This window comes from Pinus tabuliformis, chromosome Q (genome assembly GCF_031772625.1).
Source record: "Pinus tabuliformis cultivar Carrire ecotype Pingquan chromosome Q, CPIR1, whole genome shotgun sequence".
Classification (NCBI taxonomy): Eukaryota; Viridiplantae; Streptophyta; class Pinopsida; order Pinales; family Pinaceae; genus Pinus; species Pinus tabuliformis.
The window spans coordinates 469,197,888-469,269,976 of NC_142296.1; the positions used below are offsets into that span (position 1 = coordinate 469,197,888).

The 72,089-nt window shown below is 37.2% G+C and overlaps 1 protein-coding gene and 1 long non-coding RNA gene across 2 annotated transcripts; one reads left to right on the plus strand and one right to left on the minus strand.

Moving 5' to 3' along the window:
- Window positions 1-29,709: 29,709 nt before the first annotated feature.
- On the plus strand, window positions 29,710-33,968 carry LOC149220234 (uncharacterized). Its single transcript, XM_089384705.1, has 2 exons — window positions 29,710-30,598; window positions 30,678-33,968. Exons 1-2 carry the CDS (start codon window positions 29,846-29,848, stop codon window positions 33,903-33,905), a joined length of 3,981 nt encoding a protein of 1,326 aa, XP_089240831.1. The 5' UTR covers window positions 29,710-29,845; the 3' UTR covers window positions 33,906-33,968.
- A 1,019-nt stretch (window positions 33,969-34,987) lies between these two features.
- Window positions 34,988-35,622, minus strand: LOC149220235 (uncharacterized). Its single transcript, XR_016249272.1, has 2 exons — window positions 35,356-35,622; window positions 34,988-35,191 (listed from the first exon to the last, which is right to left on the minus strand). It is a non-coding gene; the product is annotated as an uncharacterized LOC149220235 (long non-coding RNA).
- Between the last annotated feature and the right edge of the window lie 36,467 nt (window positions 35,623-72,089).

Here is a 72,089-nt window from a genome sequence, read left to right on the forward strand (position 1 = left end):
TCATTAAATGAAACATGTGGTTGATTTTCACTCGATGACTTGTGATCCCTATGCAGGCTCACTTGTAGAAGGTCCAAGTTTAGTTGCTTTAGTTGGTGACATCAATGCTATGCATTTCTTCCATATTGACAAATCTGAGCTTGGGAATTTGATAAACTTGACATGAGCCATCTTGAAATTTGTAATTCGACTATAGGTTGCTTTCGTTGTGAAGAGGGTTTTGACCAACCATAATAACTGGAAATCCCTTTGCAAATAATTTACAATGGTGGAGCCTTTAAGTATTGTCGTTTTCTCATGAGAGGAATCAATCTTGCTCTTTTCCTCAACTAACAATGTTTCATATGTCTCCCATGGGAGAAAATTACCCTGTTGATCCCAACATGAGGGAAATCCTGCTCTGATCCTTTTGTCAAAATATGTATTAAATTTTAAAACAAATTCCTTGATTTCCCCCAATTTTGCCTCTATGTTTTTTCTATAAAGGTTCTTTTGTACCATTTTGTTTATTTCCAAAACAAGAGTTTTTCTTTCTTCAACCTCCATAGTTCTCAATTCCTGAGTTGATTTAGAATTAAGGAAATCAATCATTCTTTTTTCTAGTTGGGCACTTCGCTAGGATTTCTCTTTATTAGAGACAATAATCATTTCTAAATCCCTTACAATGGTTTTCTCCTCTGCCATAATCAACATGTAATCCCATATTACCTTCACCTGTTAGATAATATCATTCCAAATAATCTCTCTTGCTTGTATGAGAGACATATTACCTTTCAATTTCTCCTTCAGCTCTTTGATTTCATCACATGTTGTCTGATAATTTTTCTGATGTTGTGATGCACTTTCCTTTGCGATATTCCACTATGTCTTCATGATGTTCAAATGCTCCTTTGTATCATCCAGACTCTTCTGTATCTTCTTCATTTCATCTTCTGAAATCTTCAGTTCGGTCATGACCCTGGTAAGCTTATCAACAAGATCTTCGGAATCTGGTTGCACCACAATTGTGCACACATGAGTATCTATTCTTTGCTGTAAGCTTGCATTCAGTTCTTTCAAAGTGGCCATCTCCTTATTCCTTTCAAGAAACTACTAGGTTATAATTTCCTTTGCTTTCTCAACTTGAGCTACCTCTAGGGTCATAACATGTTCAACTGTAGGCAATTTCAATTTCTTCCTTAACGCTTGAACTCTGATTATGCTCCTTGCAAAAGATATTGGACAACTAATTTGTCCTCAAGGTTTACTCCAAGCTTGACAATGAATTTCTTGAGTTCCTAATTCTGAGTATGCAAAGATCAAGAATTGGATTTTTCTAATGTAAGTTGATTTATTATCTTTCCAAATAAAGTTTCTGCTTTGCTTGCTACTAGTGATGTCTTGTTAAGATCACAGTAAATAAGTTCTCCAATTTTCCTGTGAAAATTTATTTTATTAGGTAAAGGAATATCTTTTGCATCTACAATTAAGTTCACAGTCTTAAATCCTGCTGCAGAAGAAATTGTCAAAGCAGAAGGATGAGACAAAGGGAAATTTAGTTGATTTCTCTCCAAATCCAAGGCTGGTAATAATCTGGTTTGATATTATGACATTGATTGAGCCTCTAGTTGGGAAGCAACATTTTCCATGATATTTTTATTTCTCTCCTCAATTTGTTCATAGGACTCCTTCAAGACAGTACTGGAAGTCTTCCTAGATTCTTCACTGATAGGAGAGGAAGGTGTGCAATGTGTTTCTCCCAATTGTAAATGGAAGCCAACTCCATAATAAGACATTTCCATGAAAGGGTTCTATCCATGCATTTTTTTATTTCTTAGAACTCTGTATATTTTCAATATCAAGATCAATTAAATCTTCAATTCCTCTTTTCAATCCTTTCTCTATAGGGTGAAAAGCTTCAATCTCCATCCCTTTTTGTGATTGATGTTGAAAACCATTAGCATGTTTCTCAATTTCAGGTCTGGAATGATGTACATATGATGTACAAGAATTCTCCACCAACCTCTTTGAAATAATTTGATGAGGGTCATAAGCCCATTTATCCCCTTTCTGAAATTGCATCTCCTGAAGCGTGTTTTCTACTTCCTCCACAACTTGTCTCTTATTAACAATAAAAGGCCCAACAATCCTAGGAAACTTGAACAAATATCCCATTTTAGCAGGCACAAAATGGACTTGGTCTACATTCAAAATTTTCCTGATGAATTCCAGTGCAAAGAGCCTCATAGGTACAAAATATGGTAACTTATAAGGGGCAACCTATGCTCCATACAACCTTATTTCAGTATAATCTTCAAAGGAAAATTGACCCCCACTTTGACATCTTTACTCAACTACAAGAATAATTGGGCTTTTGACAAGATGCAAGGTGGAATAAATTTGTTTATAATAGAATAGATCACTGACATGAAAGAGGTAATAAAGTATGGAAAACCTTCATAATTAGAATTACTTCTTAAAATTCCAGTCAAATTGATCACTGATTACTTTTTCTTATTAGGGTATGTTCTGTTTAAGCCTAAATGCATAAATTTCTCCACAAGGACATATAGGAATATGTAAAATAATAGAGATGGGAATCAGAAAGACCTGTGATACGAAAGTTTAACAGTGGAGAATTGACTAAGCCTTGATCTCAAAAATCTGGTATATTAAGAATTAGATCAGGTTTCATGACCAAACTGAATATTCCTATGACTATCCAGTCAATAATAGAGGTATTTTGTTTTCCCAAAACCTTGACAATTATTTGTAAAATTGGTTTAAAATCTTTAGCAAAATTATCAAGAGGAAACAAACTTGGCTCTAGAGATAAAGTGTGTATAGATGGCATAATATGGAAAGACAACTTGGCTTAATCCTCTCCACACAAATTTTGGAAACTAGCTACCATGTTTTCTTCAGAAAATGAAGTATAATGCTCATAGTGTGGAAAATCTAGGGCCTACTGAATTAACAAGGCAGAGGCTTGGATGATGTTCCCCCTACTGATTCCATCACAAATCATTTTTGAGGATAACGTGAAGAAGTCATCTAGGTAATGAATTATGGGAAAGAATGTGTTTGAGGAAAAATTGCAAAGAACATCCAAATTTTACAACTTTGGAATACACCGGTGACTCTAATTGACCAACATGAATGTTTTGACATAGCTCCATAAGGTTAAATGTGCAGATGGGTTAAAAAGTTCCCCTTCTATGTCCATGAGTGGAATGTGGGTTGCATAAACTACCATAGAGGTTTTCTTCGATAGTTTGGAACAATTGTTCAAGTGTGTAAGGTGGATAAATACTTGGAAAATCTTAGCTGACGTTTGACTTTAAATTGGAAAGCTAGCAAGTGCAGACGTACTTTTGTACGTTCCAAAATAAACAACAGATGAAATTGTGAGCGTAAAAATGGGTTTTATGGGTAAACGAGGGAAAAAAATTAAATGGAGAAGTGACAAATGTACAACATGATGTTGCATTGATGACGTGGAGATGTGGGATGAGGTGTCAGATGAGGTGGAGGAGTGATATGGAAAATGGTAGCGTATAATAATCCTGCTTTCCTCTTATGGAAGCACGCTCACTTGTGTAGATTTCAATGAATTCTGCGTACCACTCACGGGGCACCCATGGTGGTAAGTGGTCCCATCGCCAAGTGATTTCGCAAGCCTTCCCAACCATTGATCGGGAAATGGTGTTAATTCTGAAAAACCTTCTATGGGGTCACTCATCCCTATAAACATTGCACTATTCGTGGTGTGGTGTTCCTCCTACAGGGAAGGATCGATGCCACAAACAACATTGCACTCTAAAGCTGTGCGACATTTAATTTCTTTTCTTCACTAGGATCCACCGCTCCGTTTAAGGCCAATTTTAATCCTGCATCATTCTTGGTCCCACATTATCCTCCTAAGAGAAATCACCACAAACATGTTTTAAATGTTTTTCTTGTTTTTGATTTTGATATATATATATATATATATATATATATATATATATATATATATATATATATATATATATATATATATATATATAATTAAGCATAGTGAGAAACAAGATACAACATTTGGCTCCACCTGGGGATAGTGTTTTGGAACAAAACACTAAGAACCGCAGATTAGTGCCTTCACCTCGGGCATGGAGTCATATTATAGCTTAAAAAAATTACAATGAGAAGCTCATCGGATACTTACAGTGATCATACCGATATTTACAATGGAATAATTAAAAAGTACTTAATGTTGAAAGTAATGTTTCAAGTACTGCCCATTTACAGGCAATTGTGGTAGCTCTCCATCTAGATTTTCCAAAATGAAAGTATTTTTTGCTCTAGCTTCTGTTACCTTGAAAGGACCAAACCATAGAGGATCAAACTTACCATGTTTTCCCTTATCCTCCATTCTTAAATCCCATCTTAGGATAAGGTCTCTAGGCCAAAAATTTATTTCCTTGGCCTTTCTATCAAAAATGAATTTCATCTTTTTTTGATAGCTGATTGACGTGTCATTTTTTTCTCTATTTTCATTCAATTCTACTAGTTGATTTAACATCAAGGTCAATGCATTTGGTTCCTCCTCAGCATCTTGAATGAAAGAAACTACTGGTTTGGCTAGTTGACTAGGGAAAAGAGTTGTTACTCCATATGCCAATTCGAAAGGTGACTTACTAGTAGATCTTTTGGTAGTCACTATGTTTTCCCATAAGGAAAACTTTAGCTGAGAGTCCCAATTTTTATTTTTTTTTGCAATTGTTTTCTTGAGTATCCTTACTAGAGCTTTGTTTGAAGATTCTGCCAACCCATTTCCTTAAGGATAATAGGTGGTAGAATGAGAAAGAATAACATTATAATTCTGGCAGAAATTAATTAATTTTGCATATTTAAATACCTGAGCATTGTTTGTGACCAATTTCTTAGGGAAGCCAAATCTTGTAAAGATGTTTTCTTCCAGGAAATTGATCACCACCGAATCAATTTCCTTTCTGGTTGGAATAGATTCCACCCATTTGGTAAAATAATTAGTGGTTGTTAAAATCCACTTATGTTGTCCACTAGAAGGTGGATTAATCTCCCCTATGAAGTCCAACCCCCACTTCCTGAATGGTTCTTCAACAAATACAGGAATTAATGGCAGTGGTGCCAACTTTTTCTTTTCAGCAAAAAGTTGACATTTTTCACAACATCTAACCAGCCTATAAACATTAGAAAATAAAGTTGGCCAATAGAAACCATCTTTCAATATTTTGTGTGTTGTCACCTTCCAACTGTAATGACCTCCACAAGCACATCCATGATATTCATTGAATATTTCAATTGTTTCCCCTTCTGTCAGACAAAGCAACAAAACACCAACATGATCTTTCCAATATAACTAACCATTTACTATCACATACTTTTGTGTCTTCAATCTCAAAGCCATATATTTTCCTCTATCTAAGGTTTTTGGATAGCTAAGAAATAGTAAATAATGAACAATACTTATACCAATCAGAGCATATATATTTGTATGTGATTCTATTATCTTGTTCATATTTCTTACCTTCTTCACCAATTGACTTTGATTGAGGAACCCCATTGCCTCGTAATTCACCTTTGTTAAAATCCTAGCTAATCCCTGCCCCTTTATTAATTTTGTTGGCTTGATGTTCATTTCAAACTCTTGAATTTTAGCTATCCATTTTCCCCTTCTTCCTTCATTGTCACCCTCTGGAAGCACATCCCTAACAATCGAGTTTGGTACATATGCAGTAATCTGGAATTGCAAAATGTACGTTATGAAAGCTTTCAAGGCTTTAACCAGAGCATAAGCTTGTTTATCCAAAATATTATACTTTAATTCAACATCTCTCAATACCCTATTTAAAAATGCTATTGGTTGCTCCTTATTGTCTTGATTCCTTTGCAAGAGAACAACTGCAACAGTAGAAGGTGAGGCAAAAGAAAAAATTTGAAGGGTTTCTGGTAATCAGGACTTACCAAAACTGGAGCTTCTCCAAAATCCTTTTTAATTCTTGTAAAAGACTCCCTGGATGCTAGATTCCATTTAACCTCTGCATCCTTCTTTAACATATCAATAATCTCTTTAACAATTTCTGCATAATTGGGAATGAATCTCTTGAGAAAAATTATTCTTCCCAAGAAAACCTAAATTTCCTTTTTATTTTTAGGGAGAGGTATATTACTGATTGCTTCCATTCACTTTGGGTCAATTATGACTCCCTCCTTTGACAAAATATGCCCCAACAATTTCCCTTATCTTAGAGAAAAATTAGATTTCTTTGGGTTTAGTGATAGTCCATATTTTCTACACTTCTCAAAAGTATGCTGAAGGTGTTTCAAGTGTTCATGATTAGATTTGGAAAACATTGTAATATCATCTAAATATATGACGGTGAATTTGTTCTTTTCTCCCATAAAGGCTATGTCCATATCCCTCTGAATGGTAGCATCCACATTCATTAACCCGAATGGCATTTTTGCATACATAAAAGTTCTCTATGAAGTTGTGAAATTTGTTTTCTTCTGATCATATGGATGCATTGTTATTTGATTGTACCTTGAAAATCCATCAATCATGGAAAACCTTGAATATCCTATCACTTTATGTAAAATATAATCTATTTTTGGAAGAGGTTAATTGTCCTTTAGTGATGCTTTGTTAAGATTTCAGAAGTCAATACACAATATGATCTCTCCATTCTTTTTTCTTACAAGCACTAAATTAGCCACCCAATCTGAATATCTTTAAGGAAAAATTATCCTTGCCTGTGATAATTTCTTCACTTCCTTCTCTATTGATGACAAAAGTAAAGGATTGTTTTGTCTTAACTTTTTTTTATATGGTTTGACCCTTGGTTTCAAAGGGACCTTATGCTGAATGATATCATTATCATAATTTTTAGGGTCTTCATAAGACCATACAAAAACATCAATTTTTTTTTTGAACATATCTACATACCTGTGCTTATAATATTTCGAAATACCCTTTGCTAGCTTCACAAATTTGGGCTTTTGTTGAGTTCCAAGATTATAGTCTTCAACATCATCCTCCGAGCTATGCTTGCTAACATTTACTCAAACATATTTTTCATCAAACAATTTCTCCAAAGGTACCAAACCTTTGGGAATCAGAATACCTTTCAATTGAATAATATTTTGGCCAACCATGGAATCTTTCCAAGGTAACTCATCATCAACTCCTTCCTCTACAACATTTTCATCTTCCTCTTCTTGATCAATCTCTGAGTTAGAAAACTATCCTACCACTTCCAAAAATATTTTGATTTGTTCCTCATCTTCAAATACTTGCCAATATTTGACATTATCTGGTATATAAGGTCTATTTCAAACTTCAACTTCATACCTCAACTTTGGATTCTGTGGAGGTCTAAAAGTGTTGGATGCCACTGCAAGTGAATCAACCAATTTGTTTCCTTTCCTTGTCAGAAAATGGATGCTAAAAGATGAAAATAAGTTGTCCATCAGATCCTAATCTTCATTGCGATAATATCTAAGCCTCGGGTGCTTTGTCTAACACTAGCCTCTTATTTGTTTTACCACTAATTCTGAATCTTCAAAAACTAAGATACATTCAATGTTCATATTCTTGGCAACTTGTAGACAAAAAATTAGAGCTTCATACTCTGTTATATTATTTGTAGAGTCAAACTCTAATTTGTAAGAAAGGGGAATCATTTCACCTTTTGGGGAAAGCAGAATAACCCCTGCACCATTCCCTTCCTTTGAGTATGCTCCATCAAAATACAACTTCCAAATTCCAATTTCTACTTCTTCTTTATTCTGAACTGCTGTAGGAACCTGCACCTGTGTATCCTCAGCAATTTCTTCATGTACTTGCAACATAAAACAAGAAAAATCATCTTTCTCTTGACTATAAATAGGAGAATTGATGGAACCCTCCTTCGTGATTGTTTTGACAAATATCGACTCCCTGTACAGTCTTCTTTCTTCTCCACCAAAGACTGGAATCATTTCATAATTGAAATCCAACTTTAATACTCCTCCTAGCTTAGCTCCCCAAGATCTAGAAAGAAACATTCCAAATCGAGTTAGGATGTCTACAACTACTATGTCCATCAGAATACTTCTAGATGGAATATGAGCTAGAGAAACCACAAGGTATTTAATGAGGCCAACACACTTGACTCTCTTAGAGTCAAAATAATATATATCCTTGTATGGTTTTGTAATTTGAAGGTTTAGCTGCTTCATCACCGAGAGGGGCATTAAATTGTGAGAATCCCCTGAGTCCAACATACAATTATGAAGAATGAAAGTATGCTTTAGAAGAGAAATATAAAAATTTGGAGTAGAAGAATCCTTCTCCTCTACATGTGGGCCAAACATAACCACTGGCCTCTCCTCCTGCAGATTTACTGTGTCTGTTGCATCATTTGTTTGAGACAAATTAATAAAATATGAAATCTGCTTCTTGTATGTAAGCTGCTTCACCAACTCAGTGAATGGGATGGGTATTTTAACCTTCTCCAATTCTTTTTCAATACTGAAAGAATGAAAATCCTTTGGTTCTTTAACTTTCTCTTCTTCTGTTGGGTTCTCCTTTTAAATTTTTTTCTCATTCACCACAAGCTATTGAACCTGTTTCTCCTAATTCACTTTAATCTACTGACTCTTAGAAGTTTCTCCTTGTTGAACTTGAATTGTTCTAAGAGGTTTCTTTCCCTTTTCATTGGCATTTTGAATAGGTTGTTGGGATAGTAGTTTTTGCTACTCTTCGACTTGATCTTGGGTCCTTGAGGTATTTCTAGATCTAAGATCATATTTCTTGTATAATTTTGCCTACATCAAATCTATAAATTTTCTACAATATTCATCAATCTCTTCCTCTTCAAATGCAATTTGTGACTCAAGACCCAAATCATCATCATATACCTCCTCACCCTCTTCCTCTAATAGAGTAGAGTACTAATTTTCCTGAAATTTAAGAGCTTCCTCCATTCCTTCTTCATAATATGCAACGGTGATCTCCTAAATTGAGGATTGAAGTATCTATTCTATCCATGTTGAATTTTCTTGGGAAGGTTTTTACTCCATCTTCACTAATTTATTAGGAAAATTTCTTATTACCTTTGTCATCTCATCCAACTTCTATTCATGTGATTCTTTTTTCTAATTAGAGGGTCATGCTTCTTCCTTTCCCTTCTTTTTATATATTGGTTTAAATTTTTGTTTTATTTTCCATGTTGCAGACATATTTGCTTTAATTTCTAATGCATTAGTCTAAATCTGGTCTAAGGTGGGAGATCATATTTCCCTTAGTGTGAAACCAATGTCTGACTCAAACGCTCTTGCAAAAACTACCTTTGCACCAAAAGGAGGGGGTTTTATCTCTAATGGCATACTGGGTCAAGTTTACTAAATATTTTAATAAATCCATCCACTTCTTCATTTGGTTTCCTCTTAATTGCATTGAATTCCATCAAGAAATACCCATGATCTTCTTCTCTCCCCATATCTATATAAAATAATTTTCCAATTCCTCATAGGTATTGATTGAATTAGTTGGGAGGGTCTTGAACCATTTTCTTTCTTCTTCATCCAATGATTGTACAAATAACCTCATTACTACATCTAGATACTCCACATTAATGTTTTCTACAAAAGCAAAAAAAATCGTTATATGTTTTTCAACTTTGACATCATCTTCTCCTGTGAATCTTGGAAATAAATTTAAATAATCCTGAGGCATGGCATTCATAGGCTAGGGAAGATTTAAAGGAGCATATCGATTTAAAAGGAACCTTGGAATCACCATATTTTGATTTTGAAGAGGAGGAGGAGGATTTTCTACTTGAAACACAAAAGGGGGGGGGGGGGGGGGGGGGGGGGAGAATCACAGATATGAGAACTGGCTGAGAAACTGAAGGAACAACTTGGTATGAGGCTGAAAAATCAATAGTTTTAATTTCTTCAACTTCTGAAATTACTGGAAAAGAAAAAGAAACAGATTCAAAAGATCTTTCTTCAAGAGTAGGCTCAGGAAACAAGGACTGAGGAGGAATGGAACCCCTTTCAAAAAAGCCCAGATTTCTTGTGACTTCCTTAGGGTGAGAACCTTTTTTTATCTTGAGATAAATAAGTGGAATCAAGAGCAAAAAAATTGCGACTTGGGGTTTTTGGAGATTTATTTTCTCTACAAACCCTTCGGGAAACCAATTTTTCAGGGTTAGATAAAGTTGGGGTCTTTTGCTGTGAAGTATTTGACCTTGTGTGGGGTCTTCTGGGAGCTAGGACTACTATTTTTATTCTCACTTGGTGAGAAGACTTAGCCAACACACTTTCTTTTCTCACCAAACAAAGAAATGGTTTTCAAAATACTAAGGAAAAATAAGTCTATACTCCCATTCCTTGGCAACGATGCCAAAAGATGTTGTAACACTAGAGATAACCTCTAGCTGAGAAGAGGTCAGTGCCTATGACATCTGTACAAAAGATAATAAATATTGTTTTCTGTCCCATTATGATTATTCAGAGATAAGTTGCACAGGTAATGTAAAGGAAAATTCTTAGGATAAAGATATCTTTCAAGATGGCCTCATTGACTATGAATATGACTTAAAAGTTGTAGTAGTATGATAGAAAGATACAGTGGAAGGTTTAGAACAGAAGGCTACAACTGTATAATATTTTATTATAAAACTTAGAAGAACACATGAAGACTTAGAAAATGAATGTATGGAAAAATGGAGCATAGTTTTAAGGTTATTTGATTAAAATTTATAGGTACTGTGAGCAAAGGAAATATGTATTATAGAAAATAACCAATAACTTCATTACACTTTTCCAAAAGAAGAAGAAACAATTAATGACTTACAATAGCAAGAAACACATATCATATCCAAAAGACAGCTTGGAATCATCCAGGAAGCTTTATTTAATCTCCAAGAAAAGATAAACACATTACACAAGAATTTTTCTCTCTGAAGTCAAAATTCAGAACCCCAAAAATGGTTCCTCAATGTCTTTTTGTAGGAACATTACAAAGATGATAGTTATAAAAATTGTTAACTACCATGAACTTATTAAAGTACCTTTGGAAACTACTCTAAGCCCTATTTGGTGCTTATGAGGACTCAAACTTTAAAAATTAAAATACTTTGGTTTAAGATTACAAAATACAATGTCCTTTTAAAAAATATCATTAAATGAAACATGTGGTTGATTTTCACCCGATGACCTGTGATCCCTGTGCATTCTCTCTTGTAGAAGGTCCAGGTTTAGCTACTTTAGTTGGTGACATCAACGCTCTACATTTTTTCCATATTGACAAATCAAAGTTTTGGAATTTGATAAACGTGACATGAGTCATCCTAAAATTTCTAATTCGACTGTAGGTTGGTTTCTCTGTGAAGAGGGTTTTGACCAACCATAATAACTGGAAATCCCTTTGCAAATAATTTACAATGGTGAAGCCTTTAAGTATTGTTGTTTTCTCATGAGAGGAATAAGCCTTTCTCTTTGCCTCAACTAATAGTGTGTCATATCTCTCCCATGGGATAATATTACCCCGTTGATCCCAACATGAGGGAAATATTTCTCTGATCCTTTCATCAAAGTATGTATTAAATTTTAAAACAGATTCATTGATTTCCCCCAATTTTGTCTCTGTCCTTTTTCTATAAATGTTAGTTTATATGATTTTGTTTATTTCCTGAAAAAAAATTATTCTGTCTTCAACCCCCATAATTCTCAATTTTTGATTTGATTTAGAATTAAGGAAATCAATCATTCTTTTTTCTAGTTGGGCACTTCACTGGGATTTCTCTTTATTAGAGACAATAATCACTTCTAGATCCCTTACAATGGTTTTCACCTCTTTCTTGTATGCAAGACATATTACCTTTTAATTTCTCCTTTAGCTCTTTGATTTCATCACATGCTGTCTGATAAGTTTTTTTATGTTGTGATGCACTTTCCTTTGCCATATTAAACTATGTACCTTGATATTTAAATGTTCCTTTGTATCATCTAGACTCTTTTGTATCTTCTTCATTTCATCTTTTGAAATCTTCAGTTCGGTCATGACCCTAGTAAGCTTATCAGTAGGATCTTCAGAATATGGTTGCACCATAATTGTGCACACATGAGTATCTATTCTTTGTTGTAAGCTTGCATTCAGTTCTTTCAAAGTGGCCATATCCTTATTTCTTTCAAGCAGCTCCTGAGTTATAAGCTCCTTTTCTTTCTCAACTTGAGCTACCTCTGGGGCCATAACATGTTCAATTGCAGGAAATTTCAATTTCTTCCTTAATGCTTGAATTTCTGATTCTGCTCCCTGTAAATTTTGAATAGTATATTTGTCCTCATGGTTTACTCCAATAATTACAATCAATTTCTTCAGTTCCTCATTCTAAGTATGCAAAGCTCAAGAATTGGATTTTTCTAACTTCAATTGATTTATTACCTTTCCTAATAAAGATTTTACTTTGCTTGCTACTAGTGATTTTTTTCTCAAATCACTGTAAACAATTTCTCCAGTTTGCCTTTGCAAATTGATTTTATCAGGAAAAAGAATATCTTTTGCATCTACAGTTAATTTCACAGACTTAAATCCTACTATAGAAGAAACTGTCAAAGCAGAAGGATGAGCCAAAGAATTTTAGCTAATTTCTCACTAAATCCATGGCTGATAATAATTCGGTTTGAGATTCTGACACTGATTGAGCCTTCATTTGGGAAGGAACATTTTCCATGATCTTTTTATTTCTCTCCGCAATTTGTTCATAGGACTCCTTCAAGACAATACTTGAATTCTTCCTAGCTTCCTCAAGGATAGGATAGGAAGGTGTGCAACTTATTTCTCCCAACTGTAAATGGAAACCAACTCCACAAGAAGTCCTTTCCACCAAAGGCTCAAATCCATGCATTTTTAATTTCTTAGAACTTTGAATATTTTCAGTATCAAGATCAATGACATCTTTAATTCCTCTTTTCAATCATTTCTCTGTAGTGCAGGGAGTTTCAATCTGCATCCCTTTCTGTGATTGATGTTGACCACCATTAGCAACTTTCTCAATTTTAGTTCTGGACTCATGTACATATGGTGCATAATAATTCTCCACCCTCCTCTTTGAAATAATATGATTAGGGTCATAATCCCATTTATCCCCTTGCTAAAATTGCATCTCTTGAAGCATATTTTCTACTTCCTCCACAACTTGTCTATTATTAACAATAAAATGCCCAACAGTCCTCGGAAACTTGAACATATATCCCTTTTTAGCTGGCACAAAATGGAATTGGTGTACATTCAAACTTTTCTTGATGAATTCCAGTGCAAAGAGCCTCATAGGTACAAAATATGGTAACTTATAAGTGGCAACCTCTACTCCATACAACCTAATTTCAGATAATCTTCAAATGAAAACCAATCCCCCACTTTGAAATCTTTACTCAACTATAAGAATGACTGGGATTTTGGTAAGATGAAAGGTGGAACCTAATTGCTTATGATAAAATACACCACTAACATGAAAGAGGAAATAAATTATGGAAAACCTTCATAATTAGGATTAATTCTCACAAATCCAATCCAATTGATCACTGATTGCTTTTTCTTATGGGGGTCTATTATGTTTAAGCCTAATGCATAAATTTCTCCACATGGAAATATAGGAATAGGTAAAATAACAGAGATGGGAATATAAAACAACCTATGAGATGAAAGTTTGACAATTGAGAATTGATTGAGCCCTCCCAAAAATTTGGTATATCAAGAATCACATCAGGTTGCATGACCAAAATGAACATTCCTATGAGTGTCCGGTCAATAATAAAGGCATTTTCTTTTCGCAAAGCTCTAGTAATTACTTGTAAAACTAGTTTAACATCTTCAACAAAACTATCTAGAGGAAATAAAGTTGTCTCTAGAGATAAAGTGTGCCTAGATGGCATAATATGGAAAGACAACTTGACATGATCCTCTTTAGACAAATTTTGGAAACTAGCTACCAGGTTTAGAAAATGAAGTATAATGCTCAAACTTTGGAAAATCCTGGGCCTACTAAACTAACAAGGTAGAGACTTGGAAGATGTTTTCCCCTGAATTCATCATGAATAATTTTTTAGGATAAAGTGAAGTAAACCAGGTAATGAATTATGGGAAAGAATGTATTTTAGGAACAACTATAGAGAGCAATCCAGATTTTACAACTCTAGAATACATCGATGACTCCAATTGAAAAATGAGGATGTTTTGACATAGCTCCATAAGGTTCAATGTGAAGACAGGATCAAAATGTCCCTTTCTGTGTCCATGAGTGGAATGTGGGTTGAAGAACCCACCATAGAGGTTTTCTTTGACATTTTGGAACAATTGAGCAAGTGTGTACGGTGGAAAAATACCTGGAAACTATTTGTTGATGTTGGAATTTAAATTGGTGAGCTGGTAGGTGTAGGTGTACTTTGGTACGTTCTAGAATAAACAACAGATGAATGATTGTGAATGTAAAAATTGGTTTTATGGGTAAATGGAGAAGTGACAAATGTACAACATGATGTCGCATTGATGACATGGAAGTATTGACATGGTGGTGATGACATGGAGATGTGGGATGAGGTGTTAGATGAGGTGAAGTGATATGGAAAATGGTATCATATAATAATCCCACTTGCTTTCCATAGATTTTACCACTCACGGGGGCACCCATGATGGTAAGTGGTACCATTGCTAGGTGACGCCACAAACCTTCCCAACCGTTGATTCGGAAATGGTGGTAATTCTACCAAATCTTCTATGGGGGAACTCATCCCCATAACCATTGTGCTCTTCCTAGTGCCGAGTTCCTCCTATGGGGAAGGCTCAATGCCACGAACAACATCACACTCTAAAGTTGCACGACATTTAAGTTATTTTCTCCGCTGGGGCCTGCCGCTTCATATAAGGCCAATTTTAATCCTGCATCATTCTTGGTCCCACATTATCCTTGTAAGAGAAATCACCACAAACATGTTTTAAATATTTTTCCCCTTTTTTGTTATATATATATATATATCTATATATATACATATACATATTGAACATAGTGAAAAATGAGCTACAACACCCTATTCCTCAAAGAGAAATGGTGTAAACCAAATTTCTAGTCTAGAACAACAAGGTGAATTCAATATTCAACCACCTCATGCATTGATACAAGAATATAAAAATATAGGATGCAAGGCTATGTGAGTTCTACTTCCACAGATCTATCCTTTCTCATTCACATACTTCGGATTTGGATCCTTGTATGGGATATGTATATTTAATGTCCTTAGCATCATGGCTCAACCATGAAGAATTGAAAACTAAAGAAATGAAAAAGCATAAGGAGGAGGAATTGTCCAACACCCTTTGGGCAAGAGCAAAGACCCCAAGCAAGATATTATGTTGGTAACACATTATATTTTATTCCTCAATCATGTAGTGGCTCAAATATGGAAAATTATATAAGAAGAGGCTATATCACATCTTGAGGATACACTCGGGATATTGTGGGATGAAGCCAACCTATATTTCCAAAGAAGATGATAGAATTTTCCACATAGCCTTTAGATTGGACAGCCTTACTTTCTTACCAATATACAATTTTTCGTAGCTTGGAAACCACTAATAAAATAAATATATATGAACATTGATTACCAAATGGTTTGGATTAAGGTTTAACCCACTACTCTTGAATAGACCAAGATAAAACTTTGACTAAGCAAGAGAAGAGAAAGAATGAAAGGAAATAGAGGAATCAATAGGATTTTATCACGAAGGAGATTTCATCATATACATGGGGTAGGAGTGTAAGTGTTGGCTTGTTTGGGCTTGACCCAGGTTTAGCGTTAATTAGATAAACAAATCCATACACTATTGGCCCTTTCCGCATCAGCCCGCGGAGCGCAGACCGAAGTCTCACCCGAAGTAGTATAGGGGGATGCTGGAACCAAGTTTCCGCACCTTGAGATGGTCATGATGTTGTTTTATTCCTTCTATTCATGCTTTTGCGTAGGTCACTTATTTCTAGGGCTTGCCAGAATAGCCTTATACTGCAGCCTTCAGTACCTTCGCGAAAAGGTACGAATGGCCTTTGCGCAGCCCTAACCTGTGGTTTAGATACTTTTGCGCTACTAGTGTAGCGTACTGTGTAGATTCCCAAACTAGTCTAAGTGTCTTACTTATATTATTAGATAATCATAGTTAGCACCGCATAAATAGATATTCTTATTTGTGTTCAGTTATCCAACATAATTATACACATTCGCACATCACATAAGCATTATAAAGGAAATTCATACATAATATGACAAGATGCATTAATTGGAACAAAGACACAGAATTTGCAGAATACTTCTCGTTATTGATATCTTTAAGTGATTACAGACTCTATCCACCCCGCACACATAGCTACAGGGGTCCACGCACTCAACTGCGGACTTCCACCCTAGGCCTCTGTGCACTCAGCTACAGAGCCTCTACCTACGCTACGACCCAAAACTTAGACTTCTTACTTCAGTGTTATTACTCTATTACCTGATCTACCATTGTCTCCTCTTTTTTAAACTACTTAGAGATTAGCTCTTTTTATAAAATCCCATGGTCTGTGGACCATGGGTAGATCTCTTACAGCCAACTTTACTTTAAAAAACTAAGGGTGGACTACCCTTTTTGACACATAACACCTTCGTGCTCCACGACCACAAAATGTGGATTCTTTACAATTATATTACAAAAATTGACTTAAACATGGGATTTTAGCCCCAAAACTACCCTTGGGGGATCCCACTCCCAACAGGCCCCCAACACAAACATCGTGACTTGCCCTCAAGTCACTCGGTAGGCGCGGAGATATTTGTGCAAAGCCTATCCAACTCGACCCGAATGACGGCAACTTCAGTCATGCACTGAGCTGCTGCCTGCTTCGCATCTTCAACTGTCTTCTCGGTTACTGCTCCTGCACTGTCAGCCTGAAGCTTTTGTTGTGTCACTTGCAGAGTCGCAAGCTTTCCTTCAATGTTTCCTGTGACTACGTAAGCTTCCTCCAGCCAGGGCTTTAGTTGCGCCTTCAACACTGCTTCCTTGTGCAACGTTGCATCCACCTGTTCCTTCAGCTTCTTGGCTTCCTGCATCTTGGCTAACCTTTGTGTCAGCACAACGGTTCGCGCTGTGCCCTTAACTTCATCATAGCATTGTTGGAGTTCACACGCTTCCATCTCTAGCCTCTAGATGTTTGGGTCCTCTTGCAAGCTAGTTAGGACCTCAAATGATTTCTTGAACAACTGTGTGCAGTCTGCTACTGCACTCTCCACCGCTGCGACTGCTTCTGTGATAGCACCCGTCCGCTGTCCCTTTACCTCTGGCGGTGTTGAAGGGTGGGCCCTCAATTGGAGCTTTGTAATCTGTAGGTTCAGCCCCAACTGAACTCGTGCCATATCCATCCAAGTGTCGCGCACCCCTATGGCCAATTTGCAGATGTGGACCTTGACTGGCTCCTCCTTCGAAATGACCAACTCTGGGACCATTCTGCATGCCTCCTCCATGACCTGCATGATCTTCTTGCTCTAGTTGGTTGCCTCTTCCTCAACGGTGATGGTAGCATTTCTCTGTAGGGCCATCTGCTCATTGTTTATCCTTTGTTCACTGATCACCTGGAGGGCGTGGTGCTCACTGGCCCTCAGCTCTGCAATTACTCTATCCTGCAAGAGGTGGAGTGCTTCATGTGGAAGCACTGCCAGGTTCAGCTCAACTCCCTTCAAGGCGCTGATAGTGGGCTTGTCAGCCTCATTTTCTGTTGTCAGTGCTCCATCTGGTAGCACTAATGCACTGGAAGCCATCGTGCATAACATATCGGCAGCCTCTGATGTGCTGATAGTCAAGTTGGTAGACACCATACCAGCTTGTGATGCGCGGGTCTGCAACTCTTGCAACCCAGTCTAGATAGCCCCTAGTATGATCTATTGTTACTTTTCAAATTGCTGCAGGGCCTCCATGGTGACATCTTGGACTGTGTCACTGATGTCATATAAGTCACCCTCCATCAATGTGATAGGGTCTAGCGAGGTCTTGGTCGCTTTGGATTTCTTTCTGGACCCTCCCTTCTCCAGCTCTCTCGGGCGCTTAATGCGAGTGTATGTCTCCTGAGGGTTTGCGCTGTGTTGCTTTGTGTCCTCCTATTCGATCTCAGACGAAGGTGACCGCGCGCTTTTGTCAGAGCCCTGCTCTGTTCCACTTGTCTGTTTTCCTGCCTCTTTTCTTGTTTGTTCTGCTTGGGCCTTCTCAGCAGCCTCGTTTTTCCTCTTTTCGACCAGATGTGCCATATTTAGCTTGGCCTCCTCCTTCTTATTCTGTGTAGTAGACTTGCTTCCACCCATCGCCAATTCCATGGAGGTGTGCCACTCTTCCAGCCATTTATCAAGCACCGCATCGATGGAATCATCTGTGGTAAGGTATGAGAAGTCGTACCACTTCTGTGCAGGGTTCTTTCGTGCCTTAATAGATACGCGATGGAAATTAGCTTTGAACTTGACATACCTCTACAGGTTAGCGTATAGAGTGGGTGACAATCGTAGCTTGTGATTGATGGCCATCTTGATAGTCATTTCCATCAAGATCAAAAGATCTCTCTATCTCGAACTCGCTCTACGTCCTTGGTCACCCATAACAAAGCATACTTCATTGCTTCAGGAAGGTTTGGTGCAACTGAAGGGAACTAGCTCTCCTCTGGTAGCTCCCACACTACCAGTACAATTGACAGTAAGAGCCATGGGTAGTGGAAGGTCTTGCTTTGCTCTTGCACTTCGTGGCAGTTCGCTAGGAACTCTAGGCGAAGGTAGTCTAATGAGTTAAACTGGACTCCTTTTGCACACTGTTGTGCGAGCATGACGATAGGCACCGGCATCTCGTCGGCGCGACACTTCCACATCACCTTACCTACAAGGATCTGCGTCACTACCTTCACAACGGGGTCACAGATGCTGGAGATAGCGTACTCGCGCTACTTCTTTACCAGCTTGAATTTCTCCTTCATTGATTTTGCAAGTGCCTGCTCACCACCCTTGCCGCCAAAGATCATAGCTGGATTTTTGTTTGTATACGGAAGGCGTGTTATTCAATGGATTAACATATTTGTGATGGGTATCGACTCCTCCAGCCACAGACACCCATCATGCACTAAGCACAAAAACTGCTTGATAACCAAAACTATCACCGGGGTGCGGTTATAGTGCGACACCCAGAGCAGGTTCAACAATCCTACCTTCTCTACCCCCTTGAGCCACCTCCATGGCTCCAATGCGGTCATTCCCATATTTGTGTCTATGATGCGGCGCATCAGCTGCTCAGTTGCCAGGTGCGGGAACTTCTCATGGTCCGCCAAGTCCCAGTCTTCAAGCTTCAGTATTGGCACTCGGGCCAAGCAAAGACCATCGAAATTAATTTCATCTGGTATCGAGTCTTGAAAGAATTCACAGTTCATGTGCACCTGAGAGGGCAACAAATCAATTCTCAAAATGCCAAGTGTTTTTCGCTAGAAAACCACTTGTAATTTATAGGGCATTTCGAATTCAAATCTGACCATTCCCCCCAAAATTGGTTCGTTAATGCTAGATTGGTGGCAGATATTCAAGGATCTGCGCCATAAATTTCATCTTAAATTTTGGTCATCCACTCCATTTGGCTACATTTCTAACGTCAAATCATGAACAATGACTTTAACGATCACTTTTCGGCCGACTTGCGTGATTTCGCCTTGGGTAGCGCCGCTCCCTTCACACTGCCACGAACCCTATGACACTTCCTTGCTTCACCCATCCTCCAATCGCGTAGCTCCCCAAATTGGGTAGTGTAGTTCATAGTCTTATGCCTCCTTTTAGCTACTTAAGTGCTAAGACTGTGCTACCTTCATTTAGTCACGTGGCCGAACCATCGGTGTATGGCTTCAAACGACTGCCATTCACGTTTCCTAGGAAGGGTTCGCCATTCAATTTGACCAACTGTGCTGCGCCTCCCTTGGTAATCTCGTTAATAACATAAGGCCCTAACCAGTGCATCTTGAATTTCACTGGAAATTGATCAAACTTATTATCATATAGGAAAACCAGGTCATTTACCTTAAATGTGCACAACTTGATGTGTCGATCATGCCATGCATTTTCGCACTGTTTTTGGACCTACTAGTGGAATCCAATAAAAAATCTTTCTTCCTCCAGTTCATCCAGTTGTGCGAGCCTCTCCTCCAAGGCTCCATGATCCGTCATACCTGTGAGCACTGCTATGCGCAGACTAGGCACGATGTATTCCATAGGCATTACTGCTTCAACACCATAGACAAGCCGGAAAGGGGTTTGTCTAGTCAACTTCTTGCATGTCGTTCGATAAGCCCATAGTACTACAGGTACGCATAGGTCCCAATCACTTCACTGAGCATTACAAACCTTGGTCAGTGCATTTTTGAGCACTTTGTTGAATGCTTCCACTGTCCCATTAGCCTGTGGGTGATAAGGCGTACTCTTCTGGTGGTATACCTAAAATTCCTCCATTAGTGTGCTGATCATCTCATTCAAGAAGTGCGTACTGTGATCACTCATCAAGATCTTTGGACAGCCAAATCACGTCAGTACATGCTCAAAGAGGAACTTTGTAGTGGTCGCACCTATGCAATCCTTCACAGGTTGTGCCTCTACCCAACGAGTCAAATACTCTTTCGCGGTGATAATATACCTTGCTCCCATCTTTCCTTGTGGCTGAATAGGTCCCACAAAATCTATTGCCCACTTCTCAAAGGGTTGCAACATCATTTGTGGATTCAAAGGCATCTCATCCCTCCACGATGGCCTACCAGTCCTTTGACACACATCACACGCCTTGCAATATGCTTTTGAGTCTTGATGAAGGGTTGGCCACCACAACCTGGTGCGTAGAATCTTCTGTGTAGTTTCTCTCCCTGCATAATGGCCTCTCGCAGTGCCCCCATGAGCATCCACGAGGATGTTTCTTCTTTTGAACTCAGGTACATACCGTCGCAATATCTCATCAGTCCCCATCTTGTACAGATGCCTAGCAATGATAGAGAAATCTGTCGCGTGCACCACTAATTCCTTCTTTTGCTGGACAATGTATCCTTCTGGTGCAGTTCCTATTGTTAGGAAGTGTATTATATCCTCAAAATGACCATCCACGACACGCACTACAAATAGTTGCGCGTCAGGCAATCCTTCTTCCAAGTTAGTAGGTTCTTCCCCTGTTTCGATGCGTGACAGATGGTCTTGTCCCGCATTCAAGCGTCTAGGCTTCACAACCACTTCAAAATCATACTCATGGAATAGTAAGAGCCACTTGCAGATTCTCCCCCCAAAACAGGCTTATTGACCAGGTACTTCAGCGCGGAGTGATTCGTATACATCTTGAAATGGCCTCCCAGCAAGTAGTGCCTATACTTCTGGAGCGCATACACCATAGCTAGCCCTTCACGCTCAGTGGTGGAATAATTATTTTCTGCTTTGGATAATCTTTGACTTGCGAATGCGATAGGATGGTCCACGCCTTCTCCGCCAGCCTGTGTTAGTACTACTCCCAGCGCTATACAGGACGCGTCGACATGCACATGAAACTCTTTCTTCCAGTCTAGGAAGACTAGAATCGGCGCGGTGACCATCTTTTCTTTCAATATATCTAAGCTCTTCTTGCAGTCATCATCCCAACAGAATGTGACATCCTTCTTTAGCAATTTCTCCATAGGCGCGCTGATCTGGGCATAGCCTTTGATAAACTTTCTATAATATCCCATATGTCCTAGGGTAGCGCGCAACTGCTTCACACTCCTTGGTGCTTCCAAGTTTAGTACCACCACAATGTTCGCGGGGTCTACCATCAATCCCTGTCTACAAACCACATGCCCCAACAGGTTCCCAAAAGGAACACAAAATAGAAACTTCTTGAGATTGAGCACGATCTAGTATCTCCGATAGGTATCCAGCATCAGACGCAAGCTTGCTACATGGCATTTAACCAACCCAAATACAGTCCAGTCATCAAAATATACCTCCAGGAACTTATGAATAAATTCCTTGAACACAACAACAACTACGTGTGAGAAGATTGCAGGTGCATTCTTCAATCCAAACGACATTACAATGTACTGAAAGCAACCCCACTCAGTCGCGAAGGTTGTCTTTCTCCTATCCTCTGGCGCGATTTTGATTTGGTGGTACCCAGAGAACCCATCAGTGAAGGAATATGCTTCCTGGCCACCTACATTGTCCAACACTTCATTAGTGAACGAAGTCAAGAAAGGATCATGTACACAAGCATCATTCAGCTTCCTAAGATCCACGCATATCCTTATTTCATCCTTCTGCTTCTTTTCCTGTACCACCATTGGACTTACCCAGTTAGATTCTTCCACAGGCTCAATGATGCCTGCCGCAAGCATCTTGTCTAGCTCTAAGTGGACCTTTTCCTTATATTTTGGATTGAGATGGTAAGGTCTTTGCTTAACCAGCTTCGCGTCGCATTTCAATGTAATCTTCATCATACCTAGGTCCCTGATTATCCCTTTCAGGTCTGTAAACTTGGTAGGGAATAAATCCTGGTATTCGCGGAGGAATTCAGCGACCTTATCCACCATCGCGTTGTCCCAGTAATCTCCAATCTTCGCGAATTTGGGTTCTGCCTTAGTACCAATGTTTACTTGTTTCGTTTTCAACGATGCGGTTATATCAAGGTTCTCAATCTGCGGTCCTTGAATCGCACGGTGACCCTCTGTTTCTGGAATGTTAATCATCTACAAATCCTCGTCCCCTTCTTCATCAGTTACATTATAACATTCTAGCACGCAACTCAGCTGATGAGCCCATTTAGGTTGAAGCGGGTCTAAAGGATCCTGCAGTATCCTAAAGATCATTGCTTTCACCTCTTGTAATGCTTCATCAATACTATCAAATCCATCCTCAAAACTGAATGTCATCATGAATCCTTCGTGCAGGATATCCCATTCGCCTATCCCATGGAAGATCTCTGTTTCTACATACCAATTCATTGGGACCACGTCCAGGGTATGACAAAACAAGTGTACCCACTCAAGTTGGGGCTTTTCTCCATAAGCCTGGGTCCATTTGGCTAAATGCACACGTGGATCATCCTGTCCATCATACTTGTCTGTCAGTCGCATCTTAGGCTTCCCAAATCGTGTTCTCATCATCCTCTAACATTCGTGCCAATCATCAAAGCTTCCTTTACGTGTACCCCACCATCTTGTAAGCGTAGCGCGCAGTGCCCAGTCCAATGCTTGGAAGCGCTGCTTTTCTAGTACCTCCCTTTTAAATGCATCCAAATAGATATCTACCTCATTCAGACCATCATAAGTAGGTAGATTTCTTACCTCTAATGACACACAATGGAGCGATTGGGTCATCATATTGCAATTCAATGTAGTTGCTTCATGTAACCGATTCTGCCAGCATTCTATTTCTTCATCAGAGTCTAAAGTGCAGGAACTCTCACAATCCCATGTAATTCGTCCATGCATGGTGGGATTCACCTAATCTTAGTCTCACACTGTTATCTTATAGATACAGTCCAGGTCGTCATCACTCTCATAATCACAAATTGGTTTAGTATAGCGCAATCCTTTCGTAGGATCAAGGGGTACTATTACATGCAATGATTTCTTCTCAAAGATCATTTTTCACTTCTTGTAACCCAGTCAATTCCCAGGAGCGAAGGATAGGGATTGTTGTCATCCACTATCTCTATTACCTCAAAATCATCCAGCGTGCTCGCTCCCTCAATATCCACGGTCACCCCCTGTAGTCACCCCATGGGGATGATCTTTTGTTGATTTGCCATCCTTAGTTGAATTGGAGACCATTGCAGCATAGGTCTCCCCATTCGTTCCCAAGTCTACTTCGGCAGGACGTTCACATCTGACCCCAGGTCCAAAATAACCTGATCCATTTCATACTCCCCTATCTGCGCAGTTAGTCTCATCTTCTGTCCCGTCCTTGTTTTATGCTTGCCAATCTTTCGTACTACGCACGACTCACCCGGTGTGGTTCCAACGCATCTATTGATGAGCTCTTGTAACCCTTTTACAACCTTATTATCGCGCAATAAGTTCATACAGTTCTCAAGGAAATTTGTGAGCATAGAGGGGTCCATCTCCTGCTCAGGCGTATCCTTCCTTCCTGAGGTGGAGGCCTCAATGAAGCTCTTCTTAGCTTCCATGAAGGTTTTACGTGCACGCTCCAAATCGAACTTAGCCTCCTTCACCAGATCTTTGCGAACCCATGTACTGTCTTCTGGCTGTTCCCCTTGTCATCTGCTGTTGCAATTCCACTTCTGAGCATTGTATTTATGTTTGGATCTTCCTCGCATGGCTCATACCTCATCATATGCAGGTTCTGAGTCAATGGAGGTGGTAACACCCATTTTTCATGTATTCTAGCTATTAGCATAGGAAAATCTTTTGTTTCATGATCAAACAGCGTGCAATACTTGGATGACAGACGCATTGGATTAGTGAAATCGTGGGCATAGTGTCATGGTCGTCTGCAATTGTAACAAATCAATTGTCCTTGACCTCTTCCAGGTCCTCCTCCACCTCGGCCTCATCCGCGCCCCTGAAATCTTGTCCGCGCCATCCCTACGCTCTGGTCAAGGGGTCGAGTTTTGGCCTGAACCCTATAGGCAGTAGTTCTATCCATCATCAATTCATAGCTCTTGCAAGTACGCTTATCATGTCCTACCGACCTACAAAATTTGCAGAACAGCTGTTGCGATGCTTGTACATACTTCTGTAGCAAGTGACAGTTATCTATGGCATGTTTTCCAGCTACCTGACAGATAGCACACCATAATGTAGGTGTCGCGCTAGGTCCTTCTTGAGCTTATGAACTTAAAGGCATCGGTCCTCCTCCTGCAATTTAGTTTTCAAAGAATGGGAAATGGTCTTTGTCATGATCCTGACTCTTGGATTTCAAGCACCATACCTCCTCACACACCTCTGGTCGAACCGTCCTGTCCTGCTTCAGACTTTGCATCTCAAGGCACAGATTCTTCAGTTGTGCATCGACCTGCTAAACTCCTATATTTTTATCTTGCATTGGATTTTCATTTAGTCTCATGGCAAGCTCCAAGGCCTCTGCTTGAGTTGTTATCTTCTGCTGTGACAACGCACTCCTTAAGTGTGGTAGTAACGAAGCTACAAACCATTCACGATGTTGTCCATCTGTCAAATTCATGTTGGCTTCACGGATTATACACTTCAACCTCTGATCTAGTTCCTAAGGCATCTCACCTAGTTTCATCGTGATTTATTTGAATCTCGCGATCAACTGTGCCTCAAATTTAGGCCTACTAAGTTCTCTATTTAGTGTTGCCTAGATGTCTGCCACTCCAACATTCAGTTTATCATTAGAGTACTTAATATACCAGGTTATCGCGCGATCTTGAAGAGCACTAACCAGTGTTGCCTTCTTTATGCGATCATTTGTAACACCTTGAGCTTCCCATACATCCCTCACAACGAACCAGAATTGGTTCGGGCCTTCATTTCCCAAGCCTTTGAACAAAGGCAGCTTCACTGTATTTGCCATACTGAACTGCGGTGGAGATGGAGGTGGTACGAGTGAAGTTGGAGGTGATGGTGGTGAAGTTGGAGGTGGTGTGGGTGGAGGTGGTATTCGCGGGAATCCTTGTCTTATTAACTAAATATCACTTCATGGAGAAACCTTCACTATCCCTCCTTCGTCACCTCGTGGAGGTGAAATCAAGGGACTATACTTTGGACCTTTTTTTCTGTTGTTCCTATAAGTTTTTCCGCTTCGCGTAGTCTCGAACATCAAGGTAGCTACATAACCTGTTTTTCGCACAATAGCATTTTAATCCAGGTATTCAAATATTTTACGTACTTACCTCGCGGACATTTGGAAAAGCGCAGCTCCGCCTCACTGTAGCTGACTGAGGTGTCGACCACGAATTCAATTACAAATCCTCCTATGATGCAATCAAGCCAATGATTGACAGCATGGACGATCTTATCCTCAAATGCTTCCAATCTCTACACTAGTTTTGGGGTCCAAACAATAGGATTGTCAAGTTTCCACCTTCCTTGGCTATCTGCTAGCTTCGCGATCCACTCGTATAGCTCAATTGGAAAGGAACATAAAAAGATCTCGTGGATCTCTGTATATAGGTACCTGTCCAGCCACTGTTCCTTTGTCAGTCGTGGACTTCTATTTTCCTGCGCCGCGAATTCGTGGATCTTTTTATCCAAATAGTCTCTGATCTCTTTCTTAGTTGGATTACAGTGATACGACATCACACATCTCTTATGCAGATTCCGGTCCTAGCAACGAAACCATTTTTTGGCTTGTTGGGGCATAACCCAAGTTCAACGTTAATTAACCAAACAAATCCCTACACTACTGGCAGCCCTAACCTGTGGTTTAGGTACTTTCGTGTTATTAGTGCAACGTACCGTGCAGATTCCCAAACTAGTCTAAGTGTCTTACTTATCTTATTAGATAATCACAGTTAGCACCGTGTAAACATATATTCTTATTTGAGTTTAGTTATCCAACATAATTATACACATTCGTGCATCACATAAGCATTATAAAAGAAATTCATACATAATATGACAAGATGCATTAATTGGAACAAAGACACATTATTTTCAAAATACTTCTCTTTATTGATATCTTTAAGTGATTACAGACTCTATCTACCCTGCGCACATAGCTGCAGGGGTCTATGCATTCAGCGATGGACTTCCACCTTAGGCCTCTGTACACTCAGCTGTAGAGCCTCTACCTATGCTACGACTCGAAACTTAGACTTCTTACTTCAGATCTATTATTCTAATACTTGATCTGCCATTGTTTCCTCTTTTTTAAACTACTTAGAGCATAGCTCTTTTATACAATCCCATGGTCCACAGACCATGGGTAGTTCTCTTACAACTGGCTTTACTTTACAAAACTAAGGGCGGACTACCCTTTTTGATACATAACACCTTCGCACTTAGCAACCACAAGATGTGGAGTCTTTATAATTATATTACAAAAATTGACTTAAACATGGGCTTTTGGGGATCCCGCTCCCAACAATAAGTAATATCACGGCTAGGACCAACAACAACAAGAATAATATGATTAAAGAAATATAGTTGCACAAGGTGTGCAACAATCTATGTTGTGGGGTGTGATGGACCCTTGTAATGAGCATTTTGTAGGCCCATATATCGTACTACTTGGCCTAATCACATGTAAGATTTTGACCTTACTTGATGTACATTTTTTTATTATATATTTTACATGTTTAATTATGAATTGAGTTAGTTGGTTTAATTGCATGGTGATGTTGATGATTTTATTTTTTTGGTACAAATAATTCATTAAATATGACAAGGTTTTTTGTCAATGATCCTCTATAGTTTCTTTGAGTACCTTGGTGAGGGTCCACCTAAAGGACTCCAAGAAACCTTATATAATATTTTTACGCCGTAAGGCGTTCCCTCTGAGATCAACTCCCCTCTCTGTTTACCTGTCATCTTGTAAGCCACACGATTATATGTTAGACGATTGCAACAATTTCAGCCGTTGATCGTTGATTTAAAAGGGTTGCCCAACGGTTTGTGCGTTTCATTTGGGATCGAATAGTTTCATCTTCTCGAAATATCAGGGGTTTGAGATAGGCGTACCGGATACGAGGCGTACTGTGTTTTGAAAAATTTTCTCCGTTAATTATTTTCTCTGAGTCTGAGTACTTGTAGCAGAAGGCATGAATTCTCAAGGAAAGGGTTCGCTGGAATCGGTGGATTATGCATTCCTTGGTAGGATATTAGATTGGGCTGGGCTTTTCACGCAGGCAGGAATTCATAATCGGCGCTGCAAGCGGTGGATTATGCATTCCTCGGCAGGACATTAAATTGGGGACGATGTGTTATCTGGGCAAAATGCTTCAGATCCAGGGAAGACACCCAATTCTGAGCCAGGTGATATAGTATTACCAATGTTATCAGACACCAGTGATAATTTGAAGTCCTGTAGTGCTGTGGAGACAGAAATTGCCATGGGAGAGCAGTCTGGGGGTGCAGAGAATAATAATTTGGTAGTTGATCAGTCTGGGGGTGCACAGAATATTAATTTGGTAGTTGATCAGCGTGGGGGTGCAGAGAATATTAATTTGGTGGTTGATCAGTCTGGGGGAGCAGAGAATATTAATTTGGTAGTTGATGGTCTTTCCAGGGATGACAGTTGTCCCTCTAGGCCTGATGGTTCAATTGTGTCTGCTTCATGGGAAGAGGAGGAAGGTTCCAAAGGTAGAGAAGTGCTGGTAGAGCAGGGATTGGAAGCTTATGTAGCCGTACATAGTTCTCCTTCAAGCTTCACCAATGATATGGACTCTCCTTCCTTACAAGGGGAATCAATTAGTGTTTATGCTGTTAGAGATCTTGCACCTGAACACAGTGGTATAGGGAATTCACTTTCTGAATTGGGAAAAGATGAAGATAGCATGCCATACAGAGATCCTAAATTGCAAGAGCAAGTACACGCTCTGGAGAGCACCGATGTTGAGCTTGCAATTCTTGAGTTTGATAATGCAAATGAATTAGAACAGGTAAATCTAAATTTTTCTGAAGGCTCTTAAGAGAGCCAAAAAGCTCATTTGGAGGACAAAGTTGCTGCAGGGGATGAAATAAACTCGTTTGCTGTTTTGATTTTCTTATATATTGGGCACTGAGGATGTCTTTATTCATTTATAAGCTCACCTTGTTTTGGTTAGGGTTTTGCAGGAAGTCAGGTCTCCAGTTCTGGACTTGAAAAATGATGAACATGGAGAGCTACGGGGAGCTGGACAGTGTAGTGAGGATATACCTGTTGCATTTTTAAAAAATTGCAGTTCACAGCCTTCTCATGTTGATACCCTACATCACTTCAAAGGTGACAAGAACAGGAATATGAGCATGGACGAGTCCTTTGTGGATGCGCTTGACCATCTGACGGAAAGTAGAAGTGCAAGTCTGGAAGAGTCTAGTTTTCTTCTGAAGGGTAATTTTCTTGAGAAGGAAGGTCAGTTATCAAAACTTTATGCATGCGGTGAAGAAGCTGAAAAACCCGCTTCACTACTTGTAGAACAAGAGCAATTGAGACAGATGGCTCATGACTTGGAACAGGAGAAATTAGAAATGGCAAATACCTCGGATGACTTGAGATCCCAGCTGCAAAGCAAAACCCTGGAAATTACACAGCAGAATCTTCATGATTCCATTGAACAGAAAGGTACACTTGCAGTTGCCAGTGATTCTGAGACAAAAGTGACTTACATTGAAGACTTGGAAAAAGCAACTGGTTTGTTGGAAGAGAAACCCCAGATATCTCAAACAGATGGGGAACATTTGACAAAGAATGGGAATCAATGTCCACTTGATTTTAAGACTCTGCGACAGAAATTAGAGGATCTTGAAGCAGAGAAAGCAGCCGCTTTTTCTAAAATCAAGGAAGCTGAACAAAATGTACGAGTGGAATCAGTGGGTGAAATCAAAGAAGGTAAGGCTTGTCTTGAAGTTGAAGTTGAAAGATTTATCAAGAGAGCCAAGGACAGAGAAGAAAATTATATTGAAATGTTAGAAAAACTCAGAACTCAAGAACAAAGTCTCAACGATGAAAATCACAATCTTTTAACGAAGCTTGATGAGCATGCAAAGAATATGGCAAAGGCAGAACAAGAAAATCAGCTTGTAAGAAATGAATTGGCTGAAATGAGACCTGTTCTAGATGAAGCTATTAAAGCTAAAGAACAGATTACAAGAGATTTGAATGTTATAAGCTGGAGACATGTTCTACAATGGTTGAAAAAGAACAACTTGAGACAGAAGCTATGAGAACAAGGCAGCTGACTGATGAACTTAATGGTCAAATATCTCAACTTAGTGATGAAATGCATGAAATAAAGGCTGAAAAGGTTAAAGCGATGAATGATCTTGATGAATTCAAGGTCTTGGTCAAAAAATTAGAAAATGAGAGAGCAGAGCTATCTGAATATCTTCATGTAGTGAGAGCTGAGCTGGAGCAAATGAAAAAAGAAGCTGATTTCCACCAAAAACATGAAGAAGAAAGGAATCGATTCTCTGAGGAGAATGCCAAACTTTCTGCAGAGCTATATGATTGCAAGGAATATTTATCAAGGAGGCAAGATGAAAAATCAGAACGTGATAAGCAATTGAGAGATATGGTACTTGAGCTTCATAAAGCTACATCAGAAAATATGAATTTTGCAAGCAATGTGTGCAAGCATAGACATATGTTAACAGAGGTAGAGGGTGAATGCTTTCTACCTATCCCTGAGGCAAGATGCGACTCAGCTTTGTTGCAGAGTCAAACAGAACCATTGCATGGAGAGTATACTGACCAAGAAACATCATTGGGTGTTCAGAAAACTGATTGTCAAAATTCAACAGTTCATAAGGCAGAAAACATTGAGGAAACCATTCAACCATCTAAATCTATTAATGAATCAGAAATTTCAAATATTGATTTGCAGCTTGCTACTGCTGTGAGTTTTACAGTAAAACAGCTTGCAAAATGTACAATCTTGCAGGTAATATTTGAATTCCATAGTTTAGAGATTTCAGAAATGCAGAATTCATTTGAAAAACTAAGGAGTTTCTGTGATGCAGGGGGAGAGAGATTCAGCTATACAACAACTTGCTATTATCCATGATCAGCTTAGAAAGTTGGTCCAGCAGCAAGAGAGGATGACTGAGCATAGTGAAGAGCTAGTTGATCGTCTGCGGCATGCAGAGTCCAGTGAAGTTGGAGAAGAAAACATGCAATCTTTTGTGGCATTGGACATCCTGGTCGCTGACTGTAGCAAGTTCATGAAACATTTGCAGAAAGCATTGGATGAAAGATCACAGTTTGAACCCACTATAAGAGAACTTGAGTCTGTTTTGTTTTCAAAGGACCAAGATATTCAAGATATGAATGTTAAGTTAGTTGAGCTATCTCAGAAATGTGCCCAACTTGAAGAGATTAGTGGTAAGTGCACAGTACTGGATGAAAAATGCACTGAAATGGCTTTTCAAGCAGCCCAAAATGCAAATGAAAGAGATTCCTTACATTTGGAGGTAGATGCCCTTAGAAAATCTCTTTCAGAAAAGGAAACATTAATGAAAGCTTCTTCAGAATTTTATTCTGACTTGAAACACCAGTTTGACACTACCATAGAGAAGTTAATAGCTGCCATTGAGGAAGTCATTCAAGATGAGACTTTGGCATCTGTTCCTTGCTCGGAGAGAATGTCTTATCTGGAGACAAGCCTCCTTTTTCTTATTGAGGAGTATAAGGTAGCTTTTTCACAAGTGAACCTGGTTCATAAATGCTTACTTGAGCTTGCTTCTAATTATGGAAACTTGTTGGAAAAAAAACCGACACTTTCTTTGGATGTGTTCCTCAGAGAAGTCTTCAGTTACAAAGAAAAGGAAGTAGACCAGTTAAATGAAGAAGTAAACGTAATGAATTCAATTAAAACTCAGCATGAAGAAGAAATTAAGGAACTGAAGGACCGTTTATGTAAATTTGACGAGAATCTTAAAGAAATGAGCATGGATAACAGCAAAATGAGAACTGAGCTTGAGCAGACAGAAAGCAAATTGTCATCAGTGAGAGAAAAGCTTAGTCTGGCCATCGCTAAAGGAAAAGGATTGGTTCAGGAACGCAATACACTAAGACAATCATTAGTGGACAAGTCCAATGAGCTAGAAAAATGTTTGCAGGAATTGCAGAAGAAAAATGATACATTGCATGAAACTGAAATGAAAGCTTCTAAGCGTGTTAAAGCACTGGAATTAGAGCTAGAAGATATTCAGAATTCTGCAAGTGCTTTTCGGGAATCAGTTTCTAACAAGGACTCACTTCTTCAGAAAATTGAAAATGTCTTTGGGGAGATGAATTTGCCAGAGGCAATCCACTCCAAAGAAATAATTGATAAAGTTGAGTGGCTTGCAAAATCATCTCTTGGAGTAAATAACACTATGTCTGAAACAAGTGTGGATGATGACAAAACTGGGAAGAGTCATCTTGAAGATCTAAAAGAAGAGTACGAGGAACTACAAAATAAATACCGTAGTGTAGTTGAGCAGTCAGATATACTGGAGAAGACTTTGTTGGAAAGGAACCATCTTATTCAAAGATGGGAACAAATCCTTGAGAATGTTGATATGCCAACATCTATGCGAAATACTGATCCAGAATTTCAGATTGAATGGCTCAGCAGAGCACTAACGCAGGCCCAACAAGATGCAGCTTGTTTTAAGCATGAAATTGAGAATGCTCAAAGAATTGCTGACTTATCTGCCTTTGAAGTGGAGGACTCGAAGAGGAGAATAGAAAGCCTAGAGGAAAATCTCTTGAAAGTAAACTATGAAAAACAGGAATATGTGAAAAGCCTCGAGGAGCTTAATTCTAAATTTGAATCTCTAAACGAGCAAGCAGTTCAAGATGCATCCCGGAAAGAGAGTTTATGCAATGATCTTGTTGATCAACCTATGAGTGAGTCCCCTGTGGAATCAAGCATTGCTGATAGGAATTTAATTGCAGAAGACTGTATGAAGAGACTATTGGATATGGTTATTGAAACATTGAAAGATCAAGATCTACAGGAGTTATCTTTATTCTGCAATAATGGGGAGCATCTCGAAGGATGTATCAAGAAACTCATAGAAAAGCTAAATGAATTATCTGAAGAAGTTGAAAAGCTCAAGGAAAGTGGTGATGCAAAGATGATGGAGCTTCAGGGTCTTCAGGCTGCAATGACCACAAAAACTACAGAACTTGAGGAAATGACTAAAAAGCAAGAAGAAGTCTATTTAGCAGTGGCATCACATAGAGTAGAGATAGAAAGTCATATACAACAAAATAGAATAATGGCTGAAGAGCTAGAGACAGTGAAAAAACAAAAGGATGCTTTACAGGTACAGCTTGAGGAGGCAGAAGAGAGATCATCAGTAATAAGGGAGAAACTGACTATGGCAGTGAAAAAAGGAAAAGGGTTAGCTCAACAACGAGAAAATTTGAAACAATCTCTGGATGAAAAAATAGTAGAACATGAGCAGCTAAAAACGGAGTTGCAATTACGTGACTCTGTGATTAATGAACATAAGCAGAGAATCAGCGAGTTGTCAAGTGAGCTGGAGCGCTTTGAAAGTCTAGAAACAGATGTATTTTCCTTAAAAAGTCATTGTGCCGAGCTAGAGAAGAAGTTACTTGATAGCAACAATACAAGACAGAGTATAATGAAGACATTAAACACTATTGACTTTACAGATGAAGTTTTATACCAGGATCCGGTCAAGAAAATTGATTGGCTTGGTAAATCAGTGAATGAACTACAGCAAAAGATAGGTTTTGCTGAACAAGAAGCTACAAAATTCAAAGGAGAAGCTAACATACTAGCCACTAAGTTGGATAAGGTTTTTGAAAGGGTGCACTCCCTTGAGAGTGAGCTAGCAGATGCAGAAAACAAAATCTCAGCACTTTCAAATGCAAAAAAGGCAGTAGAAACAGAAAGTGACCATGAGATACAAAAAATCAAGGATGATCTGGCTGCACGCACTGAAGAGTTAAGAGAAGCTCATTCAAGGGCAGATGACCAGATTTCCAAATTGTTGAAACAACACGCTCAGTTGAAGCACTTAAAGGAAGAATATGGCTGCTTGCTCTCTCTTTTAGCACATGATTCTTCCAGGACGCAAGAGGTCTTGAGAAGTGTGGAGCTCTCTTTTCAAGATATATTAAGTCAACTTGATGCTTCAAAAGGGTTAGAGTTGCCTAGTATTGATCTTATGAGTGGATGGACTTATCCTAAAATTAAACAACCCAAGGAGGTAATGCCAGAGTGCCATTGATTGTTGAAATTGGTGTGATATATCATATAAAACCTGTTTTATAAAGTTTATTATTTTGTTTGTTGCGGGTTTTATCATATCACTTTAGAGTAACACTAGATGGGTTATGCTTCATGAACCTGCAGTCTGACCAAAATAAACTCCTTCATCCATAGGATTCACTATTCAGTAGTAGACCATTAAGGAAATGAGAGACATCCATAGATATGCAGAATACAAACGAGATTCAAAATATGCCCATAGTAATATTTAGAGGTCAACTATTACGATTGACAACTCTGCAATCTTTGTAGTTGGCCATGCCCTATTGGTTTTCGTCTAATACTTACCCATTAAATGTCCAGGTCAAGAAATTCTTTGATTTGAATATAGTTTTCAAAGGGGTGCCTACACGAGAATTGGTATACTTAACTTCAAATGATGCTTTATTTGGTGGATCTCTTGACCGACCAATATTAATGGACTAATGTTTGGATCTAACTATTAAAATACTTAGCTATGATCTGTCAAACTTGTAGTTAAATTAGAGCTCAAAACTAAAAACTGTTAGAAATTTCAGGGTCAGATATCAAAGGATTCTGATGCCATGTTAGAAATTAGCATATATCTTGCAGCGGAAGAATTTATACTTTTAGAATTTTATCTTCTGTCACCATTTAGAGAAAACTGTTACCATTGATTTACAGGAATTCACATATAGCAGAACAACATGAACTTGCTTTAATTTAATAATGCAGAATACGGAAGAGTACAATAGTGTGATGCTGTGCTATATGGCACTAATGACCCTCAAAATGATTTACAGCTCACAGGCCAACTCAGAACTTACAGCTCTAATATCCCTGTTACAATATGTAAGGCTTATAGAACCCTGTAATCATTTTTGCCTGTAAGGCCACTTATAGACACTTATATGCTACGTCAAATCTCAGAGCATATTATTCTAGGGTTTGGTCGTTTGAGTTTTCAGATCTTGATTTCAGTTTCTGTTCCAAATTCCAGCTTGATTGTGTGCTATGGTGGTTGCCCATGTTCTTCTTTTCTCTTTCCAGGTGGGCAGGTTTCTGGGATATTCAGCACCATTTCCCACCTTCTGGTTTGGCCCCTGACATTATTAGGGCTTCACCATTCATATCCTGCTTGCTGGCAGTCTCAACCTTTGGTACTTCTTCTATATGCGCTGATGCCATCTATTGGCACTTATATTCTTATATTCACCCTTATATTCTTCTTTTGCAGAGGACAATGCAGTTGTCAACTGCCTTTTTTCTATTCGATGATCCCACCTACTGATCCCACCTAAAATACCTTTGGTACTTCTTCTATATGCGCTGATGCCATCTATTGGCACTTATATTCTTATATTCACCCTTATATTCTTCTTTTGCAGAGGACAATGCAGTTGTCAACTGCCTTTTTTCTATTCGATGATCCCACCTACTGATCCCACCTAAAATGCAAACCAGATGATGATCTTCTGCCATCTGCACATCTGGCCCAGTGAGAATATGTAAATCTGACCAGCTCAATTATCAGGATAACAACAGCTGAAGTCAGATCACGATTTTGGAGGATACGGATCAGTTTTATCGGTTTTATCTTGAATAAAATGGGTTGTTATTACCGTAGAAAGATATTTGACATCAATAGAGCTCCCTCTGAGTGAAAAAAGGACACCAATAGAGCTCAGCCACCGGCTTTTTAGCCCTTGCTGGTGCACCCTGCCCTCAGTGGGATGTATGAGATTTGCGGCATTTAATGTAGATTGGTAATGCTAATAAATGGGTTGAGAGTTAAAAATATGTGTTCTCTAAATCTGTTTAAATCAGTTTGATACGATATATAATAAATCAGTTTGATACGATATATAATAAGGAGTTTTCATATGAATTTGATTATGATTTAAATTCTGAAAAATAATAAATCAGTTTGATACGATATATAATAAGGAGTTTTCATATGAATTTGATTATGATTTAAATTCTGAAAAACAAAATATTTTTATGTTTGCATTTCATTTTTATATTAATTATTTGTAATATTAACATAAAATTTAGGTTATTATTTTAATATATTTTTTTCCCAATATTTTATAAGTTAAAATGATCTTGAAATAAACATTATATCTGATAAATTAAAAATAAAATTTAATATAATAATTTTAAAAGTTTATCTGAAAAACATAATTTAAAATGTAATATACATATAAATGCATATTAGTAAAAATTTGTGTCTTTATGGATCACTAATATCTTATATTTACATGTTATTATAAATAATATAATTTTCCTTTGAATAAATATTGAAGATGATATGATTTTTCATTTAAACAGCTCCAATAATAATCAATAATAACCATTCTCACAAGTAACCAGCGTTATTCGTTACGTATCATAATCAATAATAACCATTCTCACAAATAACCAACATTATTCATTACGTAGGGAAACATAAAATAGTGAAAAATAAATGGTCCACGTTGAGATGCCCATAGAAGGTATCTTTCTGATTCATCCATCATTGATTTGGGGTTTGCCTGATCATGGCTTTAATGGGATGCTGCAATTTGTGGATTATGCATTCCTCGGTAGGGCATTAAATTGGGCTTTTCACGCTCATCTTCAATCCTCGCTTCCAGATGTATGTATTTACTGTGTTCTACCTCTTTTCTTTTCTTGCTAATTCAACAGATTTTGTACAAATCCTATTGAAGGTTTCAAAATTGTGAAATCCGTGGGGTCTGATCTTCGAAAAGCAGAGAAGCTTGCGCATAATTTAAAGCATTGATGCTTGAGATTTTGAAATCTAGCATTGCAAGGGAGCAACTTGATAATTAATTATTTAGGAGGCCAATTAATGTTTTGACCTGGATTTTGGCTGTTAAGGTGCCTGCAAAATTTGGCAGACATCTAGCCTTCCTGCTGCGAATTCATAGAAAATTTCCTATAAAATTATGAAATTTGTGTTTTTGCAGTTTGGAGGTTAGTACAAGGTTTGAATTTTTATTGATTCGGTTACCAGACATGGGAAGTTCATAAGACCTTTGTGACCAGGACGGCAGTTGAGGTCAGGTCTAGATTGTCTCGGATGCGGATGATTTTAAGCCCCTTTTTTGGGAAACAAAATGAGTTGTTATTATTGTACAGAGATTCAATATAGATCAGTTGTTGGCCTTCTAGTCTTTTTGCTCCCAGAGAAGCTAGGTGCACTCTACACCGAATCACATGTAATATAGTAGGTGCACTCTACACCGAATCTCACTTGTAATATTGGAGGTGCACTCTACACCATTGGATGGATGTGATATCACATGCAATGCGTGTGGGTAATGATAATAAACTAAAATGGAAATGGATTTCAGTTTTGTAATGTAATAAAAAAGGAAAAAAAGGAAGAAGATGGGAAAGAGGAAAACAAAAAGATACGTGCATAAAAGAAGAAATGAATTAACATAAAGCTATCCTAACTTTGAATTTTTAAGCTGTGAGATCCATTTCAATGGTTAATGAGTCTACGATTAAGATGGATCTCTGCAATGTTAACAACCAGTAAATAAATAGGCAATAGTCCCCGGGACATTGACATTCTAGGACACATGCCGTAGAAATGTCCTATATGTTCGACTTTAAAAGTATTTTGCATTGTTGTTTTGTGACTCTTACGAGTTCTTACGGTCTCTTGTTCTTTCTTATTATGCAGGTGAAGGATAAAATGTAGATTTGAATTAACATGAAGCTATTTTAACTTTGAATTTTTAAGCAGTGAGATCCATTTCAACTGCTAATAAGTCTACGATTAAGATGGATCTCTGCAATGTTAACAACTAGCAACTAAATAGGGCAGTCCCCGGGACATTGACATTCTAGGACGTTTGACATGTACTTGATGTTTAGTTTTAGGGTTAAAGTGTTTTGTATTCGACAGTGTCTTGTTTTTAGGGTTAAAGTATCTTGTATTAGACTCTTGTTTTTCGTGTTCTACGTGTTTAATGTCCTTTGTGATGTGACTTAGATTAGTAGACTTGGCTTAGGAAAGACTTGACGAGGCAGAAGAGTGTCGATAGTTTGACTCATCTCAAGAGAAGCTTGGTAAAAACTCGGCAAGCGCAAAAATGTAAGTAGGGCATTTGTAGGCAGGGCTGTTTTGGGGCATTTATACTTGGGTTGGCCAATCATGACTTCAGGTCTTCGATGCCTCCAACAAGTTTTGATACAATGTCAAATATGGAATGACAAGCACAGAGTTCTTTAGAATATTATATTCACTATTTTTATTTTCCATTTGAAACTTGAAAAAGGATGTTTCAAGATCAAATACCATTTTGATAGTTTATGTCTTCACAACTGATTCATTATCAATGGGTTTTAACATATTTTGTTAACAAAATCAATTTATTTCAATGAATATAATACATGTTTTCAATATGTCTTCATATTAATTAAATTTCCTGTTTGATTAATGATTTCTTAAATAACCCTATTCAAATCGATATGGATACCCAACCCAGTTCTTGTTCGCGTTTCGCGTGAATTTATTCCTTTACCTTCACCTTCAACTACGCAATTTCAATCCAAATATGAGGGGTCTAGACAAGTTCAATGGACATTTAAGACTACTTGCATTCCTTTTCGTAGCCACTTTAACCCCCAAATACAACCCCCAAATACGCTTTTCGACATGGCTTCCTCAAATTAAAACTCAAATACATCGACCCTTGCTTTCAAAAAAGCCCATAAAAGCCCATTCACATTTGAATAGTCTTCCACACACTATGCCTTACGGCGTTTTCTTTGCAACATTAGGTGCAAATGCTAGTTTATTTCCATTTCTATCTTTACAATTTTTTCATTCATTCATAATTTGTTGTCTTATAAATTTCTAGAAACATAGTTATTTACTTATAGTAGATTAACTTCATGACACAGTCACTTTACTGAGTAGAAATTTGATTTGCAAGGATTATTTTTAGGTTAATAAAGTAGTGTGCATGGGTGTAAAGGAATTTCATTCCTTCCATAGCTTTCTTTAATCCTCTATGTAGGATTCATGTAGCATATTTTCCTGTATGTTTACATCTATTCTTATAGAATAGTAAAGAATTATATTTATTATCATATTTATTACGCAAAAATGCATATCTTGTTCCCAAAGAAAATTTAAATGGAATTAATCAATGATGTTCAACAATGTTCAACCAAGGAGAAATAGGATTTAGATAGACTTCCTTCGATTCTAGTTAATGTTCTATGTGTCTCCTTTGTGATTTGAAATTTGATTTTTCCAAGTTGATTAGGTGGAAGTACTCTTGTTCCGCCTGCAATAGTTTATTTTACTTAAGTTGATTAAGTTTAAATAAGTAGAATACGGTTTGTTTCAATCACTATTTCGATCACCCCACAATTTAGGATAGATAAATATCTGAGTTTTGAGGGTGGGGGAGAGTGGATGGAGTAGATAAGGAAAATGAAGTTAGATGGAGGGGACGTGGAGAGAAATATGGGTCGGGGAGAGTCGATGGAGTAGATAAGGAAAGTGAAGTTAGAGGGAGGGGACATGGAGAGAAATATATATACAAACACACACACACACAAAGAGAGAGAGAGAGAGAGAGAGAGAGAGAGGATGGGAGTTATCATGTGAAATCAGGTAGGGGCCTGAGAGAGAAAGAGATTGAGGATGGGAGTTATCATGTGAAATCAGGTATGGGCTTGAGAGAGAGAGAGAGAGAGAGAGAGAGAGAGAGAGAGAGTTGGGGGATTTTAATTGAGGGGTTGAGGATGGGAGTTATCATGTGCAATCAAGCAGGGGCCCAAGAGAGAGAGAGAGAGAGAGAGAGAGAGAGAGAGAGAGAGAGGTAGTGTTGGGGGTTTTAAGTGAGGGGTTGAGCATGGGAGTTCTCATGTGCAATTAGGTAGGGGCCAGAGAGAGAGAGAGAGAGTTGGGGGGTTTTAAGTGAGGGGTTGAGGATGGGAGTTATCATGTGCAATCAGGTAGGGGCCAGAGAGAGAGGTATTGTTGGGGGGTTTTAAGTGAGGGGTTGAGGATGGGAGTTATCATGTGCAATCTGGTAGGGGCCCGAGAGAGAGAGAGAGAGAGAGAGAGAGAGAGAGAGAGAGAGAGGAGTAGTGTTGGGGGGTTTTAAGTGAGGGGTTGAGGATGGGAGTTATCATGTGCAATCAGGTAGGGGCCAGAGAGAGAGAGAGAGAGAGAATAGTGGTAGTGTAGGTGGTTTGAGAGAGAGATAGAGAGAGAGAAACAAGTGGTAATGTAGGGGGGCTTTAAGGGAGTGGTTGAAGATGGTAGTGATCATGTGCAATTAGGTAGAGGCTTGAGGGAGGGAGGGAGAGAGAAAGAAAGAGAGGGAGATATGCGAGATAGAGTTAGGTGGAGAGAAAGAGAGGGAGAAAGAGAGAAAAATAGGAAGTGAGTGTGAGGAATATGGAGAGTGGGTTGGGGGGAGTGATTTGGGTAAATAAATATAGATATGGAGGGAGCGAAAGAGAGAGGTAAATAGAGAGAGTTGGGGGGGTGTGTGAGGGAAAGAGAGGAAAAGAGGGAGAGGGAGAGAGTTGTATATTATGGAGAGGTAGAGGTAGATGGGATTAACATGTGAATAGTGAGCAATAAATATATATAGATAGAGAGAGATAAAGAGGAGGGGGAGAGAGAAGAGTGGAGAGAGGGTATTAGGGAGGGAGAGAGAGATAGAGATACAATGAGGAGAAGAGATGATTTGATGTGGGAGAGACATGGAGAGATAGAGAACAATAAATATATAAGTGGAAAATGAGATGGAGAGGTGGATAAATTGAGATTGTAGATAAATAGAAAGGGAGAGAGGAATGGGGAGAGAGGTTGAGGGAGGGGGAATAAGGGAGAGAGAAAGGGAAATAGGGAGACATGCATGAAGGCATAGAAATGGGTGGAGAGATGAAGCAAGCAAGATGGATAGTGGGAGAGAGGATGATCTGAAAATGGAATGTACTTGTTTAAGGGTGCAAGGTATCCATTTTCCCTAATTTCAAATGTGAGTTATACACTCCAAGTCACCTCTAAAAAGGTGAAAACTTCTTATTTATTATACAGAGATAGACTGTAGGGGCATTCACCAGACATGTCACCTCTAAAGAGAGGATGAGTTCCAGAGGCTACCTGGCCCTCTACAGGCTCTGCCTAAAGAAATAACAAAGTAAACACTTAGAAGTATTTGACATACACATACTTGAAGTTTGATGTCTTGCGGAATAAGACAAATAACTTTCTGCAGCTGAATAGGTGATTATGTGTGTATGCAAGTTATGTATATTTGCTGTTTAACACTTTATATCAGTTTTGTTTAGCATATCATCTTCAGCAAATAAAGACATCAAAATGATAAAGCAGTTCACCCCTTCTGGGCTACATCTGCTGGACTAAGCCTCTCAAACTAGGCTTGTCCTCTTATATTAAAAATGATACAAAATCTAATACAAGAATATGAGTGTCTCGAAAGACAGATCTGACTGTAAATGCAAAATCAGAAGATAGGAATTAGCTAAACATGCTCTTTCCCAAGCACTAAACAGTGAAATTGTACCTCATACAGTACTTTCCCCAATTGGCCCTAGTGGCCCTTTAGACTTGCATGGAGAATTTCGAGGTGAAGATGACCTCAATTAGTTCTGAAACCTCTGCCATTAGACTTAGAAGGTTGAAAATAGCAGACATAGTCTTTTGAATCACCAAAAATGGATGAACATAGCCCCCAAACAGCTCAAGCACTGAAATGGCCCTAATGGCCCTAAAAGCTTCCCTGAAGCTAAACAGTGAGAATAATGCCTCAACAGGAAAAATGAGCTGTAGAAATAGATTTAGAATGTTGAAAACCTTCAGGAATGACCTTCGTTCCACATTCAATGGCTGCACAATTCCCAATGCAGCTCCCAAACTAATTTGGCCCTAGTGGCTCCTGGAACTTCCATGAAGCAAAATCACTTGCAAATGACCTCAGATGGCTGTGAAACCTGTGCCAATGGCTTCAGAAGGTCGAAGAGACCCAAAATCAAAAAAAAAATTCGTCCAAAAAGGACTTTCCTAGCCAAAGTTATGGCTCATTAAAGTTTCTCCAGTCTTTTCTAGAAAAACTCCAGCTAACTGTAGTGGAAGTTCAGTTAGCTTCGCCAATTATGGCGGGACCGCCCAAATTTGGCGGTCTGCCAAAATTCCCGCCATCATAACTGGCAGTTACCATTTGTGATTAATGGGCATGTGACCGCGTTTATAGCTTGGCGATTAAGCTGCATAGGATTGCGTGCCATGACTGGTGGTGAACTGACCGTTTCCTCTGGGTTATCGGCGTTGTGTGACCACGTATCACACATAACCATTATGTGCTGGTGGTTAAAATTAGGCCCGTGGTTATGGGGCAAGGGTCACATGAAATGGGGGCCTAGCTCTTAGGAGTTGGTCCCCTTCGAGCCCTACCAACCTTACTACAAAGTTCTTTACCCATTTGATCCGCAATGCAAACAAGATCCACTCCCGTGGTGCGTTGGTAAGGTGCGGCATTTGAAGACATGAGGTCTTAGGTTCAAACCACGGATTCGACCCAATATTTTGGAAATGCGCCCACATCATGCTGATGTCACCTTGGGCCACGTGGTGTCCTCCAGGCCTGCCATGTGGTAGCTTGCCATTTGCTGCCAAAACGGAATATTCTATTTTAAATTTTTTTGAAAAAAATTCAAAATCTCAATGTTATTGGGCAATTCTTCTTTTTGGCATAACTTTCTCATACAACAACCGTTTTCCGAACCGTTTGTGGCGCCAGAATTATGAAGACGAGATCTATCTGGTCATTCAGGTTCAAACCAGTTCTGAGCACTTTCATTTCTGACCATTTTACGACACTTGGTCCTGAGCTCCTGATCACACCTCCCAAATGAGAAGGATTTTGGTCCCCAAAAGCTTACTGAATATCTGAACTGAACTGTACAGCACTTGAGAGAACACAAATATCCTCTTCCATTCAGCCAAATAAGCATACTGATGCCAAAATGTCCTGCCTTATCAACTGTCACGATGCCCATCCATGGCACCTCTGCTCTAGAAGAAGAGCTGCCTCCCGAATGAGAAGGCTTTTACAAAGATGAAACACTTCATAATTTCTCTTCTTTACAATCTTGGAGATCAAATTAACTTTTTCCAAGTCAATATTACATTACATGCATGGTTAAAAAAAAAGTAATCAACCCTTCAAGTTAATCACACATACATGTTTAAAATACAAGGAAATCATCATGATCCCTGTGCTCATGCATATCATTCTCATGCATGCAGTTTATCCGTCAACTTCCTCTTAAGTACAATCATAAGTACAATATCCTCAATCACATGTACATGTACTTTCAAAGCTGAAATGAATATAACTTTTGCTGCGATAGAGTGAGTCTCATACTCAACTTTTCCATCCTGCAACTTGCATTCCCTTAACAAAGAAATGCATTCAATCAAAAGACATGCAACTTTAATTGGATAAGAATTCTAACCATTTCTTACCAATCCATTTCAAAGGCGCTTCCTTTAACTGCACATCAATATCAACATGTGTATCATCCTGACACATATCAATGATGGAAACTTCCTTCCCATTCTTGCCATACTCTTTCTCCAATTTCTTCAACTTTCGTGGAAGCATTGTTGGATTCAGAGTCCAACACCTTTCAGCAGTATGTCCTTGCTTATGGCAATAAGTGCAACACATGTTCATCTTCTTGACAGCATGATTTGCATTGTTCAATGGAACTTTGGCTTCTTGCCTCCTTTCCTTCAAAAGTTTCCTGTATGTTGCCATTCTTTTCCAACATCTAGAAACACTATGGTTAACCAAACCACAAAAAGAACATGCAATTCTTTTCCAATGCTTATGTGGAAATTTACCATGCTTTACATGATCAAAGGAAATATGATTGAAATCAGATTTATACCTTTCTCTTTCAGCTTCATTACCTTCATGAGGAGGTGAATCAAATGAAGAAGAAGCTCCCTTTGGAACACTATCAATTCCTTCAATGGTTTTAGAGCTCTCACCACTTTCTTGTTCAAGTGCATGCTTATGCGCACCTTCTTCCTGCAAAGCATGTTTCAAACTATTGCATTCCTCAAGGATACAACCTTTACAACCTTGAGATAGAGAACCTGAAATGAAACTCCTTCTAGGAACTGTTTCAATTGCCTTCATGGCTAGTTTGGAACTTTCTCCATAAGATTGTCCATAGCCAAGACCCAAATTCTTAGGCCTTACCTCAACCATTATTGGATCAACTATACCCTGTGCATGTTTGCCCAATCCTTTTCCTTCATATCCCATTTTGGACATAAACTTGGACCCTATGCCTCTGGTATGTTTCTCAAAAGAACCAACATAAACATTCTTATAAGAATTTGAAGACAAACTAGAATTATTTACCTCTTCTTCAAGCTGATACTTGGCTAAGGCTTCTTTGGAAACAAGGAGTTGTGTCTCCAACTCATGCATCCTTTCCAGATTCATGTTTGCAATATGAAGTTGGCTTTCCATTTCATGCAATTGGTCAGAAAGCAACTGCTTCTCTTCGCTCATGGAATTCAACTGCTCTTGAAGTCTAGAGCTCTTTCTTTCATCCTCATACATTTCTCTCACCATATTCATCATGATGAAAAATTCTTGCTTCAAGCCTTCATCAAAGAATCTTGTGAAGGAGGATGATTTTGAGAACTCACTTATGGAAGTTGTCATTATAAAAATGAACAAAAGAGCTTCAGCAAACTCAAACAACAAGTAGTTTGCAGAATAATAAAGCAGTCAATCTTCAACACTGCTTAAGACACCTTTCAAGCTACACAATCAAGCTAGTGATGTCAGTCAAGCAAACCTAGTGCTCTGATACCATCTGATCTAAAAATGGAATGTACTTGTTTAAGGGTGCAAGGTATCCATTTTCCCTAATTTCAAATGTGAGTTATACACTCCAAGTGACCTCTAAAAAGGTGAAAACTTCTTATTTCTTATACAGAGATAGACTGTAGGGGCATTCACCGGACATGTCACCTCTAAAGAGAGGATGAGTTCCAGAGGCTACCTGGCCCTCTACAGGCTCTGCCTAAAGAAATAACAAAGTAAACACTTAGAAGTCTTTGACATACACATACTTGAAGTTTGATGTCTTGCGGAATAAGACAAATAACTTTCTGTAGCTGAATAGGTGATTATGTGTGTATGCAAGTTATGTATATTTGTTGTTTAACACTTTATATCAGTTTTGTTTAGCATATAATCTTCAGCAAATAAAGACATCAAAATGATAAAGCAGTTCACCCCTTCTGGGCTGCATCTGCTGGACCAAGCCTCTCAAACTAGGCTTGTCCTCTTGTATTAAAAATGTTACAAAGGCTAATACAAGAATATGAGTGTCTCGAAAGACAGATCTGACTGTAAATACAGAATCAGAAGATAGGAATTAGCTAAACATGCTCTTTCCCAAGCACTAAATTGTACCTCATACAGTACTTTCCCCAATTGGCCCTAGTGGCCCTTTAGACTTGCATGGAGAATTTCGAGGTGAAGATGACCTCAATTGGTTCTGTAACCTCTTCCATTAGACTCAGAAGGTCGAAAATAGCAGACATAGGCTTTTGAATCACCAAAAATGGATGAAAATAGCCCCCAAACATCTCAAGCACTGAAATGGCCCTGATGGCCCTGAAAACTTCCCTGCAGCTAAACAGTGAGAAGAATGCCTCAACAGGAAAAACGAGCTGTAGAAATAGATTCAGAATGCTGAAAACCTTCAGGAATGACCTTCGTTCCACATTCAATGGCTGCACAATTCCCAATGCCGCTCCCAAACTAATTTGGCCCTAGTGGCTCCTGGAACTTCCACGAAGAAAAATCACCTAAAAACGACCTCAGATGGCTGTGAAACCTATGCCAATGGCTTCATAAGGTCGAAGAGACCCAAAATAAATAAATAAATTCGTCTAAAAAGGACTTTCCTAGCCAAAGTTATGGCTCATTAAAGTTTCTCCAGTCTGTCCTAGAAAAACTCTAGCTAACTGTAGTGGAAGTTTAGTTAGCTCCACCAATTATGGCGAGACCGCCCAAATTTGGCGGTCCGCCAAAATTCCCGCCATCATAACTGGCAGTTACCGTTTGTGATTAATGGGCATGTGACCGCGTTTATAGCTTGGCAGTTAAGATGCATAGGATTGTGTGCCACGATTGGTGGTGAACTGACCGTTTCCTCCGGGTTATCGGCGTTGTGTGACCACGTATCACACATAACCATTATGTGTTGGCGGTTAAAATTAGGCCCGCGGTTATGGGGCGAGGGTCACATGAAATGGGGGCCTGGCCCTTAGGAGCTGGCCCCCTTCGGGTTCTACCAACCTTACTACAAAGTTCTTTACCCATTTGATCCGCAATGGAAACAAGATCCACTCCTGTGGCGCGTTGGTAAGGCGCGGCATTTGAAGACATGAGGTCTTAGGTTCAAACCATGGATCCGACCTAATATTTTGGAAATGCGCCCACATGATGCTGATGTCACCCTGGGCCACGTGGCACCCTCCGGGCCTGCCACGTGGCAGCTTGCCATTTGTTTCCAAAACAGAATATTCCAAAGAATATTCTATTTTAAATTTTTTTGAAAAAAATTCAAAATCTCAATGTTATTAGGCAATTCTTCTTTTTGGCATAACTTTCTCATACAACAACCGTTTTCTGAACCGTTCATGGTGCCGAAATCTTGAAGACGAGATCTATCTGGTCGTTCAGGTTCAAACCAGTTCTGAGCACTTTCATTTTTGACCATTTTATGACACTTGGTCCTGAGCTCCTGATCAGAGGAGTAGAGGAAGGGGAGGAGAGAGGGGTAAAAGAGAGGGAATAGGGGGAAATTGAGAGAGAGAGAGAGGGGGAGAGTGATGGAGGAATCAAGGGAGGGAGAGAGGGTTAGATGAATTTAGGTCAAGAGAGTGAGAAAGATAGAGAGAAATATGGATGGGTATAGGTAAAGAGAGTGAGAAGAGCAAGAGTGGAGGAGAGAGAGGGGAAGTATGAAGATGAAATGAAGAGGGTGAAGAAGGAGAGGGAAAGAAAGAGTGGGATAGAGGGTAAGTGAGGACACATGTGGGAAAGAGAAAGACAAATATGGAGGGAGGGATGGAGGGAGGGAGAGAGTCAAAAAGGGGCAGAAAGATAGAGAGAGAGAGAGAGGGAGAGAGAGGGGGAGAGAGGGTGGAAGGCTTGAGGCTTGTGTTTCCTCCCCCAATAATGTTTTAGGAAATTAGGCTCATATCTAGAGCTAAAAACCTTCAAATTGTACACATATACCAAGTAGGAGGGAGAATATACTCTCAAGATATTACATGTGGCAGCTAAAGACAATGTTCTTGTAGTTGAATGCTTAAAAGCTTATTTAGGTCTTAATGCTCAAGCTTCCTATCTTAACCATGTCTAATGCCCCATAACATGTACTTGGTGCTCAAAATATTCCATTGGTTTCCATATAGAAAATCAAAGGACAAATGTCCTAAAGAGGTCATCTATTGTGGTTTGAGGACTTGTTGATAACTCTTGACTTCTATAAGCTACTTTGTATGCCTAATTGGAATGTTCTGTCACTTGAGCTTGCTATAAGTCCTAAGAATGATACCTACTTCAAAAACCCTAATGGTGCCATTATTCCTACTAAGAGGTAAACAATACACTTGGGAGATTATCTGTGTGGGTTTAAGGTGTTGTTGATGGTTCAAGATTTCATGTAGGTTTAACAAGTTTTTCATTGGGCTAGCTAATGTTTGGTGATACCAATACAACTAGGTGGTTTTGAGTGGTAAGTATCGATACTAAGGTCTTTGAAATGATATGCATGGACTATTCATTGCAACAAGGGGATCTCGTAGGCACCCCTTATGTAGGGTTTATGGGTGGGAACCTCTAACCAAAATTTGTAGGATGTTTCTTCAAAATTTAAAACTTATAAGGAATGTGTGTATTTTCCTACATTGCATGCATGCTCCTAATAAGAAATGCTTGTTATTAGGAACGTGTGTGTTCCTAATAAAATGTTGATGTTTTTAGGAACATGTGCACATTATTATGAATGCACACATATCCTACAATGTGCGTGAATTGTTTCCATTCCCTTTTTTTTTGTGGGTGAAAAATCTAACATATATGTTTGTTGATTTGGTTGCCTCAAATTAATGTTCAAAATGACAAACCTAGTGGCTTGGGATGCAAATACATTAAAACTTTTATTTTTCTGAATGTCTCTCATTAACTCTATTCTTTGTGTTATTTTTGTATAGTCTATAGAAATTTGTCATTGATGAAACTATAAACACATATAGAGTTAACAATGTAGATTCCAAATATATAATTTTTTAGAAAAATTAATTTTTTTTACTATTATTTAATATTTACGTCTTAATGTATATTAGATTCATAAAATATAAACCTCTTTTGTTCAGTTATAACTTTTAGTCACCTTAACAATTATTAAAATAAGCTATGTTCCATACTAGTACAAACAAATATACAATCTAAAAAATTTAAAATAGTGTTTGATAATGCTACTACCCTTCTACCCTACACTAATGCAAGACCTTATAATTTGAAAAATATAATGATTTCCATAAATTAAAAAGTAAATAAGATTAACATTATAAATTTTGAAAAAATAATCCTCCCTTAGAATAATTTGTTTTGTATAATTTTGCAATTTTTTTTAAGGAAAGAATTAATATGCATTATATTTGCATGGAAAATAACATATAGATGTTAAAAAGACTCAAATATCACATAGACGTACACAATTTCTATAAATAATTTTTTATTTATATACTATATTCAATAAATCCTTATCATCCTTCCAAGTTAACATATTGTTATTTTTTCTATGTTTACATTACCAATAATTCTTCATGAAAGTCCATCATTGAATTACACCTACCCTAATTCACCTACCCCTAAAGAATGAATAAATTCTATACTACACTTACATCATAGAAAAAAAAATTAATCTAACAAATAATTGCTAATTAACTTCTTCTCGAACTTAGTTGAATTTCTTTGATTTGAAACTATTTATGAAAATTTCTTTAGTTCTCTCTTCATGAGTCTTAGTCCAATTCAACCAGAGAACCTCTCTTAAATCTAGTTCCATGGTTGAATCTATGGGTCCACATTATTTTTGTTTATTTGTTACAAAATATTCTAAATCGAAATTCCAATAGTGGAAGGTAGCACAATCTTCCAATTTAATATTGTTTTGCAATTAAAATCAATCAAAAATTAACATGGGTTTGTTTAATTAGATTTAAAAAATGGTAAAGTTCTCAATCACTTCGATGCTTTGGTTATAATGGACATATATTTCTCTCCTCCCACAAAAGTATTGCATATCAACATACACTCCATCTTTCCATCTTTCGCATTCTTTAAAAACCTACTCATTCAATGTTATCTAAACCGAACATCTACCCCTCCTCTTTTTCACTACCGAAACACCCATCCTAATTAATTCGATTTTCAATTTTAGGAGTACATTGATTCATAATTCTAAATAATTTTTCAATATCAGGTGATGGACACTTTCTTATGACGGTTTTCCTATTTTTTATAGTTGGGTCAACGAAGGGAACTATTAATGTTAAATGAATAATATTTATAGGTTTAGCACGGTGATAGGGTCGCATTTCAGGGTTATAATTTTGAAAAACATATTCTCATTTTCTTCATTCAGATTGAGTCATCAGTCTCACTTCAACATTTAAAATATTAATGTGATAAATTTGTATTGTTTCTCAAGAAGGAAAAAATGACAATTTTTTATTAAGATAAAAAAATGTTACATAAACATTTCACTTCAATATTTAAAATATTAATATGATATATTTGTATGGTTTTTCAGAAGAAGAAAACGATAATTTCCTATTAAGATAAAACGATGTTACATAAACATGCATGCTACATATGTATCCATATATATATTCTAAATACATATAAATTTATAAGGAAAATTTAAACATTGCAAAATATGATATATTTGTATTGTTGGTTGTGGAGGTTGGCTTTCGCACCCCAGTCACGTTCGATTCCTGCGGGAGCTGCGGTTGGTGCAGCAGCATGTGTTTCGATGATGTCGTATTTTGCTCGCTTCGGCGATAACTATTGTATGATGAAATCTACTCGCTTCGGCAATAACTATTGTATGATGAAATCTACTCGCTTCGGCGATATATGATGTATTATGATTCTTCAGCGGGAATTCTCTCCCCATTGAAAAAAGAAAAAAAAAATTGTACCAACATTATACACTTAGAAATCTTAATTTTTTTTTATTACAAATTATTTAAATTCTAAATTCCGACTTCAGAAATTTTAGTATTTAAAATCAATTTACCGTGCTGTTTAAAATGGAATTTGTTTTGACTGTATAAACACTTTCTTTTATCAAGCCTGCTTTAACTCATTCAAAATGGGACAACATTAGCAAGCACGTGCTACTCACATATCACTCTTTCATCCGATGGAAAATTGTGACCGTTCATGACATGTTTTTCGGAAGTTGGCAATATCTTTCATATCTCAAATCGTGATATTTTATTTTAAAGGTGTTATTTTTTTTTGGTAATTTAGTTGTTAAGTTGCAGTAAGGATATTTATTTATTGTTATCCATTAATATATAGGAAACCTTGACATTTTTGCGGTGGCAAAATCTTTCCTATGTGAAATCGTGACATTTTATTGTAAAGGCTTTAAATTTGTTTTATAATTTAGATATTAAGTTGTAGTGAGATTATTTTTTATTGGAATTTTTAAGTTTAACTTGTTAGAAATTCTTCTTGTATCATCTGATTTATTTTTTCCTATTTATTCAATTACTTAACAAGTTATTTACTATGTAGATATTGAAAATAAATACATGTACATTATCAACACATATAGATCATCAATTGAAAGTAAACAAGCACACAAGTGACACCATTGTTTTTGGACTAATGTGCTCAGAAAAATCCAATGCGGGAAAACCGGTGCAGTTATTTAGAGGGTTTTATTATTATGCAGTTTCAGAATACAACCTGGGTACCAGAAATGGTTCACCCAATAGAGAATGCCCTTAGCAGTAGTACCTCTCAGTCAGAGATAGGTATTTTGGCTAAAACACCGGATGAACAATCCCCTAGCAACAATGCAGCTTCTGCTGCAGCATGTCACTCTGATAGGGACTGCATCACTCTATCTGGCTCTCCAGCTCTTAGTCTATCCCACGAAATTCTCCCAGCATTGCCTCTAGGCCTAGCGTCAGCCTCTCTGGCCCAGCGTTAGCATCTCTGGGCTTTGCGTCAGCTTCTAGAGCCTCTGTGTCAGCCCCTAGACCCTCTGCGTCTCACACGATGACCCTCTCTGGCTTTGCGCAACTCCTAGCTGCCTTTGCGTAGCCTCTAGCTGGCTTTGCATCAACCTCTCACAGCTCTGCGTTGATCCTCCTTGTACTAACTCTACCTCTCTGCTATGTATTCACTTCCCCTTAGCTGCAACTTATATCACTTATTCGATTTCCTCAGCAAACCTTGCCCCAGAAAATCGAATTCTTGATCTCTCTTGGTGTGTTCTCCAATTGACCCTCAAGCCTCCTCTTATACTTTTCTTATTAGTCCATCAACGACTGAGATTAAATCTCTAATTAATGGCTAAGATTAGATTTGGCTTGATCCATGACTTTTGGACCCTTCTAACCCAGTTTTATATTAATACGCATTAATATTTTATTTTTCCTAAGTTTAGGCTTAGGAACTCCATTAAAGATATTAATTATTTTAATATTTCCCAAACGAGTTAGATTATGCCCAAACCATTTCTAGGACTTGGAGATCTCATGTGCTTTAGTCTCTCCACCAGTTTTCATGGCTAGAGAACATTCGATGCTACCCGAAATCAACACTCCCTCTTAGCGAGGATTGTGCTCTAATAATACTCCTCACTGAGTATCACCCTGATCATCCAGCATTGGTCCTTGTGTTGATGCTAGGCCTCCCCACCCAACATCCTCTGCACTGCATCCCCTCTCATCATGTTGCATCATGCTTCCCATAGCACTGCCACTGCTAACCGTTGCATTGCAACTTAGTTACTGAGAAGTAAGTAACTGATCCTTCCAACTCGATCATCTATGTCAGGCTAGAAACACTCCCGATGTTGAAGCTCCCTCTGTCGCTGACAAGTGCTCCCTCTACTGACCTTTGCACTGCTGCAAAAACTCCATGCATTTCGCATTGTTGCCTCACGCTATCCCCGGACTCCTGCACTATAGCATCCTCTATCATTCCATCCACATCCGTCTCTATTGACATCCATGAGTCTTGCTACTTCTCTTTGGGGCTCCCGTAACAAGGTATAATCCAAGAGGTTGAGTACCTCAATAATCCTTCCCCTCATCGTCTGTAGTCCGTCTGACTACAGCTCGATGTATCCCCACTTCCTCTCAAGTGGTGCATGAGAACTCATGCCATAGTCGTCATCTGTCTCCACTTCTTTCTCCGCCCTTGTTGGCGCTGCCTTGGTCTTAGAAAAATCTCCCTTACTCTTCTTCCTCGGACACTGGTTTGCATAGTGACCCAGTTCCCCACAATGGAAGCATTTGACATTGGAGAGGTCTTTCTTCTTTCTCTTCTCCTGCTTTCCTGCAGATGCAAGATTCACATCTTCTTCTTCCTCCTTCTTGATTCTGACCCCTTTTTCACTACTCCCCGCCCTAGTCAACTGTTTGATCTCTTCTTCATGAAGAGCCACCCACAGTTTCTCCTAATCTAGAAGGCTCAACCTGCCCATTATGTTATGGAAAAATACCTCCCAATCCTCTGAGACTGCATTCAATGCGGTCCTCACCATCACTTCCTGATCTGGCACGGTCGCTATGGAAATTAGCATATATCATAGATCTCCTTCAATCCACCGAGAAAGACATCTATTTACTCTCCCTTTTGCATTTGGTATGACTGCAACTGATTTTCAAGTAACATATTCCTTTACACGTAAGTATGTGGGTACAATTTCTTCAGGGCCTCCCACATCTCATTTGCCATGTCCTTCTTGGCAATATGTGGCACCACATGATCCTTGACCCCATCAAGGATGATGCACTTTTCCCTGGCCATTGCCTCCTCGTACTTCTCATTTTTAGCTGGGTCAACTAGGATCGCTATCTTTTTCAAGGTGAAGTGCTTGATGTGGTACCTGTCTAGAATGGACAAGATCCTGGCCTTCCAGACTACGAAGTTGTAAGCTTCGTCCAGTCTATCCTGATCTGTCAGCCCATTCACTGCCATCTTGCTGCTCTTCTTCCAACTCCTCTGAGTCTCTTTACTTCCCTCCTGGAAGTCCTCGATTCGACTCCCTCTGACTCTCGATTTCCTTTCTGGAAATCCCTCCTCCTTGGTCTTGCCCTGTTATGTACTGTTCTAACCATAGTACCCCACCATCTTCGCTCCACAAGTTATCTGCAGCCTCCTATACCCCACCAACTTAAAGGATTGAGCCTTGAGGCTCTGCACAATCTCGGCATCGGAAAAATCTACACCTCCTAGCCGCAACATCGAACCTTCCTGACTGAGAAAGATTATCGGGCACTGTGTAAGTCAGGTCTACTCATATCTGCCTTTGCATTAATCCTCCTCCTAGCTCGAACTGATGACGCAGGCTCTCTGCGTCACCCCTTCCTTGCTACTTTCTGCTAGGAACAACTTCTCTCACTTGGGACAGCTGTTTCTATTGCTACTACTCTACTCGGTGGATGCCTTTAGTTATCTTGTGATCTGCAACTTGGCTCTGATACCATGTTAGAATTTCTAAGTTTAATCTGTTAGAAATTCTTCCTGTACTATCTGATTTATTTCCTCCTACTTGTTCAATTACTTAACAAGTTATTTACCATGTAAATACTGAAAACATATACATGTACAGTATCAACACATACAAATCATCAACTGAAAGTAAACAAGCACACAAGTGACACCATTGTTTTTGGACTAATGTCCCCGGGAAAACCCAATGTAGGAAAACCGGTGCAGCTATTCAGATGGTTTTATTATTATGCAGTTTCAGAATACAACTTGGGTGCCAGAAATGGCTCACCCAACAGAGAATGCCCTCGACAGTAGTACCTCTCAGTCAGAGACAGATATTTTGGCTAAAACACCAAATGAATGATCTCACAACAACAATGTAGCTTTTGCTGCTTTGCGTCAATGTGATAGGGATTGCATCACCCTATTCGACTCTCCAGCGCTCAGTCTGTCCCACGAAATTCTCCCAACGCTGCCTCTAGGCTCCGCGTCAGCCTCTTTAGCCCAACATTAGCCTCTTTAGGCTTTGCATCAGCTTCTAGAGCCTCTACGTAAGCCCCTAGACCCTATATGTCCCACACGAAGGCCTTCTCTGGCTCTGTGCAACTCCTGGTTTCCTATGCATGGCCACTGGTTGCCTCTGCGTAGCCTCTAGCTGGCTCTGTATCAACCTCTCACGGCTTCACGCTGATCCTCCTGGTACTAACTCTGCCTCTCTGCTATGTATTCACTGCCCCTCAGCTGCAACTCAGATCACTCACTTGATTTCCTTAGAAATATTTGCCCTAGAAAATCAAATTCTTGAGCTTCCTTGGTGTGTTCTCCAACTAACCCTCAAGCCTCCTCTTATACTTTTCTCGTTGGTCCATCAACGACCGAGATTAAATCTCTAATCAACATCTAAGATTAGATTTGGCTTGATCCATGACTTTGGGACACTTGTAACCCAATTTTATATTAATACCCATTAATATTTTATTTTTCCTAAGTTTAGACTCAGGAATTCCATTAAAAATATTAATTATTTTAATATCTCCCAAACTGGTTAGATTCTACCCAAACCATTTCCGAGTCTTGGAGATCTCATGTGCTTTAGCCTCTCCACCAATTTTTGTGGCTAGAGCACATCCGATGCTACCCTAAATCAACAGTTATATGTAAATATGAATTGATTTATTAATGTTATTTTGGTATGTTATATTATGTAAAGTAATTTGGTGATGTTTTTATTATTAAGTTTGGTTTTTGGAGTTTTTGTATTTGGAATCTATTTGTAAGTAGTCACACTCTTATTGTTGTAGAAGAGTAGAGTTTTATTTTTATTTAATATTTTTATGTTTTTTGGATTTTAATTTGTAAATAAAAAATAGGATTTGATTTGAAAATTAAAAATATGATTTAAAATTTATTGAATAAATTCTATTTTTTGTTTATAGGTGTTATCTATGGAGGCATCAATTTTGGTTGAATGGCCAAAAATGAATTAGGTCAATTTTTAACTTTTTAAGTTTTTCCAAAAACTTTGAGAGTAAGAGTGTTTGAGTCGTGGTTTTGATGGTGAAAATAGAATCGACAACATAAAAATTTTTAGAGCACCCAAAATCTTGAAATTTGATAGCTATAACTCTTGATTTCCCAAAATTTATACAATATTTTTATCAAAATCATGCTGGAATTTCCAATTTTTTGCGAAAAAAACTACACCTCTTTAAACTATTATTTTTTTATACTTTTCTATAATCAACACACTAAAATTATAATTTTTCATTATTTAAATTTAAATTTTAAAATTTTAAATAAATTTAATATCTTAAAAAAAATCTATTTCCCTTTATTTAAATTATACACTCTTAATATTTTATATTTACCATTCAAATATTTAAAAAATAAAAATAAAAAAACAAAAATAATTGAAAAGTTAAAATGTTTTACTCGCGTTGATACACACCAATAAAATTACTTTCAATAAAATGATATATTACTCATCTCCAACATTAATTAATTCTCTTAATTTAAAGTTTTCTCTGATATGATTGGGTGTTTGTATAAACCGTTGAGTTGTCCAATTAAAAGTGTTGATATTGCCCTGAGAGAAAATGACATCCATGTTTGTCAATTGAGTAGAGAACAATGTTGTTTAATTACTTTCTTTTGTTGGAGACCGCACACTATAAGGACATCCACATCAAGGATGATTATTGAAATTGGTTGGTATATTAATTCCCTAAATATCTGAATGGAGTTGTGAACACCGTCATGTTAATTACATCAAGTTATAAGAATTTTAAATACTAATATAATAACATTAATAAATATGGATGATATAGGCCGATAAATGTTGAAATACAATGCATAATTATATTAGTAAATGTAGTTAGAAAATGTTAATAAATATTAAAAATATAAATCTAAATATATAAAAATAAAAATAAAAATAAAAATAAGATCAAAATCAATATTAAAAAAAAAAATATTATAATATAAAAATTATTGTTATTATAATTAATAAAATATATTAATTTATATTAAAGCAATTAATCATATTATATTGTTAAATTATTAAATATTAAATATGATTAATTGTTATTATAATCATTTTAAAATAATTATAGTTCTTATTAATTAATTATTATTATGGTTATTATTATTTTTTTTTTCTAGTTAAGACTAACCTACGTACCCACGGGGGATTCGAACCGGTGACCTATCGCAAGGAGTGCCTTAACAACGCACCCATTCACCGTCAATCCAAAGTCCCGCGGGCTTTATGGTTATTATTATTAATTAATATTACATAGTAAATATTATTATTTAAATCTAATATCATTATTAATTAATAAATATTAATAATAATTCATTCATTCATTTAATTTACTATTAATAATAATCCATTAATAATATTTATTAATAATAGGTAAATAATGAAATAATAATAATAATAAATATATTATTATTAGTTAATAATAATTAATGCATTTTATTTAATTAATTAAATAATTAATTAAGTAATTAATTAATTAATTAATCATAATAAATTAATTAGTTAATTAACAATAATATATATATATATATATATATATATATATATATATATATATATATATATATATATATATATCCTTATAATTTATATTAATTATTGTTAATAATAATAACAATAACAACAAACTCAAGGGAATAATATTAAACCAAAGGGATAAATATTATAAACTGAAAGTAAATAAACTTTTAGATAAATATTACAAACCCTTAAATAAACATGGTTGACCATAGTTGACCATGATTATAGATCCAAGAGATTTATATTAAACCCTAGGATTTATATTATAAACCTTATGAATAATATTTAACCCTGGGAATATGAACACTTAGATTAGTAAATCCAGGGGATTGATATTATAAACCCAAGGCATATTATAAATCCTAAGATAAATATTATAAACCCTAAAATAAACATGGTTGACCATGGTTGATGATGGTATATTTTCATATTGAGATAATATTTGTCACAATGCAACGTTAGACCATTGTTGATTTTTCATATTGAGACAATCTTTGTCACAATGTGACATTGGACCATGGTTGACCATGATTATAAACAGAAGGTATTTTTATTAAACCCTAGGATTACTATTATAAACCTTATGAATAATATATACTATAGTAATATGAACCCTTAGATTAATAAAACCAATGGATTGATATTATAAATTGAAGAGATTCATTCTAAAAAAATCTTTGTCACAATGTGATGTTGGACCATGGTTGACAATGTGATTAATTCTACAACCCTAAGTTATTATAAACCCAAGGGAATAATATTAAAACCAAGGGATTAATAATGTAAACCCAAGGTATATAAACCTTATGATAAATATTATAGACCCTAAAATAAACATGGTTGATTGTGGTTGACCATGGTTCATTTTCATATTGAGAAAATATTTGTCGCAATGCGATGTTGGACCATGGTTGGCCATGATTGAGCATGATTATTTTTCAAATCAAAATAATCTTTGTTGCAATGCGATGTTAGACCATGGTTGATTTTCATACTCAGAAAATATTAGTCACAATGTGACATTGGACCATGGTTGATCGTGATTATAAACCCAAACGATTTATATTGAACCAACGATTCATATTATAAACCCTATCAATAATATGACACCCTAGGAATATGAACCCTTATATTAATAAACCCAACAAATTGATATCATAAACCCAAGGAAATAATAAACCCAAGGGATTAATACTAAAAACCTAGGGAATATAAACCTAAAGGAATAAACCCAAGGGATTAATTCTACAACCCTAAGGTATTATAAACCCAAGGGAATAATATTAAACCCAAGGGATTAATAATGTAAACCCAAGGTATATAAACCTTATGATAAATATTATAGACCCTAAAATAAACATGGTCAATCGTGGTTGACCATGGTTCATTTTCATATTGAGAAAATCTTTGTCGCAATGCGATGTTGGACCATGGTTGGCCATGGTTGAGCATGATTATTTTTCAAATCAAAATGATCTTTGTCGCAATGTGACATTGGACCATGGTTGATTTTCATACTGAGAAAATATTAGTCACAATGTGACGTTGGACCATGGTTGATCGTGATTATAAACCCAAACGATTTATATTAAACCCAACAATTCATATTATAAACCCTATCAATAATATGACACCCTAGGAATATGAACCCTTATATTAATAACCCAACAAAGTGATATCATAAACCCAAGGAAATAATAAACCCAAGGGATTAATAATAAAACCCTAGGGAATATAAACCCAAGGGAATAATATTAAACCAAAGGGATTAATATTATAAATTCTAGGTATACAAACCCTAAGATAAATAGTATAAACTATAAATTCAACATGGTTGACCATCGTTTACCATGGTTGATTTTCATATTGAGACAATCTTTGTCACAATGTGACATTGGACCATGGTTGACCGCGGTTGACCATGACTGATTTTCATATTGAGACAATCTTTGACACATTATGACATTAGACGATGGTTGACCATGGTCAACCATGATTATAAACCTAAGGGATTTATATTAAACCCTACGATTAATATTATAAACCTTATGAATAATATTATACCCTAGATATATGAACCCTTAGATTAATAAATCTAAGGGATTGATATTATAAACCAAAGGGATTGGTTCTAAATCCCCAAGGTATTATAAACCCAGGGTAATAATATTAAACCCAAGGGATTAATATTATAAACCCAAGATATATAAACCCTAAGATAAATATTATAAACCCTAAAATAGACATGGTTGGCCATGGTTCATTTTCATATGGAGACAATCATTGTCACAATGCAACATTAGACCATGGTTGACCATGGTTGAGCATGATTAATTTTCATATCGAGACAATCTTTATCGCAATGTGATGTTCGACCATGGTTGATTTCCTATTCTTAAACCCTACGAATAATATCATACCCTAGGAATTTTAACCCTTAGATTATTAAACCCAATGGATTGATATTATAAACTCAAGGGAATAATAAACCCAATGGATTAATACTAAAACCCCAAGGGATCATAAACCCAAAGGAATAATATTAAACACGAGGGTTTAGTATTATAAAGCTATGGTATATAAACCCTAAGATAAATATTATAAACTGTAAAATAAACATGGTTGACCATGGTTTATTTTAATATTGAGGCAATCCTTGTCACAATGCGACATTGGACCATGGTTGATGAACCCTAGGAATATCAACCCTTAGGGTTCATATTCCTAGGGTTTAATACTATTCCCTTTTGTTTATAATATCAATTTATCGGTTGTTCCCTTTTTTTTTATAATATGAATTTATCAATAAATTGATATTATAAACAAAAGGTAAATATTAAACCCCAGGAATATGAACCCTTTAACTAATAAACCCAATTGATTGAAAATATAAACCCAAGAGAATAATAAACCCAACGGATTAATACTAAAACCTCTAGGGACTATGACCAGAATGAAATAATATTAATCCCAAGGGAATAACGATATAAACCAAAGGTATGCAAACCCCAATATAAATATCATAAGCCCTAAAATAAAAATGGTTGATACTATAAGCCCAAGGGAAAAATAAACCCAAGGAATTTAAGCTAAAAAAGGAAAGGATTATAAACCCGGAGGAATAGTATTGAACACAAGGGAACAATATTAAACCCTTGGAATATGAACCCAAGGGATAATAAACCCAAGCAATTGATATTATAAACCCAACAAAACAATAATAAACCCTAGGAATATGAACCCTCACATTAATAAACCCAAGATATTGATATCATAAAGCTAGGGGAGCAATAAACCCAAGGGATCAATACTAAAATTGCAAGGGATTATGAACTCGAAAGAATGATATTAAACTGAAGGGATTAGTATTATAAACCCAAACTATATAAATCCAAAGAACCCATGATTTATATTATGAACCCAAGGGAATAATAAACACAAGGGATCAACATTAAAAACCAAGGAATTATAAACCCAAGATAAATTTTGTAAATTTTAAAATAAACATTCTTGATATTATAAGCCCAAGTGAAGAATAAACCCAAGGGATATATACTAAAAAAACCAAGGGATTATAAACTTAAAGGAATAATATTAAACACAAGGGAATAATCTTGAACCCTAGGAATATGAACCCTTACACCAATAAACTCAAGGGATTGATATTGTAAATGAAAGGGAACAATAATTCTACCATGGCTAATTTTCATATTATGACAATGGTTGACCATGATTGACCATCTTTTACCACAATTTATCATCAACCATGCTTGACCACTATCGACCATCATCAACGATGATTGACAGTGAAAACCCAAGCAAATAATTAACCAAATGAATTAATACTAGAAACCAAATGGATCATAAATGCACGAGAAAAATATTTAACCCAAGGAAACAAGATTAAATCCTATGGAACAATATAACCCAACATATATAAACCCCATGAAAAAATATTATACACCATCTAATAAATGTGCAAGTAGATCACTGGCCATGGTTGATTTTCATTTTTATACAATCTTTTGTATAATAGAATGATGGACCATGGTCAACCATAAAGCCTAACGTTATTATCATAAACGTATAGAACATCAACACATTGCAAACCATTAAGACATTAATATAATACATTAATAATAATACAATATAAACCATTAAACCATGATAAACCCATTAATACATTAATATTAACACATTTATATCAATACATTATAAACAATTAATAAATTTTAAAGCATTGATACATTAATATCAATACATCAATATATTAATAGTATAAACCTCAAGACTATTAATATAAATGTCAAGAACATTAGGCCCCAACATTAATACTATAAAACTCAATAGTATTTTCATAAATGAAAGACATAAAAAAACCAAAGGGGCCCATACAACAAAACCCAAACAATTATGAATCCAAGAGAACAAAATTAAACTGAAACATTGCCATTGGAGCATAGGAAAAAAAATGGAAAAATTAAACAATATGTATTCTGACTGAACACAAAGTTGGGACAGGAAAGGAAAAAAACACATCTAAATTGAATACATTGGATTCAAAGAGAACAACACAATAGGAAATTTGAAGACCAGTCATATAGAATTTTATACATAACAACAACAATGAGAAAAAAAATTGATTTCATTGAAATTGAAACTAAAGAAAGGAAATTCAAATTAGAAAATATTTGTGTTGTCTTTACATCAAAGAATTCCACTATGAAATTGAACTTTAAACACTCCATCATAAGCCATATATTAAAGAGCCTCTTCCAAAACACAAGCAGACCAATGACAAAAGCAGCAACAATTCAAATCAATAGCAGAGTGATCATGACCCTTCACACTCTTCAACTAGTCGCTTCTTGTTTTCCTCCCAGATTTCCTCTAGTGCACAAGCAACAAGTATTTTACATCTGATTTCATTTCATCTAACACACGAATATGCTCATAAGAAAAAGCAGAATGGAAGCCAAGTTTTCTATCAAGACTTTTCCAAATATATGCAAGAAAATTTGTTGCTCTAGCAATAACATGCACCGTTGAGGCATAATAGAAAACATCATTATTCTCCATTTTTGCATTTCAATGAAAAGCACAAAATTGAAATTAGTACACACACAAAGTTATATATATATATATATATATATATATATATATATATATATAACTTGAAGAAAAATATCAAACGCAAATCCACAAAAAAAAATAATGACGCATAAATGTAATTTCATTGGAAACAAAAACAAGAGAAAGAAAAAGAGCTACGATTTAACTGATTAAACAACAACAACACAACAAAAAATTAAGGTCTCATGTATTTTTTCCTAATTATTCAATATATTAACTTTAACTAACAACAAATCTATTCAAATCATTGAGAAATAGAACAAACAACTTTTTGATGTGCGTATAATTTATTGCAAGTAACAACAACAAATACAAAAAAATATGCATGTTAATTTCAAATCACACCAAAGCACCAAACTATAATAAAAATAATTACCTCAAAATGATATTGAATTCAATCGTTCCTCCTATTTCTTCCTTAGTGTAACATATTCACTATATTCATTTTTGCATAACGTTGAAAAGAAAAAGGTGGTGAAATCCATAAACCATCAATGGATTTCACTCTTAATATAGTTGTAAATGTCAAACCCTGTCACTCTTTATCTCCAATATCTATAGTGGTTCATTGCAAAGTCATTCGCTATGATTTGTGTATAGTCAATGCCCATGCTATTTTCAAAGGCATCTATTTAATAATATTCCCTCTAACGACAAGTGCTAGGGGTACAATGTTCAGGAATCCCTGTCAAATAGAACACTAGTGTACTTTTCAAAAATAATTGTAGCAAACTGTGGATGCTGCGGTGTATTTGAACGAAGTGCAAAGAAGATATCTTCAATATATCCAAGTGCAACATTAACCAGCCCAACCTCAACTCACAAATTACGAATAAGAATGACACACTCTCCATGACACAATAACACTTCACACTCCAAGACATCATCATCATTGTCGGTTATTTTAGTTCTTGTAGTACAATCTACAACACATCTTGTAATAGGAAAATTTAATTATTTAAGCACTTTTTGATTGTGCAAATTGAAGAGACTATACGTTGCAAACAAGTGAATTGAAGAATAAAATACACTATTTTCTTGTTGATGTATGCAACTATCAACACGTGCCATAAGAAGATCCCAATTAGATAGAAAAGGCCCGGTTAAAGGACTGCAAAAATATGCTTGTCTCACATCATCTCCTTAATTCCTATAAATTTTATCCAAAGTCACAACAATGTTGAGGCTTTTCCACAATACTTTCCCTATTTTTTTACCTACATACAATGGTTTATCCTTAATATGAGGTAGCTACCCAAGGTCATCCACAAGAATCATGCACCTACCACCAAAAGCATAATCCTTGTTTAGTAAAGGCGTCTCGCAAATGAGAATCTATCTGTGTGAATAGCCTCAGACCTAAAAATCTCATTTCATCAGTCAAAATATAGCCAATGTACCTCATTTATTCTTGAAACACTTCCAAAGCCTTCCTAGTCAATAATTTCATATATTATATAAGAATTTTCAATGTGGAGTGTATTATTTTGTCATTTATATTAAAATAAACTATACCAGTTGGAGCAAGAAACAACAATGGACTTCTAATATCTGTTGTCGAAGCAAAAAGAGCATGATAAATACAATGAATAAGAGACGACTTCCCGATTCTGATGATTCCTTGAATAATCATTTTCAAAGGATCACTATTTCCACCATTAACAAAATTTTGAAAAACAATTTCAAAAGAAGCTCATTGTTTCTACAGTAGAGAGGAAGGTGACAAAATTGTGTTCCCAATTGAGGTACAATTAAAAAAACCCACAGACTGTGCATAATTTATAAAATGGATAGCTTGTTATGCAATAACATTTGACACCATTGTGTCCTACCAATTATAATTAATATAAAAGTGCCTTATACCAAGATTTTCAAGGTTGGAAATGTTTACATTGCTTGGAGGGACTCTTCGGGAAAAAACTAGTCACTCTTCTAAATCTCGATCAACATTTTCTTCATGAACAAGGGTCTCAACATATTCTTCAATTCCATCAATTGAAAAAGGAGCTCGATTAACATGCCACACTTGATATATAAAATTCCTCCAATTATCAATGATAGTTTCAGTTGAAAGCCCAATATCTGAAGTAATGTCACGAAATGGCATGTATAAAAGCAACTCAGTCCAAAAAAGATTTTCATGCTCTTCTGAATCAACATCGGGAACAACAAAAAATTGCGGCCAAACATGAACAATAGCATGGAAATATCATGGTCTCCATGGTTGTTACCTCTAGCTGGCATGAAAACTCCATAATCTTGTTGTTTCTATCAAGGACAAAAGTTCCAAAACAGGGGTTGGGTTTCATAAACCTAAAAAAAATTGTTACCACACACAATTTCATTAGAATGTAGTGATAGATATTGGTATACTTTCTTCCCAATGTTCAGTGGGAAAAATTTGTGACTGCAGACAATACGAGGTATCTTTAGCAACATATGGTAGGTTCCTTGAGCTCTGATGTCATGCTCAACAAGCGTTTCAGCAACGGACCTTCTATACGCAGATAATGCACGAGCCTCACATCCACTTTCACTAGCAACTCTTGTAAAAATTTCATGATAACTTTCTGATCTTCTCTTTGCCTTCGAAGCATATTTTGCAATATATTTCAAAATTGCATGTCAAGAGACAACTGGTTAACAATGAACATTTTCTCGCCACATTGTTAAAAGATCCACATTGTCAACATTTAAACGGTCATCATTTTGTGTCGGTTCATATTTATTTTTCCCTTTTTCATCCATGAACAATGATGACTCATCACGAACATCCCATGGATCATCATGGTGACATACAAGGTGGTGAGCCTTGGTATTTCACCAAGAATTTTGCAACTCCCAAGGGCTCCTCAACTCAAATTATCAAGCCATGGTTTGTACAACCTTAGAGGTGATATTGTTATATGTAAAACAGATTGGATTCCACTAATTCCACCCTCAGTCATGAAATTATATAAAAATTTCTTAGAGACCATTCCTCCTATTGAATTAAAATGAAAGCTTGTTGATGAAGGTACAATAGAAATATAATTCTACCTATGAAAGTGTAAATTCCATTTAATCAACTTGTAGATGCTAAATAATCAATTCATGAAAGAACAAGGGCTAATCTACTTGTAGAAAGAAAGTTATCTTATCTTGAAAAATCCATCAAACTACCAAATCTACTTGCAGAAAGGAAGTTATTTTATCTTGAATAATTCATCAAACTACCAATCACAATTGCATGTATCATCTACCTAGTTCATACTTTCTTGAAAATTAGTAGCCTACTTGCATCATACTTGTGATAAAAGGAACTAATTCTACTTTGTTTTGCAGTGAAGAAAATGAATGGTTGGAGTGGCCTAGGAGCTTCCCTAGATCATCAAATCACAGCTAGGGTTCATTATTCATCTTGAATGAGCTAAATTTGTAGTGGGGATAAAAAATGATGAAGGAAAGTGGTGCTACAGGCTTGCTATAGGTGGCTATTATGGGAGGTCCTGTATTGCTACAAGAGGGTTGTAATGCTATAGGAGGGGTTCCAAGTGTCTTTTGAGGGTGCAAATGATGCCTTCAGGGCATAAATAGATGTATAGAGGTTTAAGTAAATGAAGGGAGGTTGGTTTGAGCCCCGTAACCAAGATGGGGACCTCTCATAGGTCTGTCTTGCACTAGGATGAATTCTCATGGTATACTAGGAAAAATGACTTATGGAAACAAAGTTTTGGGACAAAATTGAAGGTGGAAAGAGAAGATGAAGGAATCCAAGGTGAAAGTGGTAAAGGTTCCCTTCCCTGGAGATCAACACAACCCTACAATAATTCACATGCATAGATCCATTGATCATTAACAAAATGAGATAACCTATGATGGGAAAGATGAGTTGAATTTAAATAATATCTATTTTATGCCATAAAACTAATATAATCACTACACTGATGTGTAAGCTACAGAAAGAAAATGTAAAGAAATAACTAACATTCATCTATTTTCAAGAAATCATAAACACAATATTTTTGGACTAAGGTTTTGAATCCTTCCACTCATTCTCCCATAAGAGAGGTGAGGAAGAGGCTTTCAAACACATGTTTTTATAGCTTAATCTATACTGAAATGAAGGAAACTATGAATTTATTGGAATTAAGAAAAAAAAAAAAGTAGAAAAAGAGGGACCAAAGCCTCTGGGTTGGGCCCAAACCTAAGGGTCTTATCCCTATGAAACTAACTCATATGCAACTTAAAATGCAACTTCTCATTATAAAAAAGTAAAGCTCTCATACATGACATAAAATTTCAAAGTGACAATCTCAAGCTTCAAGCTCTATAACTACGCCTAACTACACAAAAACTTTAAATCCTAATGATATTTTCTTCTTGTTTATTTATACAAAAGGGAAATTGATAGAAAGTACCTTGAAAGTAGGAGTGATTCCCTCCTTCATCTCGTAAATGGTGGATCTTGTTCCTCCTGAGCTTCACTTGGACTAGGAGTCACTCAGCTGCCAATGAATTTGAACTAGTGAGAGAGGATGTTATGATCCCAAATTGAGTTAGGGATTTAAGGAGGTGGAAACCCCCTATATTCTCCCCCAGTTGTCTCCATCGAGCCCCTACATATTAATTGCCTTAAAAATGCTTCTTTCTCCTGCAATTAAATTGCATTAAGCCACATACTATGACAAACACATTTTACTCCTCTTACTAAGCATAATATAACAAAAAATGTGAATTAATGTGAGAGAAGGATATTTTTAAGGTTGGAGGATGGCATAATGATCTTCAGAATATACCCATTTATGGGACTCATCATCACCCCCTACTAAAGGTGTTGCTCATCCTCTGAGAAACTCATTCATCCATGTGAAGCTATTTCATGGCCCTGGTGGCCTCCTTGACATCCCAAGGCTTCTTAGATGGTGTGCCCTATTGTGGGTAAAAACCTACATTCCTTTCTATCTTTGTCCACTCTCTTTGCTCTTATGATTCATCTCTTCCTTCTTGTAAGCCTGGTAGTAAGACTACACTGAGTTTGAGTCCTATCGATCTAATTTTCATCCTTTTCATGATTCTCTTGTATAATGGTGTTCTCTCCAAGGCATTCCTTAGCCTTTCAGGAGAGTGATATTCTCTGATTTGTAGAATGTGGGGTAAGGCATGCCATATTCTATGGAAAGCTTGCAAACTTTATGTTGCCAACATTCTAAATGTGTCTTCAAAGTGTAGAATGGCTTGCTCTTGTGTAGCAATGCATTTGGGTGCTAAAGAAGCATCATTGGAGATGAGGCAATGATTTCTAATGACAGCCTTAGGGCTCACTAGCTCTACTTTGATATACAAGGTTTCCTTCTCATCCTTTACCATTACCTTTTTCACCTGCTAGGCCCTCATCTCCTCATGAGTCAACCAGGATGCTAAATCCATTAGCTACATGTCTCCCAATATTGAACTGGGATCCAAAAAATTCAGATTTGTCAAAGTGAGATTATGCATATAGAATTCAACTAACTTTTCCCTGTCTTCCATATCAGTTTGGTTGCAAAAGTCAATAAACTGCATGTAGTCCTGAAAAGGAAGAGATCCATATTGTGTTAGATTTTTGATTTGGAACTGCAACCACTGTTCTTTGAGGAAGATAGCATAAGAATTTTGATGGATGCCTGCATTATAGGGCCTCCATAGAGAGAATTTCCATGGTAGAAATTTGTGTTTCTTTCTCCTGCAGCCTCTCTCTTAAACTTGTGTTTTCTGCTTATAGCTTCTCCTTCATAATAGACTCCCTGAGTCTCAAATCACTTAACTCCTTACCCATTTCAAAAAATTTCTCCTCCATGAGGCCCACATCTTCTATATTATTGGATTTGGAAATTTTCATCCACCTATGGGTTCTGCCTCTCTCCATCTGTAGATCGTAGAGGAGTGGGATTGCAAAATTTTCAAGGATAATCCTTCCTCCTTCAACAAATTTGCAGTAGGACCCCAAGTTAGGTTGTGGGCTAGGCTCTTGGAGCCCTTGTAGGTCTTTCCCAATTTCCTTTTAGGTGGTGGATTCCTTTTGTAGATTTATCTTATGCTCCTATAACTTCCCGTGTTTTCCCTGTAGCAGACTCCACCCCTCCTGTAGAAAACCCTCTCTCTCCTGTAGCAAACCATGATCTTCATGTAGCTTCTCTTTTTCTACTTTCTCAGAGGTAGAATGTGTCCTTGTCTTCTTGAAGGTGACTCACCTAGTGGTGGGCCTACTCACAGATTCCATGGGTGTTTTGGTTTTCGTTTTACGAGGAGTGACCTCCTTAATATTTCCTTCACTGGGTCCTATTTCTTCCTTTTTACTTAATGACTCATCAATAATGATAGGAATATTTGTAGTATTTTGAGGATTCCCTTGTCTAATTATGGTGCTCTTCTTGGTTCTGAAACACATGGGACCTTGTCTTGATTGCTTCCTCTTGGGCTTGACAAGAGTGCCCCAATGTAGCTAATGTTGCAACTACTTTGTTTAGTATACCTTGGAGATAGACTTGTTTGATGTGGTTGTTCTTCTACTCCTTGGGGCTTAGAAGTATCCACAGGGCTTACACTTTCTTCTACTTTACTGTCCACCTCTTCTCCTTTGATTTATGCTTCTCCTTCCTCTATCTCTGTTGCCTCTTCCTCCTTTATTTTTGCTTCTTCTTCTTCCTCTATTTTTCCTTCTTTACCTCCTATGTTAGAGCCTGGTGTCTCTGTAGGTGTGATGGTTTGGGTTTCTATGAAAGTATCCGTATCCATGTGTCTCTAGAGGACCCTCTCTATCATATTATAGAGTCATAATGGTATTTTTGCCTGTTCTCATCATTGGATTCCCATCCTAAAGCTTCAGATGCACCTCTTGTAGCATTACTCGACCTCCTGTAGCAATACGGGTCCTTCTTGTAGCATCACAAGGAGGAGGTGAAATTCAAAATAATTTCTAATGGGATGGTGGAGAGAGATGGTCATATGAGTGGAGAGGATGCATATGAGGTGTATGTATGGAAGGATTGATGAGATGTGGTGGGATTTGTCATGTAGCCATGAAATCTGCCACTATGTATATTCCTGCAAAACGCAAGAAAGGTTAGTAGGCATGGTATAATATTCTTCCTTTTGTTCTTCTTTCTCTCTATTTTTTTTTCATTGTTTCTTGAGACAAACATGCTACCTATGAGGAGGTTTTCAACCTACATGCATGCCCTAGGTGCCTCAGAGGAGGTTTTCACCTAAGGATCTTAATTATTTTTTTTCTCTTTTTTTTTTTGCTTCTCGGCTACCTTAGAGAGGTTCTGAACCCTCGATTTGGCCTCAGATGCCTCATAGATGTGTTAATATAGGTTGTAAATTGTAATTGATGTAAATATGGCATTGACCATGATGGAAAACATTATTGAGATGCTAGAATGACATTGATGGATATGCCAAGTCAATAATGAAGAAGTGCCAAGTTCCAAGTGCCATTCATGTACCTTGATGATCTAGGAGCTCTTGATGACCTTTGAAATGACTTTCCTTACCTTTGATGGTATTGATGATCTTATGAAGCCATAACCTTATATTTCCTTACCTCCAATGATGTTGATAATGAAATACTATATGATGATGATGAAAGACTACATGCTGCATATGATTGATGACACATCACTGCACTATCTTGGGGACATGATGACATTTATGAGCCTATGAGCTTTGATGAAGAAGCCTAACAAAATGAAGCCATCCATGAAGAAGAAGCCCTACACTTTATTTCTGCACTCATACAGGACCAGTCACATTAAAAATTATTTTTCACCTCCTTAAAGGCAGAATTCTTCCATGAGACCTAAACCGTCATAAAGAGAATAATTTTTCCTTTCCAACGAGCTATTACTCATCCCGAAACTCCAAGTAGTTTGGGAGATATGAATTTTTTAAGTTAAGGAAATTGTTTTGTCCTTGAGCCAACCAATGCAAGCCTACTTATGTCGGCCTACTCCAGAGACGTGTCCCTTCGTTCAAACAACAAAATGTGTATATATAGAAACCACAGACCCTCATTTCATTCAAGTAATTTGGTGGTTTTTTTTTTAGAGTTAAGAGATAGAAGAGGTAAGGAGGCCGAGGAGGGATACTTATGTGGTTTCATGGAGCAGAAAATTAATACCCATGGGGGATTCACCTAGTGAACCTCTAACATATCATGTGGAATCGTGGCATATTAAACAATACCCTTAATTTTGGAAAATCCATCTAAAAATCACATTATTTAACCCCTTACCAATATGAACCCAATATAGCTTCCCAATTTAAAAAACCCCTATTTCACTAGATATTGTAGGTATCCATTTTTCCATTAGCATTTTTTATACCCCTTTATATTTTTTCATTAACTTTAAGCTCCATTTTTTATATTTTCCAATATAAAAACCCTTTACCCCCTATATATCCACCAATATATTATGTCATTCTTTCCTCAATATATATCCCCCAATATGAACCCACGTGGTATGATATTGCTCCCCCAGTGAAGCCCCCATGTTTATACCACGTATTTTTATACTAATATATTTTTTTGAGTTTCATTTTTTTGTGGAGAAGGACTCTTGAAGTAACCGAAACCTTAAGAACCTTAGCTAAAGTAGAAGAGAAGGAATATTTGATAGTTACATGAAGACTTGGATCTGTCCCTGTGACAAGTATGTATGGACAACATTGCAGGGGCTCAAAATTTCTTAACAGAACCTTAGTTTAGGGAAGTTATGGGCCATGCAAAGTCTGTAATAACAACATAGAAGGAGGCTGAGTTAAGGCTAAAAGGAAAGCAGGATAGTGCAAACGTTGAAACAATTTTAAGGCTGCATTAAGGGCTGTTGCAGTGGCACAGGAAGCCCTAACTAGTGAGCTGCAAAACTCAAAATCTAGGGCAGAAAACAGAGTTACAACTCAAGCAGAAAAGGAAGATTGATACCCCTAATCTGAAGAATATTTGTGCTAATATTTGTAAAGAAATGTTTCAGGAGTTCAGTGGAATCTCAAATTTGAGAACAGATCCTCAAGCCTTGAACTTGTAGCTTTCTACCTCAGCTCGGATCTGTGTGTCAGCTCAGATATAAGGCTCATATTACTTCTAGATTTGGACTGTGGACAAGGAGCTCGGGTGTTGTTTGGAGGAGCCTTATTAAAGGAACTCTTGATAGTATTTTGGACAAACTTGTGACACCTTTGGAGCAGAATTTTGGAATAATTTTTTAAGGCAACAACAAAAGTCTAGTATTTTGGATAGTTGACACTTAAGGGAGTCTGGGTATCTGTTGAGAAGCATACTCCACCATATATTTTTGAGCAGGCCTAGAAATTTTTTGAAGTCACCTTAAAGAAACTGTTGAATAGATTCTAAGAGAAACCTTTGAGCAATGGAGCAATCTTAAGAGATCATTGTATAAGCCTTGAAGGTTTGGTGAAAACTTGATATATAAAGACAACTTAGAGATGATCTTGAAGATCTCCTTGAAGTGAAATTTGAAGAACCTTGTTGAATTGTAGTGGAGAAGGCCTTGGGTTGAACTAGTTTGAAGTACTCTTGAAAGAGGGTTGATTGTGAATAAATCTTCTAGAAAAGTCTTAAGAGTATACATCCTTGCCCTTGGAGCTGATTTTGAAGATTTGTGGATAAGCCTATTGAAGACACATTGAGAAATTATTGAAGACATCTAGAAGGCTTGTGGAAGCTAATATTGAAGGAATCCTTGGTGAATATGATGCATCTCTGAAGCCATCATGAGGTGACCTTGGAGAATTTGCTTGGCTACGATGAAGTGCAGTGGCGATACCTTCTAATTGATAGGGTTGTCATTGATGATGTAGTGTGGAGACTACAATGAAGCTGAAGGTTGACACGGCTCGGTGAAGAATACTTGGGGAGCCATGAAGTACAACCAAATGTATCTTGAAAAAGGAAAGCTATAGGATTGGTTTCCTTGGAGTTGGTGCTCCTAAACTCAAGGTTGGTGCCTTCAATAAGATAGGGTTGAAGACCTAGAGTTCGGAGCCTCAATAAAGTCCAAGTAGGTGCTTAGAACATCCTAGGTTGGAGCCTGGGTGTCTTCATCAAGAGTTGGATCCATACTTATATTGTACTTGA

Coding starts and splice junctions, on each gene's coding strand:
- LOC149220234 (XM_089384705.1), top strand. CDS start 29,846: ATGGTTGAAAAAGAACAACTTGAGACAGAAGCTATGAGAACAAGGCAG. Junction 30,599..30,677: donor CAAAATGTACAATCTTGCAG/GTAATATTTGAA, acceptor TCTGTGATGCAG/GGGGAGAGAGATTCAGCTAT.